Here is a 72089-nt window from a genome sequence, read left to right as displayed (position 1 = left end):
TGAAGTAATTGTTTTTAAGGGAGTGTATCCAAGCTGGAACACAGCAGTGCAGAACATGCACACTAAGACAGGTGTAATCCCAGGCATGGTGGGTGGGAAGCAAGGCTGGAAAATCACAATTAAGAAGCCAAGACATATTGCATAATCCAGACTTCCCTGCCAAGATGAAGGTAGTTTTATTGAGGGCCAGATCCTGCAGGATGCCCAGCTACTCCTGCAATGTGTTTCCCATCCTCAGATGCTACTGATGTCTCTGGAAGCTGAAGGTCCAAAGTATTTTGCAGTGGATGCTCAAATCTGCCCACGGACAGCCAGCAATGGGCAGGCAGCCAGGGCTGAAGGGGCTAAACCAGGAAGAAAATGTGCTGTAGCTCATGTTGACACACAAAGAGAGCTGGCAAATGGGCCATCACAGTCCCATGGTCACACACACATCCATCTGTGGAGGAAAAAGGTAAAGGCAGAAATTGTTTCTGTTCCTATGAAAGACAATTGGTGAAAACAAAAGCTTATCTTAACATTTTTCTGCAGAAGTTCAGAGGTTTTCATTCAAAAAGCAAAAACTGAAAAATGTTTGGTTTCTGGCAATCAAAAACTGGAAACTTTTTGGCCACAAACCAAAACAATTTGGGGTTTCTGGGTTTTGGTTTTGTTTTGGGTTTTTGCCAAATTCCTTAGCTTTCTTTTGCCAAAAAACTGCACATTTTTCAAGCTTTTTCTTTCTCAATGAAAACCCTAAAATTGTTGTTGAAATTGGACATTTCCCACGGAATTTTTTTTTTTTTAAAGGCATTTTCGGCAAAAATAATGTTTTGAATGAACAATTTCATCCAGCTCTGTAAGCAGATCCCTTGGAGGGACTATCACACCCTCACTTTTATCTCCTCTCCCCAGCATCACTTTTCTCACCCTGGGACTCAGGGCCGTGACTACGATCTGGTTTTGAGCGCCACATGGCCAAGCTTTACAGCTGTGGAATAGCCATGATGACCCTCCCAGAGACAAACAGCCCTGAGGTGGGAATGGCTCGACCTTTTTCTACGAAATACCAACTATCTCTGTGGGAATTAAGAAATGTAGCAAAGGAAAATAAGTATTTGGAGTATACATTCAGCAGTTCTTATACTTGGGCCACATCTGGGCCCGTGGTTCTGGGAGATTAAAATATTGGTACCTGTTCTCTAAAGTGCCCAAACATCATTTACCAACAGGTTCCTTAGAGCTGCTGGCCCTGGGTCCACCATAAGCTCCACAAAGTACGTGGCTGATACAGTCTGCATTAATATTCTAGATTTGGCACAGGAAAAGCGGACATGAAAAATGAACTGGAAAAATAAGATATTATGGACTTCTGACACAAACACAATGCTGGGAACTAAAAAGAAAATTAAGAACTGTAATACTTTTCTATCCCAAGCACTGAACTCAGAGATGAAGCTGAAGACCAAACCCAACTCAGAACTGAGAGGGTGTTTGTACCCTGTCTCCACAGATAATTTTGATCTGACCCAACACTGAAACCAGAAACTGCACAGAAGGGAGGGAAATTTGGACTCTAGTCTGAGTGCCGGAGTTTAAGACTCCACTTTTATGAGGTAGATCCAAAGTACAATAACAAATCTCAACTTCCTGAAGTTCTGTGAATGTGAAGTTGGACCAGGTTTTGAATTTCACTCTTCCAACCAATCTCCCATTAAATGGCCATTGAAAGAGCCATTCTTTGCCCAGTTAAAATTAAGAGATCTTGGAGTCGTTATAACAAGGTAGAGCCATCTTATGGCTGCTTTTTTTCCTGGAAATATCCTCTTTTCTTGCTTTTAAGGTCTCTTTAGATGTTTTCTTTGGTTGGGGCATCGCACTAGGTGCTTTTAAGGTCTCTTTAGATGCTTTCTTTGGTTGGGGCATCGAACTTGATGACCCTCCCAGAGCTAGGACTTCTGTGAGGAACACGTGGAGGGCAACCACACACATTAGTGGCAAGTGGGAGAGTAGTCCAGGAGGAAGAGCAGAGGTGAAGAGTCTCATATTTAGCCAAAATGAGATTTCCATGCAGCAAAAATGCCAACTTGGAGGACTTTGAGTAGGGTGTTTGGAGGGATCAGCCAAGATAAGAACTGATGACAGGAAGACATGGATTTGGGGTGGGTTGGAGAAGGGAAGGAATAAGGAACAGGTGGGCGAGGATGAGGTGAGTCAGGGGCTGGTTACTAGGAGGAACTTATCTGTCAGGAGTTGGGAGCAAATCAGGGATAAGGAGGAGGGGCGGAGGGGATGGTATGTTCTCATGGTGCAGGTGAAGAGAAGGGGATTATGAAGGATTAAGAGGGCTGGGTGGTTGGCGAGGAAGAGGAGCAGATGAGGTTTTGCTTTTCATTTTTTTTCTGCGTTTGGGTTATAATGGCCCTCACACCATTTTTAATCTGATTTTCAGCAAAGTTTATTTAAGCCCTGACACAGTGCAATGCTGCCTGTCAGCTGAGCCATGGTTAACAGTGCTGTCCCCTAAGCCCAAGGCAAGCAAGGAAAGGGGAATAAATTAGTTTAAATCTCTGTAAAAGGTTTCCCAGTTGCACCAGGGTGAAAGACAGAGTAAATTACTGCGATTCAGCTCACTGTGAAGTTGTGCATCTGAATCCTCCAAATACAGAAGAGACACTGTCATTAGTACAAACATAAAAACAAGCTAAAATACCAGCACAGGCTGAGTTTAGAGGCCGTCAAGTGGAGCAGTTAGCCTGGAAGGTGAGCTGAGTCTGCTTATGACGAAAGCCTCACAAATAGAGAGGTGGGTGAAATACCAGACAACCCGTAGAGAGAAGGAAATATTTATATTGATTTATTCTGACATTTGAACTGTATTGTCCTTATAGTAAACCATGCCCCAGGAGTGGGTGTTATTTGGATTGTCTTGACACCAGATAGTGAGAAACTCCAGAAGGGTAAACTGAGGCAAGGCCATGGTTTGACATCCAGCTGCATCAGCTCCCTTTGTGGTCCTTTATCAGGACTGTTTTCATCCATCACGTACTCACATAGTTAAGAGGATCTAGGAAGCTGCAATTCCTTTGCTTTCCAAAGCCGGTACTCAGGAAAAGACTAATTAAGTGGCGGTGTTATTACAGCAGGTCCTCGAGTCTCTGAACACAACCAGCAGCGATTAGGCAGGCGTCAGCTACTGGGCGGGATTTCCCACTGCCCAGCTGTGTAATTATCACGGCAGCTAAGCCAAAATCATTTGACAAAGAAAACCAGCTGCAGGCTGTGGGTCTGGGAGATAGCACATGTCCAGGGGAGAGGGAAACAATAACCTCTTCTCCCCCGTGTTTTTCAAAATGAAAGATCAGTGAAGGCAAGCATGCCACATTCCTGCAGAGGAGCAGATACCAATATCGATTTCTGGGGAGCACCTGGAATAAGAATCAGGGGTACAATACATCTCACTGAGGTTTTCTTGGAGAACTGTATATTCTCTGCTGCCTCCCTCGGGACATAGAGGCGGCAGGTGAGAGCTGCTAAGGAGGGAGGATCTGTTGCATTGCTTTGAAATATGACGCTGCAGCATCAACCCTTCAGAGAGGGGCTGAGGGCTGTCTTTAATATCAACCAATAAAGCACTGAAGCAGACTCTGAATGATGGAAAATCTTTAGGTTTGTTTCCTGAGAAGAGACTTCTGTTGTTTGTGACCCTGAGTAACCTCCTGCCTCGGTTTCCCCATCTCTAAAATGATGGCATCTGTGTTACCTACCTCACCAGTTGTCTCAGCCACATCACACGATGCCTTCAAACAAACTGGGCAGAGCCCAGCCCGCATCTCGGGGACCTTTTATTGCCTGTGTGTGCCACCAGATGCACCTTCAAGAGATGTCTTCCCTGTCTACAGTCACAAGGCTTTTGATTGCATGTGAAATGGCCATTAGCATCTCCAACGCTGTTCTTCCCTCCCAGCAACAAGCTGCCTGCCAGCAGGGATGCCTGGTGCACAGGAGGGAGCAGAGCACCAAACACTGGGGAGACAAACTGGGCTGCCGGCATGTGTGGAAGAGGAACTGGAATTATTTGGAGGAGCATCTGCAGCTCCTTGCCAGGGATCAGCAATGCGTTTAGGGGTGCAGCAGGACAAAAGCAGGTTAAGAGAACAAGAAGAGTTTTCAAATGGGGAACACACCACCACCAGGAGCGCAGTGTCATCTCCACCCCACAAGCTACCCACCAGGTCCAGCTGACCTGTGTACATAGAGTCTTCCCCTGGTTCTTTCTGGTGTGTAGGTGTCCCAGTACATTGCAGCATGGTGTAGATCTGGCTGTGAGGAGCTCAGCACGAGTCACGGATCCAACATGTGGCAATGGCCGGGACTGGACACGGGACCCACCTGGACCTCCTGGCATGAAGGATGGTGTGAGAGACAAGGCCCTTGGAAAAGAAGGACAAGGACAAAAGACAACATTTTCCAGAGTAGCAGCACAAAGATACATATTTCCATTTATATGTAGTAGTTCCCTACCCAATTCCAAATCACCGTCCAAAGCTATCTCTTTGCTCCTGTCTGAATTTGTTTGGAGAAATCCTCTCCCTTCCTTCAGTCAGCCACACAGGACCTTTTCAATAGGTCCCTCATGAACACTGTTTGCTTGGTGCACCCTGTAAGCAGGGACAGATCTCACCTGATCTGCTGCAGGAGGAACTCATTGCTTTCACAAAGGTCCCAGCCTCAGCCTCTAACCACACTCTCAGTGTCTGTGCAAATCTGCCAACCATTAGCAAATGCCTTCTCGGAGGGCTCTTCAACCTGCAAATCCATTGCACTTAAATTGCCCGACACACAGCACTTGGCCTAGATGAGTAACGAAGTGTGTGACCTTCCAGAGATCAAGCATTGCTAATATCTCAACTATTTTAAATGTTTAATAACTTAATTTGATGCAGTGAGAACAATTTGATTGAATGGACAATATCTGTAGCAGCTAATTAACCACAGTAGCCCAGAGAGGTCTTGGACTTGGTACAACCTTTCAATGTAATTACAAATTTTTAACAGCAAAATGAATTTAAATCCGGCCTGACACAGCAATCCATCCTCATCTCCAGATAAAAGGTAGCACACGCGGTATTAACATTTAGACAAAAGCCATGGGCAGTGGAGAGAGACGAGAGGCATTAGCAGATGTGCCAAATGCATTACTAACGTCACTGCAGGTAGGGAGGGTTGGATGAGTGCATTTCATTGTACAGGTCGGGCTTACAACACGGCCACTCACTTCGCTGGCTTTGCCTTAATCCATGAGTTTAGACTTCATGGCAAAGGCAGAGCTCTTTATGTTTACCTGTGTCTCCCCTGGAGGGCCAGGTGTGTTGTTACAGACTCATCCTCCTCCTGCCTGCGTGTGCCACATGGCACACCCCAGCAGGCATGGGCGATCACATCCCTGCTTTTTTTAGAGTTGCTTCCCAGCAAAATGGATCTGAACACAACAACCTCCCACTCCTCCGTGCCTGGGTATGCAAGAAAATGCCCCAATGGTCTTCTTGCTCCTGTCATGCGGTGCCTCATGGGAACCCTCTGCCCTCCTGTGAGCCACACCTGGAGAATCTCCTGGAGATTTCCATCTCTCCCATCTCCCCAGACATGAGTTATGTGCTGTGGCTTGCAGGGACAGGAGGATTTGGGGACAGAGCTTGCAGGGTCAAAGTTTGATCCCACTTATTATAGCCATCATGGGGATTAAACTGGACTTTAGGCCACTAGGTGGGACTCATGGCCCCTAATGCAGTATTTCAAGTAGTTCAGGGCAGTTAGAGATATCTGTTCCTCTCCACTAGCTGTAAAATACATCAGACGTGTGATTCAGGAAAGAAGTGGGTTTAGGTCCATCTCCTATGAAGAGCATCTCTGCGTACAGAACTGTTATTGGCATTAATGGATGCAAAAAGCGTGGCTTGGTGTCACTTCCTTGCAAAGCTCTGACATTCAATAGCATGTGACCTGAAAACTCAGTAATCACGAGAGACCTTCCCAGTCATCTCCCAGGTAGTAATAAAAAGAGGGGAAGAATATGTTTGGAGTTTTAATTTGCTTTCTTGGTTTGAGCCTTCTGAATTCAGAGAGCCTCTCCTAAAAGCCATGAAGGCGAGAAGCAGATTTTAAGTGAAAGGTGAGGTTTCTCCTTCAATAAGCAACCACCTGCCCTCAGCTGCTTGGATGATGCATTTTAAGCCTGTACTGCTGTAAAGCCAGTGCAGTTAATTTCTGTGGAAGTGCTCCCAATTTTACACTGGTGTAAATAAGAGAAGGATTAGACTGACAGTAAAACAGACAAGGAACCAATGAGAATAAAACACAAACATCCTATGATCATGACAGTGAGTAGCATTAGTGGACATTAGTAGCTCAGAATAAATAGATAGAACATAAAGGAACCATTTGTTCTTGCCGTTAAGAACCTTTCAGATTCCTACTTGGCTTGTATCTGTCAAAGACATTTTTTCCCCAAGAGTTTGTGAAACATTACCATAAATCTGTCCCATGTAGAGTTTTAATTGCTGAGTTCAGAACTAAGCTAACTCTGCCAAATGTGATAGCATCAGTTGATGGCGTCATTTGTCATTGTTACAGGCAAATAAACCAGTGAGTTAATCAAAGGGGATGAAAAATGAGGTGGTTTCGTTTTTTGGAGTCCTGAATCCAATTCCTTCTCCTTTCTTCTCACCAGTCTGCACCAAAATGCCAACAGCACCAGCTGCCCAAAAGGCACTCATTCAAAAATCCATTGTAGACAACATGTAGGCACATTTTCAGCTGATAAAATCAAGGACAAATGGGAGGAGGTAATAGTAAGTAGGAGACAAAGAGAAAAAAAACATTGTCCAGACAGTGCAGCTGAAGGAGATGAGCAGATAGGCAATCACTGCTGCTCAGGCAACACTTCGATCCAAGGCCCCTCTCTATCAAGCTGACATGAGGTCTCTCTGGAAGGACAGAGTGGTGAAACATATTCCTTTGAGAGCCCCTTGAACTACTGCATAAAACAAGCAGAGATTAAAATCTGAACGAGTCCGAGTGTTTGGGAATCGCGTTTGTTGGCAATACGTTGCCTGGAAGCTCAGATCTGGGCTTTTGCTAATCCTGCATGGATCCCAAGCATGAGGTGCTCTTTGACAGCACAATCACTGCCCTTCTCTTGCAGACAGAAACAGTTGCTTGCAAATCTTTGCTCTTAATATGCCAGTGCTGGCCTTTAGCAGACCCAAAGTAGATGAGAAGATAACATTTGTTGGTCAAAAGGCGCCCTGCTTATCTTCTTCTTAGATCCCTTTGGTGGAAAGACAGGAATTATTTACCAGATGGAGACCTAATGTGTTTCATGCAGTCTCAGATGGATAGAGCAGGCTCCCTAATGCTCAAGGGATTAAAGTGTTCTCTTTTCTCCTGCAGACCTCTAGCTTCCCTGAACCACTGTGAGGAAATGATGTGGCCAGCACCACGCTGAAAGTCTATGGAGATGAAGAGGCACTCACAAATGAACACAGTGATGGGCTTAGCGTTTGAGCTGACAGCTGAGTGTACATGCTCCTAGCCGGTTACAACTGCAGAGTAAATGCAGGAGCTGAAACCTTTGCATGGTGCTTTATGGTTGACCCCAGGACAGAGCCAAGGTCTTCCAAGTCCATGGCCAACACCAGTAAGAGCATCTCTCCTCATTCTGAATATTCTGAAGGCGTCTTCTCATACCTTCTTTTCTCCCTTAGTCCATCCCCTACTACCTCTCCTAGCAAACTTTACCATGAATCCAACCCCAATAGTCCTGAGCTTACCTGTGTTTGTAGAGCAGTGGAAGACTAAGCAAAACAGGGTCTCCTGCACAGCTCTGTCCTCATCCTCCACTCAACTGCCCTTATCCCAGCCACAAAAGCCCCAAAATATTGCATGTATAACAGTTTTCATTCCTTCTGCCTTTTTTTCTTTCTTAATTTTCTCTCTCTTTAACAAGAATATCACACTTTACTTTCACCATCCCTTGACCTGAAGTTTGTTCAGGCAGGATCAGAACAGATATTTCTCCACAATCAGCTGTGACTCCTTTAAACTCCATCTTCTTGGTATCTTCACATTCAGAGATAAGCAGGTCTGGCCCTGCCCAGGTGCTGCTTTCCTGAGTAGGGGGTCAAATGGGGCAAGGTGAGCTACTCATCTTTGCACTTTGAGATGCCAGAAGAAAAAAAGCTGCTTTCTTCCTCAATAGATGTGGAAGAGGTGGAGAGAACAGTGATATTTCCTTTGCTCAGAACTCCCACAATTTTTAGGACTTTTCAACTTTCCCCAGAAAATTAAGTGGAAACTTACCCCAGAACCCAACAGCATCTGTGAAAAAAACCAAAATGCTAATTAAAAAAAAAACCAAAGGCACCTCTCCCAGGGCTTGATCTTATGTTCTCTGAATTTGACCTCCCGTCCACTAATGCGTATGAAAATTCCCTCCACAATGAAACATTTCTCCATAGGCAATTATCTTAATTTTTATTACACAGGAATTCCTTTTCCTGTCAGACGGGGTTTGGGTGAGCTGAGCACTGCTCATGGCATCTCTAGTTCCTCTCAGCAGATATATATCACAGTGTATGATCTCACAGAGTATGCATTTCCCCTCCACAAAATTTCAAAATGGGACCACATCCCTACAGATTTCCTACAGCCTAGAAGGAGGGTGCATCTGATTTGTCCCTCCAACTCAACAGCGGCAGTGGCTGGACATTCTACAAGCTTTTAGGAAGCAAAGGTTGAGACAGAAGAGAGAAATACCATTGTAATAAGCAAGTGGAAAGCAAATATATGATAGAAAGAAGAAATAAACTGTAAGAAAGAAGCAGCATGAAGGAAATTTGGAATAATTACTAGTACAGTAGCAAGTTTCTTCAGGTAGGATGTATGACCAAGATGTCTTGTTTGCATAAAATGCAGCAATCAACACACCGGCTTAGTGCATACATAGCAGTTGGCCTCAGAGGTCAAACCATCTTACAAGGCCCAAGATCATCTCCTTTATCACGAGTGAGAGATCCTACTGCTGAATATCTTGACCTGATGTCTACTAAGGATAGTTTTTGTATCCCCAACGTCTGGCATCACAGAGCATCGGTCATGGTCTCAGACCCCAGTGCCCTGCGCCAGTGGCTCACTGCATCGGCATGTTCCCATTCTGAAAGCAGAAACCAAACCAAAAACATGTGTCATCTTGCCAAAACTCACAACTCCACCCCAAATCTCATGACCTTTGAAATCTCAGAACCTAGAAGCAAGTCTTTTTCCTCTACCTGGAAAGAATTCCTTGGTGGAGAGCATCCTGTCCCATACACTCATGCAAAAAGAAAAATAGCGCATGTTTTCATTCAGCCCTACCAATGAACTCTCAGCCCCGCTGAAGAGAGCCATTGTGGAGTGACTGCATTATAAAAGATGTTAAGACCTCTTCCAGACCATAAAATATGCAACAAAACAGAGTGCCAAATACCAGTCCTTTCCATGGCCCAAGACAAAGAGCCGCCCTGCAAAGCATTAATCCCTGCAGCTGCCTTGAACTATTCATGTCTCTCAGCTTTACGTAAGAAGCCATTCCATTCTAGCTACCACTCTCCCCAAAACAGAGATTTGCAGAGTCTTTAACACAATTAAAGGTCATTCTGTGAATAGAGAACCCAAAAATTTGAATGGGAGACTGTGACTTCTTAGCAGAGAAGGCCAGAATATTTATTTTCAGTGGAGAGTAAATTTACCCAAAAATGCAGTTACGATTGTTTCTCTCTTACACACATCAACACCCCTTTCTTTTATCTAATAGTTTCATGGTTAGTACATTCACTTAGTCTGTGAGGGACCCCACTTCAATTTCCTCCTCTTCCTGGGGCAATCTGAACATCTCCCATCTTCCTGTCCCAAACCACCAGACCACAGGACAGAGCTACACAATTAAGCATTACCAAAGCCCAGAGGGTTGTCTTATTGAGGTCAGCTCTGCAGGAGCAGCCTGTTGTCCCACGGGCCAGCTGGGGACCATGTACCACACCTCCTACTGCTGGGGGCAGCAGCACCCAGCTTCAGCTGCCCCTCAAGAGAGGGACCTGTAGGAGACACAAAACCACCTGTAGAAATGTGGGAAGCATCATGGTTTGATGAGCTCTGGTTCAAAATACACTCTCAGTCTAGAGAGTATATTTTGAAGGCTTCAGTGTGTCGTCAGAGTCACCCTGTTATAGACCTCTGGTGGGATTTTTCATTTTGTCTTACTGACAACTGTTAAACTTTTCGTACGTAAACATGAATATTGGCAAATCTAATCTACAGGCTAGAGAAAGAAAGTCTATTCTCTCCTTCTGTAGCAGATAAGATTTTTAGGGTTTCATCACACAAAGCTCTAAGAAGTAGATTTGAAGAACATCTTCTGCTGAACCTCGTATAGCTTTGTGGTGGGACAGCCTTAGAGGCTGAGTTTTGAAGCTGGACCCTCCACCAGTGGCGGAGGAAATTGCATCTAAGTTTCCTTCACTGTGGGTAAACGCCCAAAGAGATGGGCCTTTGGATATGAGGCAGCTACCACTTCCACGCGGCTATTTGGTTCTTTGTTTTTTGTACAAAGGCCTGAAAATAAAATGTTTTTCCTTAAACCAAAAGAACATTTGGCTCGACACAAGAATGTTTTTTAATTTCTTGGGTTATTGAAAGAAAGCTAAAAATTTTAAGCTGGGCTGGAGCAAAACCTAAATTTTTTACAAATGTTTGGTTCTGTAAATAAGGCACACAAACAAACAAAAAATCTGTTTCTCACAGCTCGGCTTCTCATCCCAATAAAAGGTTTTTCTGCAAACCACTGGTTTTCCATGGCAATGAGATCCTACCTTTGGTGGTTTGCTTATTTGGAGGCTAGGAGACCTACGCTTAAAAGCAACTAGAAGAAATTTCCCCTAGTGACAAGAAGCCTGTGTTTCTGGCACAAAAAGCTATTTTGCACCTTCAGGTGGCAGTTTAAGACAAGATTTGTAACAGTGAATCCCATTGCACCAGCAGCCAGGCCTTATCTCACTTATTTTAACTCAAAAGGAAGCAAAATGAGAGGCTGTGATGCTCCACTTCAGATAGAGTGGGTGACTTGGAGGAGTCTAATAAATACAACTCTAGAAGATAAGTCCCCAGCTGCCACCCAGCACCATCCCTCTGAGGAGCAAATGACTTGCCCAAACCACTCACCTAGCTCACAGCTTTGCACAAGCACTGAAGCCTCCTGGGACAAAGGACAAGAAAAAAAAAACCAAAAAAACAACAAACTCACACAAAATCACTAAGAGCCAGCAAGATTAAGCTAATTTGCCCTTCCCTGTGAGCCACTGAAGTATTTTTAACTGGACCTTGAACACCAGAGCCCTCCCCATTTTCACTGTCCCTGCCGTAGGTGAGAGCTTATGGCATCAGGCAATGTCTTATGGGCACCATTCTGAATAGGAAACAAAACTAAAGTTGTTTCATTAGCAAAAGGAGTTGTTTTCCCCACCACTGCAGTTCCCAGCTGCCCCAAAGCCGCTAATGGCTCTGGTGCCCTTACTTGCAAGTGGTCTGATGAAGTACTAACAAAATCCTGGCTCCCAACCCCATCCCACACCAGTTTTATGGGACAGCAAACCCTCAGTTTAGAGGCTCCCAGAAGTTTAATGTTCAGTGACTGAAATAACCTGTCTGTTTGGTGACCCAGAATGGCTTGGACAATTACATATCCATTGGGAATCTCAGGCCTGTGGTGTGCATGGAAACCAGTCCATATTGAGCCATCAGCTGTGAAAGCGTTTTTACTCTTAAATATGTGAATGAACCGGGCAACAAAAACAGGTCAGTGTTTTTCCAACGATTATGGCATTTGTGAGCTAAATTTTTGGGTATACTGACAGTAAGCTGGTCGCAAAAGTAAAAGTTCAGGCATGTTGGTGTAGGCTCATCTCTCCTGTGGACCAGGTCCCGTGGGGTTAGAGAAGATGTTGCTCCAAACACCCAAAACAGGAGTTACTAAATACAGGTTGGTTTATACTGTCATGTGTCAGTGCACCCAACTGTAGCCATATATTAGGTACCCTGATCTTAGAGGGGAGCCAATCTAGGGTTATACCTCAGCAATTTGAGAAAAGCACCTTTTGGAGTCCTTCTCTAGCACGTTGAAGGACATAAAAAAGCAAAACAACCCCTCAAACACATATATTTTTAAATGCACTGAAACGATGGATTATGAACTGTACAGATGAAAAAAAAAATGGGGTGGCAGATCTAATAAAGCCTGTTTTCCTGAAGACTTTTCCCCTACAACATGTCCACACTGTTCCAATCCAGGAAAGACATGGCCAGTGGTGGCCTATGCACTGCCCAGCAGTGAAGGGGCTGTGGCCTCATTCCAGGGGCACAATCCAGATCCTTCCTCTCCCTCCCATCAGTTTTCACTAATCTATTAAAAAGCAAATGCTCTATGAAACCACCTTGCTTTTGTCAAATTTGGTTGATCAAGAGATTCAGGTGAAGGTAATGACTGGATGGCAAAGAGGCTGCTGAGGAAAGGGAAAGGGCCAAAGATGGAACAAAACATATCCAAGATACTTGGAAAGATCCCTGGGCTTTTTGCTGGCTGCCAGTTAAAAACCACAAGCAATGTGACTTGAGACAGACTTGTGCAACAGGCTGCTGAGGAGTGTGCACACTACTGAAATCCACAGGCAGGGACACATTTCACTAATATTTCACTGACTTGCACCAATCTTCTAGCCTGCTCTCTGAATTTACAGTGAGGCAAACTTGAACTGTGCTCGGCTACAAGCCCAAACCCAAACTCTGTTAGTAAAAACACTGGAAATCAGGATCAGGCTTTGAAATTGTGGGTAGCATAGACTTCAGTTAGGCAACTTCAAGCAGAGGTGCAAACCTCCCACAGTGGGTGGAGATGTTGCTTTCTACACCTCATCCACTCCCTTCGCCTGGTTAATTCTCTAGATGTGCCAGGAACACATCAGGCAAAAGCATTTTTTAAGCCTCTGTGGCACAGGGTGAATCTCCAACCTCCACAGCCCAGCTCCTCTGGCTTTTGGGGTTTGTTGAGCAGTTGAACACCTGTAAGCAAGAAAGCACTCCATGCTACCATAGGGAAAGCAGGACTTGAGCTACCCCTTGAAATACCCTTGATATACAAACACTGATGCCCAGAGGGGAGTGAGTGAGGGTGTAATCCCCATGGATTTTCCACCTGATCATTAAACCAATTCCAAGGCAAAGTTCAACCACCAAAGCTCAGAGTAGGAAACATTTCAACCACTCTGGTCTCTTGGGCTCCTGGGATGTGTTTGCCTTTCTTGGCTTTACCTTCCTGCTGCCCTCCTTGTTCTTGCTGCCTCTCCTTGTACTCCCCTTCCCCAGTCCATTCTCTCTTCGCCAGCTCTCATCTTTATCTCTCAGCTGGGTCCTTTTCACAGCCTTTCTTCACCTGGGAGAGAAACGAAAGGCTTTACACCCAGTCTTTGGGTTCATTCCTGCACAGAAAACAGCAGCGGTTCCCACAAAATGGGCTGCTCTCTTCTCCAAAATCACAACTCAACCTCCTTCACAGAGGACAAGACCCATCCTGGCTCACGGTGTTCAGCCCAGATGCACGCTGCGGGGTCGATAAGAGCATCGCTGGGAAAGCCCTGACCCAACGCCACTCCACTATTAAAATGTGCCTCACACTTAGCCAGCAAAGCCCTGGGGACTGGTTTGGGTGTGACGATCGTTGCTGCTGCTGAGAGTTTTGCAAACATCTGATGGTACAGCCCCTCTCTTACAGGCACCACGATATAATTAGGCAAAAGCTCAATAGAAGGAAAGATAAAAAGAAAACATGGGTAGATTTGGCACACAGCCTGCTGCTCTCTTCCTTTGTTTATAATATGTACGAGGGAGAAAAAGCAGAGGAGAATGAGGGATTTTGTGTATTTGCAGTGCATGCAGGTCTCGCAGCATTATTAAAAGCTAATTTGATGATCCACAGTTTTACGTTCTCTGCTCCCCAAGATTTGTGAAAAAGTACATGGGATCGGCAAAAAACGGGCTGCAGGGGGGCTCTAAATCTCTCTCCAAAGACAATTAACTGTTATGATTATTCACTAATAACGAGTTTGTGTTTGCAAACTAGCCCGACCGCAGAATATGCTAAACACGTTATCATCAGCTCTGAGCTCGGAGAAACCTGATAGTGCTTCAAAACACACCAGGTTCCATGCTGCGAGGAGCACTGATTGCTTTTTTATCTTCTGCCTCCAAATTTCAGTATTATTTTAAAACTATAATTGAATTTCAGTCCTCTGTGTGTGTGTGTGAAGAAAGGAAACACTTCTCCCAAGATTTACTGCATGTCTGTTACTGTGTGGGCTGTTTTGACTCTGCAGCGTAGCAGAGACCATGCAAACCGCGCGCTATTGGAATCAGTTCAAACTTTTACAGTCCTTCAAATTGGGGCTGGAGCCGGAGAGGAAATACTAAAATCCTGTATATACAACTTCTGTCTGTGAGGGGGAGAGAAATTCCATGAAAATTAAGAACTCAATGATGTATAAATTTATATTCTGTTTAAAGGGTAGGTTGGGTTTTTTCTTTTTTCTTTTCTTTTTAGGGTCTTTTTTTTTTTTTTCTGTTGAAAAAACAATTGAACTCTTATATAAGGAAACCTAGGATCTTTAAATAACACTGGGTCCTGTGAGCTGGTGGTAGAATAAGGGCTCAATCTTTTTAAGCCAAGCCATCTAATTACCATGTGAGCCAAGTTTTATGAAGGTGAGTCAGTTCAGACGTGTTGCTCCTGAGAAAGTTGAGCCAATTTCTTTTAATGACATGTGCTGTGAGTAATTAAACCGGATTCTGCAATCAGCATATTGTCCTTCCCGGCTGCAAACAGCCGCCAGTAGACTACAGTCAACAGGCACATCCACAGCAGCTCCTGCCCAGCAGGGACCAGCAAACCCCACAGCCAGGATGGAAGGAGGAGAGGATTCAAGATGCTTTTAGCACCCTCTGATGGTTGCACAGCCTTGCCCCAAAGAGCCTTTCAATTAAAAAAAAAAAAAAAATCAAATAAAATAACCTCATCTTGGCATTTCCTATCCTGCCAGCGTGATGCCCAGTGCCTGGTACCCAACTGGCCCCGCTCCACCAGGACAGTCCTAGTGCAGCACTGGGTTTGGAAACATGGATGCTGTGACCCACACTCAGTGGCTTTCCAAAGGGATCTTGCAGCCTCCCCGGCTTCTGCACGCGGCTCTCATCCAGAAGGAAGCTGCTCTAACCAGGACTACTCCCATATTGTTTCCATTATATTTTTATGACTGTCATGTGGACAGGGGAAAAGGGGAGGCAGGGGGAGACAAATAAGAGAAAAAGAGAAGCAGAATGTCAAGTTCTGCCTTTGAGGAGGGAGCTGACAAAAATGCGATGGTCAACTCCCTCTAGCACATGCTTTCAGACACTGAAAAATCTGAATGAGTGCAGGCAGCCCCATGATGGGAAGGACCAAGCGCTTCCTTCAAATGCAGTTTTACAGCCCCTCTTGCAAGCAAGAAGGCTATAACCTCAGCCACCCTTCATTTTGGGGGATTTTTTTTTTTTAGCCTGGGCAGTTTGCTGTCAATCACACAGGTCAGGAGAAGGTAAGCACAACAATTTGACAAATTGCTTTCTGCCTGGAAACACTCGCATGGCTCCAGCAGGACGCGGCGCTCAGCCCTTCCCCAGATGATGCCAAGTACTTTTGCCCCAGCGGTGACACCACACAACCCCATGGGTCACAGCACCACAATGGGCACATCCCAGTGGACTCCAGCACTGGGGCTGTTTGCAGCTCACATCCACAGGGTTGTGCGCACCGATGAGTGCCCCCAGACCCTCACAGGCCAAACCATCTTGACCCCCATCCCTGTGATAAATATCTGACCCTCTGCTGATCCCCATCTGGAAAATAGAATTGTTTTATTTCGATCTGGGTCCCTCAGCTGGCTTCCACAGGTGCTAACAGGTTAATGTGCTGGAGTTTGTCCCCACACTGATGCCACCATGCTGGAGAACAGCTCATCTGTCCTACCCCACATGGGTGTCCATGCCCCCAGGCTATGGCTCTGCTATGCTCTTCCCTGTGAGGGTGGTGAGGCACTGGACCAAGTTGCCCAGAGATGTTGTGGCTGCCCCCTCCCTGGCAGTGCTCAAGGCCAGGTTGGACGGGGCTTTGAGCAACCTGGGCTAGTGGAAGGCAACCCTGCCCATGGCAGGGGGGGTTGGAGCTAGAAGGTCTTTAAGGTCCCTTCCAACCTAAACCATTCTATGATTCTATAATCTCTGCCCTCACTCCACATGCTAAAATATTTCTGGAGTTCTTTCTGCTACCAAAGGGGAGAAAACCAGGAATCTCACAGAATTTGTCAGCAGGAAAGAAGTTCGCTAACATGGTCAGGGCATGAAAAGCAGAACTGAAGACTTCTTATTTGGTTTGAAGACTTCTTATTTGGTTGAGAATTGGACAGTGATATCAGAACTGGTTATCAGAGGAAGAGTCGAGAGAGATGAAATGTGGAAATCATCTTCTACAAGTAGTTTTACTGAGTAAAACTTCTGCACTGAATGTAAGCTCTTTCTATAGCTGGCCCTCATGGTGATATTTCTTAGAGTTGTGTGTGAGCACCTCACGTTAACTCTCCAACATCTCCTAAAATAAAGCATGTACAGCTATTGCTTTTTTGTTAGGGTACAGACAAGGCTCAAAGCAACACATCACATGCAAAGTGGTTGCATCCAATAGTCTTGCAACATGACAGCAAGTGCTGGGTGCACATAACTAGGATGGATTATCTTGTCCATGTATGGCCAGGTGTCCATTGATATTGTTTTAACCTTCCCCCAGAAAATGTAATTTTTATAATGGAATTTTTTTGACTGTATGAAAACCATCAGACCTAAAATACTCATTGCAGTGCTTTATGGGAGCTGCAGTTTTCTGCTGGGATTTCCACTTTCTGAAGGGTCAGGAGGTGCAGCCAGACTGCACCGCAAGAACAGCTTGCAACCCAAAAGGAGACATCAAGATGGGTGACCAGGTGGAAGAAATAAACCAGGCCAGGAAAATAAAATTATCACTGACACTTTCAGTTCTTTTTTGACAGACCCCAAAATATGTTTGTTTTCATCAAAAGTTTCTGCAAAATAAAAATTGTTTTCAGGCAAGAACTCATTGTTTCCTTCCTTTCCACTTAGTGATGACAGATCTCGGAGAAGCCCTAAGGATAGGTGAAGTAGGAGAACCACATAAATATAAGCTAAAATGCAGCTATACTTCCTTCCCATGGAATACCGTCAACCCTTGTAAACTCTGCAACGTGAGCAGATGGGTCAGAGGTGGAGGGGAACAATAAACAACACAGGAAGAGATTGCTGGAGAAGCTCCTGGAAACCCCCAGAGCAGGGTCCCCTGCGGTGCTGTGGGCTGAGTTTATGTGGTCCGCAGGGAGGTTACAGGCCAAAGAAATGATGAAAAGGCAAAGAGAGGTGGAATAGCTGCTGCAGGGTCACCTAACACATCCGTGGCAAAGCCATGCTCTCCATCTCCAGACCTGTGTGTATAGTAGACACTAGAATAAGCCTGTCTGTGTAGACACCAGAATAAGTCAAAGATGGACAGCGACCTCTCACTCCCACAGTTTGCGCCCCTATTGCCATCCACATGCTCCATGATGGCTGGAGACGGTGGGATGGGCTTTGATATATTTTTTTAAAAGCCAGCCAGAGATAGAGAGTGCACCAGCTCTCCAGCTGAGTGACTTATGGTAGGAAGAGGCATCTCTGAATGGAAACGTCACAGTTTGATCTCATGATTGCACCACCTTCTTAAATATCTTAAAGCAAGATGATTGACTGTGGGGTCTCTCACCAATGGATTGTGTGTGGTTCCTGAAGCATCGGCACAACACCTTCCTCAGTTTTAGCAATTTCTTGGCATCCTTTGGGTGTAGCACGAAGGCAGCATGACTGCACCACACAATGTCACGTGGACTCAATCTCTTGGGCATCATCACACTCGTGTGCTGCCACCTAGGACGTGCCAGCAGGGACAACAGCTGCCCATCAGCTGCCCTGCAGTTCTTCGTTGGGACTGCACTGCCCACCCTGCCCCAACTCCCTGGGGCTGCCACAGGCGCCAGCTGCTGTCAGGCCAGCTGAGATGTGTCTACACATCTCTGCTCCCTAGGTAGCTCATTCAGGGCACAGAATGAAAGCTGAGAGGAGACACGGTTGCTGTCTATAAATACACTGGGGGCAAGCATCAGGGAGGCAGTTGAGCTATTGAAGCTAAAAGACAATGTTGGCACAGGAACAAACGGGCATGAAGAGGCCAGGAATAAATTAGGCAAGAAATTAGAGAGAGAAGACAACCCTGTGAGAAGCTCTTGCCTGAAACAGCCTTCCAGTAAGGACTACAAGACACAAAGCACTTTTCTGTTAATTGGATCTGACTAAATTAGTGACGATGTGGGGTGGCTGTATGTCACTACTGCCTGAAACACAAAGGGTCACAGCATGCATCCAGGTGATCCTTCCTAGTCCCACATCTCACGTTCTTATAAATGTGTAGGTACCACTATGCTAGACAGGTAGGCAAATATAGAGATATAGATATAAATGCTAGATTTGACCTAAATGGCCCCAATCTCCCATCAAAGGGACCACGTTTAGAAATGTATCCAAGATGGAAAAGTCCACTGTAACTTTTCCCATGAATCTGGCCTTTTTGTTACCTGGTGCCCCCCAAGACTATAATGAAAAATGTGCTGATAAGGAACCATAGTCCCTGCTCTACAGAGCTAGTGCAAGTCTTCTGCAAAGTGCAAGTGAAATTGAATCCATCCCCTTGACAAGGAAAGGGTAGGACTACACTGCTTGTCCTATAGAAAAAGAGGTAAGGAAATGACCTGATCCATCCAGGAGACCAGATGGAGAAAACCAGTAAGACTTACCTTTCCTGCTGCCAACAGCCACTAAAATAACACATCCTGCCATCAGTGGTTGGCACTACCACATCATGCCCTCAGCCCTCCACAGTCAAAGGTGGAAGTGAAACAAAGCCCTAATGTGGAACAGAGGCACTGAGAGGAAGGAAAGCCACTGTACAGCCCCAACACAAAGCAGCACTGGGCACAGCCATGGTGCTGGCAGCCCGTGCTCATCTCACCCCCAGCACGGACAGTGCTAGCCAAAGGGATGCAACCCCCTGGAACATCACTGCCCAGCCCTGGGATCTGATTTTCCCCCTCAGCAGGAGGAGCACACTGACATCCTCAGGGCTTTAAAGAGTTTAAGACGTCCAGCACAGATGGAGACTCCCTTGATGCTGTGCCTGCTGCAGGGCTCCCCAAGAAGCCTTTTCACCTCACATGCTGCAAAGCCAAGGGTGGGCAAGGAGGTGGGCAGAGATAGTTGCAGTTCACTGCCTAGTTTATGCATACAAAGTGGGGATTTATGGCAGCTGAAAGGGGAGAACCCTGCTTTCCAGAGGAGCTCTGTCTCACACCAGCATCAATACCAACATAAGACTAACTAATAACATCTACTGGAGGGAAATTGTAGGTGCTCCAAAAAACATATCCATTACATAATTTTTTCTCCTCCTCATGCCATAAGAAAGCTCTGGTTTAGCAGCTAGAGATTTGCCAAAAGCCAGCCCCCCTTAAAAGATCACACTTTAGAAAAGACTGCAGAAGTAGGCTTGTGCTTAAATATGTATGATGCTTAAATGTATGATACATGGGTTCTCCAACATCCCTGAGATAACCTTACTATAGTTTAGATAACTCCAGTACTGTAACTCATTCTGTAAAGAGTTCTAGGCTACGTTATCTTCCACATCTATTTTATTCAGGCTACATCATCCCAGTCATCCCAAATGAGAGCCAATAAACTCTTCCTACCACACCCCATGTCATATGTTCCCTATATACTTCATATTTAACAGGCAAAGTTCACTAGGGATGTTTTAATCAGATTGTTTTAAAAAAATACATCTAGAAAGCCAATTCAGCACAGATGGGTAGGTAAAAGGCCTAATTACTAAACTTATAGTTTATATATAGCTCTCAATGCCTCTCCACATTTAGGTTCAATCCTGGGAACACTGCTACTGAGCATAGCACTTATTGCATATATTTTTCCAATAAAAATCAATAGCTGTTCTCACAGGCACAGAATCAACTTACATAAAACCCCACAAGAACTTCTTCTGGCCCACTGTCCTCAAGTATTTCTAGGGTCTTGCTGACCATCAGAGAGTCTGAAAATGTGAGCAATTATATCAGGTTTAAGAGATGCTGGATGGGGGACTATCAGGAGAGGAGACGTTTCATGTAACTCTCCTGATTCCCAGAGAAACACAAAAGGCTCCACCATGTCTACAAGTGCATCTAGAGGAAAACAACTGAATTTAATTCACTTCAACAATGGAGAGAAATGCACTCTTGCAGCTGTGCAATAGCCCATGTATTACAAATTTAATATTTCACCTCAGATGCACTTGGTTTGCAGACTTCAGGGACATGCTCCACTCCTCCCACAGGAGATGAAGGCAGGGGATGTTTGAAAGCCCCCTCAATTCTGCATTGCCCAAAGACATTCTCCCCCCTTGCCACATGCCCTGAATGAGCATAGCACGAGCCCAGGAGCTAACCCCACACTTGTGAATTGAGACCATCTTCCCACTCCAGCACACGGCTCTTGAAATTTTTTGTTTCAAAATGAAATGGTGTTAAGGAGGCCTTTGGGAAATGAAATAAAAATGGCGTTTGGTTTTTGTTTTTTTTTTCTAGCCATCACTTCTCCTCAAGTCCTCAAGACCTCAAGTCCCAGGACATCCTGCCTGACACAATCCAGAGCTGGCCCCTTCAGGCTCTAAATGAAGTCTCAGCTTCAGGGTTTCCAGGCAGAAAGTTCACTGGAAGGGCCATGGGAGGGGTTTTGTCCTTCCTGAGGAGGATGAGAAGTTGTAAAAGAAACCTGGATGCTGGTTGCAAAGCTAGGAACTCAACTCTTTGAGAAACAGGACAAACCCATTAATAATTTTTCTTCTTGTGCCTATATTGATGGTGTTTTAACAAGGTATAGCTTAATTCAAAAGTGTTCACAGCAGCTCACACTAGTGACAAGAATAAACGAGCCATGACATTTCTCTCCAAGAGCAGTAGATGGGGAATTCACAGATGGGAATTTGTGAAGCCTGTGAATTCCCTGCAGCCCCCTCCTCCCTCTGTATTCATCTGAAAGACTCATTTTTCAGTTCCCTGTTATAACACAGGAACAGCCTTCCCTTACTCACCAGGGAGCCACAAGAACATGAGATGCTTAACTATTCTTGTATGGGAACATCTATATCCCTGAAGAACATCCCTCCCTCCAGACCCTCCCACAGAGGATGATGAGCCCCAGCTCTGCTTAAGTAACAGTCTCAAGAAGGAGGAAAGAAGGTTATCCCTTCATGCTTTTTGTACTCTATAAGGAAAGGAGCATAGGAGGGGCACACACTGCAACTAAATGTGCTTCTATTTCTGAAGATATTTCTCCTCTTTATGATCACGCATCACTTCGCTGCCACTGTGCGGGGACCTCAGTAGATACAGCTGCTGTGTCTTCAAGCATAACTCTTGGGAACTATGTGAAGACTCACGAGTCCCTAAATTTCGACCTCAATTTCCTTGCTGTGCTTTTCATATGCAGTAAGAAAAAGGTATCCACCTTGAAACCCAATGACATCAGGTTAGCCTGTTTCACCCCCACTCAAAGCAGGCAGGAACATGCAATCTGGAAATCGTCAAGGCCCGTAAAAGTGGCCACTTATTTTGAGGACCCAGTAAGTCAGAGTTAGCTTCATATGCGAAGCTTGGCACTGCTTTCTTCCCAACTTTCTTATATGAAATTTTAGGCTTAACACCTTTTTTTCTGCAAAATTTGCTTTTAAGCATTCAACTATTTTCCTGCTAAAGTTTGCCACATGCTGAGATATGAAAAGCACAGATTCTGGCTAAAAATGAATCACTGAGGTCAGAAAGTTTCTACAGACCTCATAAACTCCATAGCCCTGAGGGATTTAAGGCTACAACCTACGGTTTCTTCTGGGCCAGCCTTTAACTGAACTGGAAATTTGGTTGACCACAGTTCTGTTCCCAGTGGAGACTGTCATTTTGGGAGATATTTTACAATTTGACTTGGATTTCAAGATGATGGCTCCGACAGAAGTTTCTGTTGTGTTGCATGGACCATTGAGACAGATGTTGTTGCAGACATAGCTCTGACTGCCATCCATGTGATGAAACAGGGCAAGAAGGGAGGAGTGATCCCTCCATGGGCCCCTCTCCTTGATCTCTGGTCCTTAGCATCATAGGCTACTGGCTTCCCATGCCACACTCCTATTGCTCCATTCCAGAGTGTTACAAGCTCATTTTTACAAATCTTGCACCATTTTCCTCTAGAATCCCCTCCTTAGCCTGCTGAAAGGTGGCTTCTTCACCACCCCCCTTGGGATGCAGAGGGGCACCCACCCCAGTGCAGCCACCTGGGAGCCAGCAGACACACAGGATGCCAGGGCTGCGGTTTCCAGCGCAACAAAAATAACATCAAGACTATCAACCTATTTCAGGACCGTTCCCTCATGCAGGGCTACCCAGCCAAATTATTCCAGGCTGCTACTGTACTTGCTGATGGACACTGCCTGTGTGTGCCCAGCATACTGTACATTCCCTTGTAAGGGCTTGCCCCATTCCCTGCTATGCTCAGAGTTGTCATCTGGCCCTTTGCCCCACACCTGCTGACGGGAAGGTCCCCTCAACACCCACTCTTGAAAACCCACTCCCGAGGCTCTCCTGGGATCTCCCTGGCAGACTACAATGGCTTCGAATGGAAGGAGGTGCTCCCAGGGCAGAGCCGAGATGGTGCACTGTGGTCCTGCAGCGCAGGGTTGTGGTTCTCCAGTCATGCAGCATCCCACGCAGCAGACACATGCTCCTCGTTAGAAAACTGCTTTAAAAAACTACTCCTACGTTTACTAGATCTTCTGCAGTCAGCTACAACCTGGGACTAGGGCACAGGAGGAGGGAAGCAGACACAAGAGCCGAGTCCAACACAGGATCCCCTCCTTGGGTCTACATCAGAGAGCTTCACTCAGGGTCTATCATTGCTGACATCAGCGATTTATAACACCTAAACCAAACTTTTATAAGGTTCACAGAGGCACTTCGATCATTGCTTAAGAGCAGGACGGCAGCATGCAGGGATGAATAATATTAATGAGGCAAACTTGTAAGAGTAACAGGTAAAAGCCAGTGGATATGGTGCTGCCCCAAAGTCAAAACATTTCAGATCTCAAGCCAGAGTGCTAAGGACTGAGGCCTGAATTGGTCCTGTCCTGCTGTATTTTTAATAAGAAGTTTCATTGCTCTGTTTTCTTTACAGCCTGTGAAGACAATTCAAACTCTAGGTCTAGTGCAACTCATCTCTCTCTCTCGACCTGAGATGGAACTTAGACCAGATGCTACTTCAAAGTTAAGGATATGAGTTAGTGGGTGAACCTAAGCTGAAAATTCCAGTTTACCACCAACGTGAATGGAGCTCCTACACAAACATCCCCATAACACGTTGAACCTGATGCCTGCCAACACTGGCCTGTGGGAAACCCCTTGGGAGCAAGGAGAAGGATGTGGCCTCCATGGTCAACTGGCTGCTGAGCCTCTCTGCTGAAATGGATGGTCATATCCAAAATTACTGTCATGGAGGCAATAAATTTTTGATTTTGGGAGCTCTCCATGAGAAGCTTGATTGAAAGTGTCTAGAGATGAGCAAGTCCCTGATGGAGGTCAGCTTGCAGGCCAAGGTTGGCTCTGAATTTTCTTTGGGGAATAAAGCAGCCCCTTTTGAAGTTACACACTTAAGCTCACTAATGCAAATGTGTTTTTATTTTCCCGTCTGCCTTTTTGCTCCATTGAAAGCACAAAAGGTGCAGTGCTCAAGTAGTATTTCATCTGTCCTCCTCTTCCTCACCACACTCCCTTCAAAATCTGCACTGTACACAAGCTATTGTCTCCTTCTTGAGCTTTTCAAGGGCACATCTCCAGCGATCTTCATCCACCAAAGATAATGGGCACCTAAAAAGACACACAGCAGGGACTTTTAACTCTTAACTCCAAATTCACATCCCGAAAATTCACACAGCTGCTGCTTACTCCTGAAGATGCCTGACACTGGTAGGGGCCATGGTTCCCACAGGCAAGGTCATTACTTGCTTGTTTGTGGGCACTGCCTCTCTCCGTAGCACTGTTTCTTCCTTCTGTTTTAAGGCTTTTTCTTACAAGAAAATGTTTAAATACCCAATTTAAAAACAAGCAGGACCATGCAATGCACATCAAGCTAAAGAGCAGCATGAGTACAGCCACAGCCTCAGTCCTCACAAAAGACTCAAGACATTTTGGCACTGTCCATTTCTCACACCACGCACAAAGGCAGTCAAGGTGCTGTCAGATGCTTGGGTTTTGCTCTGGAAATGGATCCCTCATCAGTGCAAAGCACAACGGCTGTGACAACTCACGTCACAGGACGCACTGTACATCTGCCAAGAGCAGCAGGAGCATTTGGGACCGTGCACGGAGGCAACCTTACAGCAGGAGATGCTGCCTGCTGCTCCAGCAACCTGCAGCCATCTTTCACTCCTATCTGAAGAGCTGACAATGTGACTGACACTTAAGCATGAGATTTTGCATCTAAGGAGCTTCTCCCACTCATTTGCTGCAGAACCTCCTTCCCCTTTGCCATCCGTGGGGGTAAGTCAGTTGGGATAGTTAAGCTTTCAAAAGCAACAGAAGCTCTGCGGTTTCTGGCAGCGATGTGTTCCTGCTGTCTCTGCAATACTGCTTTCAGACATGCACAATCTTCAGTCGAAAGCACTGCTCAACACTGGGCACCTTCAAAACTTCACCCAGCGATCCCAAACCAGCTCACTGCCCCATCACCCCACATGCAGATTGAACCACTTTTTGCATTCCCTTGACCCATCAGATAAGGCTGCTGCAGAAGCCAATTTCCCAGCAACACTCCTGGCCTGCAGCTGAAGAATTGCTGCAGTAGCCCAGCCTGATAAAACTGCTGCTAGATTCCTCCCTTTTTGGCTGAAGATTTAATTTGAGATCTAGTATCCCACTGTGCACTCCCCCAGACTTCCAAAATGTTCTTCTCTAAACAGCCTTCTCGTCTCGTGCTGCCAGGCTTTGCACATCTGGAGTCCAGACTTCATTGTCACTGACCCAGGACTCGCCATAGTTCTCCTCCTCCAGCTCAAAATTAAACACATACAGTCATCCTGATCTGAGCACAACCCTTCTGCCAGGTGGTGTCAGCATCCCACAGCACCAGGTCCGACAGCTCACATTCACTTTTAAAACAAAACAGCCCTTGCTCAAGGCACCCACGCTGTATTTCTAGGAACCCCAAAAAACCTTCACTGTGTCCTTAGTAATCACTACGGCCTCTCCACCCACATCAGTCTGAGGATGAGATCAGGGAAAATCTATTATCGGGCTCCTTATCTCTCCAAGAGGTGGAAAAAAACCAAAATAGCCTGTGGAAATGGACTGTAACGGTACCCCTGCAGAAGCATCGTTGGTCACTGGTTAAGTCCCCACTGTGGGAAGCCTCTGCAGGTGAACGTGCTGGTGGGTGTCATTTCTGTCCCCTGCCACGTAAGCCTATGTACCACTTGAGCCACAAAGCGGTTAGGATCAGGCCACAGAGGCCAGATTCTCCCCACCCCTGTAGGAAGTGCAAGAACCACCTTCTCCTCTGCTTTATTTATTTCTGAGAAAGTTACTCAGCTCCATGCCTGCCTTGTGTGGGGTGTCTTCTGCCTGTGTATCACCCAGAGCCATCGCATAGACCTCCTGCAGTGTAGAGCCTTATGGTGGGCACAGGACCACAGGAAGTAAAAAAAGATCTGCATTATATAGCTGCTTCGCTCTAACATAAAAACCTTCCCCTGCTCCATATTCTACTGTGCAACCAGTTTTGAGTTCGTCTGCAGCTTCTAGTGACTTTCAGGGCATCACTGGGAATGCTCAGGCGAGTAAACTTCTGGAAAATAAAACTCTTCTGCCTCACCAAGATGAATCCCTTTGCTTATGAAGCTTGTCCCCATCCGGACATCCAGCCTACTCAAGCAAGGAAACTCTCCAGGTGCAGTTTCTCCTGATCCTGGGGAAAACATCCTTATCTTCTCCATCTTTTGCTCTGAAGCATCAGGTGTAACTTAGCAGTAATGTTGCCCACAAGGAAGAGTCTGGAGAAAACACTGACTAGACAGTTGTTCTGCTTTCAGAAGACAGCAAGCAATACATATGCAAGAGCAACAGGGGCTGAGAGAGGCGTAAGACTTATCTAGTGACCCTTGGAGGAAAGAGTCAAGACCAGTTACTGTCAGCTTGATGCTATCAAGCAAAAGAGAAGCACAGGGAGTTCTGAATCCCTCCATCAAAAATCCCCTTCTCTAGCATCACTTAACCTGACCCCTGCTGTATGAAAAAAACAGTAATTTTTGCTTGATACTTGAATACTAAAGTCCCATCCATCAACGGACACTGTGATGGGTGGCAGGATCATGGCCTGTGCGTGAATGTCTTCTCTTCAGCAAGTACCCAGAGTATCTCAGGGTATCTGATGTTGACAAGATGGGCTTTAACTTTCGAGAGCTCTTGGGTGCCAGAAGGACAGCGCTGAAGAATGTTGCCGCTGGAATGTGCTTCTTCGACACTGACTCAGGAGAGGAAAATGCCATTTACTGAACCTCCAGAACTTGTTTCTCAACAACCCAAAGCTCTTGGAGGTCTCTCATCTAAATGCTAACCAGGCCTGTTGCTACATGGCTTTTGAGACCTCACAAGAACAGGCGCGGTATAAGGAGGGTGCTGCGCTGTTGGGGCAAACCAGCAGACGATCAATTTATAGAAACACCTTCCTGGATTTTCAATAGGCTAATATTGAATGTTTTCTTTCAGCTCTCCTGCTTCAAATTTCACTGATCAGTGATAAAATACAGAGGTTTTGTTTGTGTGAATTGGTGTCCAAGAGTGATGCTTTGAGCCAGGGGGTCTGTGACCAGCAGTAAAAGGGAGGAGGCGGCAGCAGCAGTGACTAGTCAAAGAGAAAAGATATTACTAGCTTTATGCACATTTTGGGGTGGTAGTTTTCTCCTGGCATCAGCTCCCGAAGTCTCCATCAGCAATCTGCTCTCAGTGTACTTGTTCAGGCAAAAATCTAGGGTCAGAATATGGGATTTCATCTATGTTCCCCCCCAAGCCACCCTGAAACACTCAAATTATGCTAAAGAGCAATCCTTCCTAAGAACTGTGCAAGAATTAGCATGCTGCAGGGACCGCTTTAACCCACCCCCATCCTACCAAAGACCCACACCGAGCTCAGGTTTTATGGGCCAGAGCCGCAGGCACTATCATCAGCTGGGGAAACAGGAGACCGAGCCTTGATCCTGCCAGCTTCTGAGCAGCCTGGCCTCATCCAGCAAAGCAGTTAAGTATGCAGTTTATGCTACAGCTTAACTGGCTCGAGATCCCTGGCTAAAGGGCCCCAGAGAAGAGCAGAATAGCATTTGGTGTGCGTTGTGCATCCGTCTGTCTGTCAGTCACTGCCCTCTGCCGGGGAGCGCAGCGGCTTCGGCGTGTCCGGCGGGGTCACACAGGCAGGGGACTCGAGTGATGCAAGTGCCAGGCAAAGATGCTGAGCATGGAGAGGAGAGGATGCAAACCTACCTCCGCTTTGAGGTAAACTTTATCTCCCTCCCGCACCACGCTGAGAGGATAAAACTCAAACCGGAGCAGCAAGTGATGCTGCAGTGCTGATGCAGCCACACATGAGAGCTTCCCTAGCCAATGTAGACACCTAAGACGGCCATAAATTATATATAATTATATTATATACATATGTAAAATTATAAGTTTTACACTGACCAGTGTAAAATTAACTTGCCTTTAACCACAGTATAAACTTAATAAAATAATGTAGCTAGCAAAAGCACAACATGCTTTCTGACACTGATGGCACAGCCAGACACATATATATGTCAGCACCGTGATCACCAAAGAGGCAGACAGAGATGGTGTAGGCGCATGTAGGAGACATCCTAGTAAAACAAGTTGCCAGAGGGAGGCCAAGGTAAACACAACGAGCTGCAGAAAGGCAGAGGAACGACACAAGGAGGATGGCTAGCAAGACAAAGAAAAAAGGTAAGCAGCAGTGGGAGCAGAGGAACATACCACCCCCCTTCCCCTTTTTGGGATTGGGCAGTGGCATAAAAATAACCAGACATAAACGAGGGAAAATGAATTAAAAAGAAAACAAGCAGTTTGGTTCTGACTTGCTCTCTCAAGCCTGGTCACCTTGACCTGGGTGACCAGGAGCCACAGAGGCTGCAGCCACCAGCGCTCGCTGCACAGCATCTGTCAGTTGTGTGTTTTTATAGCTAGTATACGTATGGGTTTGCTGGAGACTGAGTCTTCTATGTGCAGTAATGCCGATTAACGCTGTGAAAGAAGCAGCCATCAGCAAGAAGCCTGTTGCAAATTTTGCAAAGTTTAGTTCTACAGTTCAAATTTGGCCTGGTGTGCCAGTCTTCTAAATACTCTGATCACAGCCACCTCTAATTCTGCCACGGATGAATGGATGGACGTGTGGGTCAATGGATGGACAGACCGATTCATACCTAGCACAGGGCTCTGCTGGAGGACTGCGGGCTCAGTGGTGTTTCACTCCATGCCCCAGGGCAAAGCAACCACCCCAAGACCCAGGCAGAGGACAGCAGCTGGGAGCTGTACTCTCACACATTGCCTGTGCTGTCTGCAGACCCCTTCTGTCCCCTTCTGTGGCTTTATTTGTACCAGAGACTGTGAGGAGCACAGCTAGTGACAGGGGTACACAGTTACACAGTGGCCAGAGGTAGCTGTCACTTAATTGTCTTGAGGGGCAGGGAACCACAAGCTGTGCACAGGTGCCTTATTCTGCTCCTTGTTCACGAGGGGTCTGGAACCTCATGTGCTCCCCTTCTGAGCCCTGTAATACAAGTTCGGGAGAAGAGAACAAGAAATGCCTCCCAATTACACTAGAAGATACCTCATATGATCCCAGCACCCAGCCTGTGCTGCTTCTCCTTTACTCTGAGAGTTGGGACAAGCACATTTGTCAGGAGCATCTTGCTTACGATCCTTCAGCTAGTCTGCACACACTGCAAGTTGATAGCCACAGCAAAGGAAATACGGATCACAGCCATGCTTTCTCCAGCACACAGCGATGGGAAGGTACATGATGACATCAAGAAGGCAGATATTCAGGAATCTTTTGAACATGAGAGTCTCCTCCTAAGCTCTAAGCACTAGAGAACAGCTAAGGCCGAAAGCACTATTCAGATTGCTCCAAAACTTGTTAACATAATCCCTTACGGGTCTGGACTAGTGCTGTGATCCATACAAATACCTGACCTCCTTTTGAATTTTGCTAAGTGCCTGGATTCAGCAATACTCCACAGCAACATGTTCCAGAAAAAGATTACACTTTCCATGAGAAAACCATGTTCAGATGCCCCTTGAATGAGGTGTGTGACATAAAAAAAAATACAATACAATCACATAAAACAGTGGGAGATCCTTATTTTGGAGAGTGCAACAATAGTTAGCTCATCTCAGAAAGGAAATCCTTGATGCTGAGGCCAGGTCCTCAGCATGGATTTTTTCGTGAGCTCTGCACTTCTCAAACCACATAGCTTAGGAAGCACTGTAATTGATAAAGAAGTGAAATTCACTGCTTCTTAGCTCCTCATCCCTCCATTACATCTGGAAGGAGGCTATTTCAGCACTGAGTTCCAGCATATAAAGGCCACAGAGTTGGGCAGCAATCAATGGAAAGTCTATCTGAGGGTGTGAAGGAAAAGAAACTCATTCACACAGGGAAATCTGGCATCAGTAGAAGCAGCAAATGAGACCAAGAAAAAGGTTTCCTCTCTCTCGAGGGGAAAAACACAAGAACCATCCCAGCAACTTTTATGGATTATGGTCTTGTAGCCAAACCTGGAATCTCCTGGCTGCTGCAGAGGACTTTGAGATTCCCCCAAAACACGCACTGGAGTAGCCTCTTTCATATACTCCACTTGTCCCTTTTGATTTATATCCCTCAAGCTTTGTCTGCTGGAAGCAGAACAGAGCCAACAGCAAGCAAGGTACTTCAAGGAGAGTGTGACTGTCATCAGGACTGCTTTGTGAAGCCCTTTTTGAAAGGGCTTTGGAGAAGCAACAGCTCAAATTCTATTATTACAGCAGTGAAAGCAAGAGAGCATCTCATCACTTCTGCTATGGGGCAGATACAACATGCAAGACAACAGAAGGTAAGTGTGGACCTTCCCTTCCAGCCCAGCCCAGCCTAGTGATGAGGCCGGGTTGTGTTTCCTGGCCCTAACATGATTTTCCGCTAGCAAGGAAGTCATCAAATCCATCGGTTCACTCTGGTGAGGATGAAAGTCTTGCCTGCAAAGAGTCCCTGTTGTAATTTCAAGCATCACCTTTTCAAGTAAAATGAAAAGTACCATGGATCATGCTTCTGAACCCCTAAACTTGGTCCTAAAACTGTACCTGCAAAAGCCAAAGTTAAAAAGTCTGTGAGCAGCAGGATTAAGGATCCCTGGATTCCCACCAAGTATCACAGCCAGAGCTGGCTGGCCAAAACAGGGTGGGAAATGACCTACCTTTTTCCTCCTCTATCCAGGCAGATTTTTACATTGTTTATGAACTTGTAATACCTTTAACAACTCTGCCCATATGTAAAGTTTATTTCAAATCAGCCATGAGTACTTGGGGAACCAACGGGCAGAGGTCACACTGCATAATCCTTACTTCTTCAGTAACCCTAAAGAAAAAAACCTCATCATTCACCATACTCATGACTTGTTCAAGATCAAAGTGAAAGCCAGATGCAGGATACTGCAGAGGCAACACGCTGAGTGGCAGCCACGTCCCTCCTACGGCCCTGCCGGCCTGCCGCAGGCATGCCCACCTGAAAGCACATCAGCAAAAATCAAACTGCTCTCATATTGAAATTGGGGCCCAACCTAAAGGGCTCACAGAGATTTGACCTGCTAAAAGATCCATCAGTGTAAAACTTCCCCTTGTGCTCTCCAGTTGGAAGGATTCCATGGTTCTTCTATGGGAACCCAGTGACAGACCCGCAGATCCTCCTGGAGGTCTGTATGCATATTCTAGACGAAGGGCCTCAACACTTACTTGCCTCCTTGTTTCTGTTTAAGACAACACCTGCATGTTCTCTCTCTTTGCAGAGAGCTGGTACCACAAGGGATAACCGCAGGCTTTGGGTGATACTGCAGGCTTGGGGTTTCAGGTGCTGTTAGCAGGGGTAACCACATGCCACAGACCGCACGTTACACCTCCTGTGATGTTCCTATTCCTCCCTCTCATGCAGCCCTTCGATGAGATGATGAATTAAGCATCATTTAGTTCTTGCCTAACAGCTAGTGCAGATGGGAAGAGAAGTCGGAGCCAGAATAAAACAACTCCAGGTGTATTTGCTTCATTCGTGCATTTTGCAGCAGTATTTCTAGCACCACTGGTTAAGAAATTATATGTTTTTGGCTTACACTTTTCATGGCAGCTTTACACTGGGAAACATCTCTGTCAAAGGACTGAAAGCTGCACAGCAATGTATTTTATTTGGAGCTCTGCACGTTGATGATTGCCAGCTGCTGGGTCAGACATCAGGATCTCTTCACAGGTACATGAGGAAGTTGTACTACCAGGTGTGATCATTTTATAGCAACACGCTCTTTTGTGGACTGCAGAGAGAAAAGACAGCAAAGCTCTGATCTGGGAAGTGCTGTTTGGAAGGAGAGTGGTGGGATTCTCCCTGTCTGGCCCACATATGCTCAGGAACCAGCTTCAGGTTAAAAAAGGTGAGACCTCCAAGCAATGTCAGCTGGAGAAAGGGCCCAAAAAGATATCATTGCATTGCCATAACCCACCAGCAGCAAGCAAACCAGTCCAGAATGGGGGAGGAGACTTAACTGTCACATGTACTAGATCAGGGACAGGCTACATCCCCCTCATGAGATGAGCTAAGGGCAAGCACATACACCAAGAACAAATAATACGGAGTTATGCTTACAAGCATATCCCAAAACAAGAACAGGAGGGGTATGCATACAATCCCTTTATAGTCAAGGATTGGGCTGAGGGTCAGAGATAAGCAGAGCTTGGGAAAAATGCTTGGAGTTTTCCAGGCCAGTGGCTTAACCAGTTATGTTTTTCTTTTCTTTCTCTCTTCAGATACAGTGACCAGAAAATCTGGAGTACAGAAAAAGCAGAGGTCCTTCAAACACAAGGAAGAGATTCTCCAGGGACATCAGACAAGGCAGAAGTGGCTGCAGCCGGTGTCGATGGGTGAGCTCACACTCACTGTGCCATTAATCAACGCAGCTCCTTTTTTTTTTTTACCTATAAAGAAACCAGCCCTCACCTCACTTCAGTGGCTTGTGCACCACGATGTCTATATACATTGCATACGGACCGGAGCACATCTCCCCCGTGTCACCCCACCTCATCTGTGCTGCAGGTTGCCAATGGCAGCTCCTCCAGTTGCCACCACTGGTGCAGGTGCGAGGAGCAGCTGAAGCAAAATGCCAGCTGAGAGTGCAATGAGCCACGGAGCAAATCCTCCCCCTGGATAGGCTGCAGACAGGATTTAGCAGGGAAGTGGTTTACAGTGTCAGGGTCCATTGCATCCCTCAGCTCCAGCTGGCTTCTCCAGGTTTCACACATTATTTTCACAGGAGGAGAGAGAAACTAAAGAGAAGTGCAGAGAGCATGTTCCCTGCAGTTTTTGAACCTCCCTTTTATTTCTGCACAATATGGAATCTCTTTTTTCCCCAGATCTCCTCTCCTAAACTGACATTCTCAATCACCACTCAAGGAGAGAGGTAAGTTCAAGCCCCGGTGCTCAAACTGAAGATGCTGAAGCTGCATCTCCAAGTAAATAACAACCTCTGCAAGATAAGGTACTTTTTTCAGAATTGTAAATTTTAAATCAGTCCAAGAGACGCTCTAATTCTGGCCACGGTGGGGTTCAACACGCAGGTCTTTCTGAATCAAGGACTTGCAATTCCCTCCCCTCTACCCCCAGCATCAACTTTAGCTACAGGGGAGAGTCTGTCCTCAGTTTTATGACCAGGCTTTGCTTTTTTACAACATGTCCTACAAGGAGAGCTAAAAATGCTTCAGGAGGAAGGGTGAGTAACCGCAGCCCCAGCATCAGTGTCTAATATCATGCATCAAGCCGAAAGGGCAGAAAGAGAGAGGCTGGAAAGAATATTCCCTTCCTCCCTCTGGGGCAGCTAAATCCATCCCCTACCCACGGTGGGATCAGCTGCAGCTGAAACAGTCCTGGCTGGAGCTCATCCAATGCAGTCTTCAAACTTTCCAGTGCTGGAAGACCTCCCAGCACAATCTATGCCAATGCTTCTCTAATCTCATGTTAGAAAAATCTTCTTGCTGAACCTAAACCCCCCAGGATGCTATTTGCGTCTGTTACAACTTGTCCTTTCCCCAGGATGACGCAGAGGGAAGGAGGGAATCACTAGCTCTGTCCCTGACCCTTTGCATCCTCTCCTTTAGACTAGTTGGTCTCTGTTTGCTCATGTGTCCAGGCCAGCTGTGGTTTTGGAGGTCCCAGGATTTTTGTTGCCTTCCGAGTCTCTCTCGTGGCATAGAGGACCGAGCCAGGCTGGACAGACCTCCGTGCATTAGTCCAACTCCCTGGGAAATGGAGCAACCCATGGCATATGTAGCAACGATCCCTCTAGAGCTGGAGACTGTTCCCTTCCACGAAAGTCTATACAGAAGATTTCTATAGTACGTACATGTTGTTCAGATTGGCAGAAGTCCTGTTTCCCTCCAACACACAGTTTTCCTTAAATTTGTGCTCCACGTTTCTGAACACAAAGAGTGAGAACTGAAAATAATAGGAAGGTTTTCTCAGCCAAAGCACAGGCAGCTCCTGCCTGCACCTCCATATGCCTGAAAAGATTATCTTGGAGTCTCCCTGTGTTACCAAGTACAGAAAGATCTGGGTGAATTCAGCAGGGAAACACCTGGTACCTTCACCTTGGTGCTACTGAATCCCTAACAAGCGAGAAGGTACAACCCCAAGAGTCACGTAACCGTTTGGTTTCTGCATGGCACCTTCCCTCCTACAGCACTACGCCTGAATGGAGCTACCATGTGTGGGAGTATTTTACTGCTCTGTAAAGCTGGCTCCTCACAGACTTGGTCCAAAGCCTGTTAAAGTCAATGAGCCTGTGCATTCAGCAATCTGTGGATGAGGTCCTAAGCAACCTCTGTGGCAACTTCATAGCACAGAACTAGGACACACTATTGATTCCAAGTCTTCTCTTGAACAGCATTCACTGAGTACCCAACACAGGAGACACATCCGTGACAGATCAAGACTGACCCATTGCCACAAACTCATGGGCTCAGACCATTCCCAAGGGCTCAGCCTTGATGTCCTCTCCATTTGTCTGTAGCATCAGCAATCTGGTGCACTGAGTAGCAGTGTCACAGCTGAGCAGTGACTTTCCCTGTCTGTGCAACCTGCAAAGGCATTCCAACCCGCCCCTTCCAGGCCCCAGGATGCTGGACTGAGCTGAGGGAGTAGAAGAAATTCCCTTTGCCCAAATGACCTTAAAACACTAGAGTGGAGGAAGAATAAAAAGAAAAATCACTCAGTGGTCTCTCCCACCCATTTTCCATGCAACCACCAGAGGAAGAAAAATAAATAAAGAAGGGACAAACCTAAACACCTCTATGCAGAGTGTGAAGACTCACAGTTATTTTTCTATTGGGGACAGTAGCTCCTGGACTGGTGGTGTATTCTGGTGACCCAAGAGCCACCAGCACTAAAGGTGAGTGTGACACTCTGCTCAGAGACACACTTGTGTCTGTGGAGGCACTAAGTGGGGACACAGTGAGTAGCAATGGGGACATCAGCTCTCCTCCCTCCAGCCCAAGTAGCACATCCCACCTCTTCAGATGGCTTTGCTACAGCTGTGCCCTTGGTTCACACCTTGCTTGCTCTGAGAACATGCTCCACACCAACAGCCACCACCCACAGAAACATTTCTGTAGAGAAAGGCTGGTCAGGTCACCAGGTGAGCTACCAAACATCATACAAGCCTGCTACAAGACAGGAAGAAATCCCTGTTATCCCATCCCTTGGCTGTCACTTTACACCCCTCCTGACCCATCTAGCACCTACCCTGCGCTCTCAGCTCCTCTCTGGATGCTTGATGTAGGCCGGCTTGTCCCAGGCAAGAGGACACACAGGTCAGTTAGCAGCTCTCAGACCACTGATGGAGACTTTGAGGAAAGGGAATTTAGAAATATTATTAGATGCGGGTTTTGCTACATTCACGCCTACACAGATGAAAAACTGAATTTTCAATCCAAGAAAACATTATCTGGTTAAAAACCCACTTGGCTCCTCTTGCAGAGTGCTAGGCCTGGGTGTAGGTTATTTGCCACCTTGTTGCATCCCTTGCTGCACTGTGGTTGGGCCAACAGCTGACTATTTAATAATACTCAGCCACGGGATAAGGAAAACAGTTCATTCCCATGGCCTTCACTTCAGGCTTACCTTCCAGCACCCGGCCCACACGTGTTGTATTAGTGGTTAAGGATTTTTTTTTTCCTGCTTTGATTCTTCAAAGCAGTGCATTGCAGCTGGAGAGCCTCGGCCCCAGGCTGTGCGCATCCTGGCTTAGCAGCACGAATCACGACAAAGCACTAGATGGGGCTACGCACCCGCTTCTAATTTCCAGTCCTTCTACAAATGTGAAATGTCTCCCTGAGGCTCAGCTGGAAGAAAAACCTTTACTGCCTTTACAGACCACAGGGAGCCCACCTTAGTGCTGCTTTTATGAACGACTTCATCGCATTTGTTTTTATATCACGACATAAAATTCAGCATCTCTTATCTGTGAACCTCCAGGTCGGCTGCCGGGCAAGAGGACATCTTTGATACCCAGGTATTTAAAATCCTTGACATTTGTAATGCAGCCTAAGTGTAAACTGTTATAAGCAATGGCTGGGACTGTCCCTTCGCAGCAGGAGGTTCCAGCTCAAGACACCCCAAGGTCTCCCGAAGCTGCAGAGCTACAAACTGACTTGCATCCACCTACTTCTCAGTAGCAGCCAACTCCAGGGACAATCCAGCATGAATTACTGGCTGGTGACACAAGGAACAGCCCATCTGCAGGGAAAAGTAGGCTTAGAAATCAAGCCTGATAGAACCAGACAGAAGCAGTGACACAGGCTTCAGACCCTCTTGACCATGCAGAGGAAAACCTCTTGGGGTTTTGAGCTAAGCTGTGACCTGACCTGATTAACAGCTTCTATAAACAGGAAAGCACTTGTTTAAAAATAACCCCAGACCTCTCCACCCAGCCATAAAACTGAAAATGCTCACAGTAATCTCGATATTCAACTGCTAGAACAAACCAACCCTGCTTTCTTGTTGAAGATTTTGCATTAAAAAGTCATGAATCAACCAACTACAATAACCTGCAAACTTCTTTCTCCAACAGAGCAGCACAGAGATCGTAAAACGGCCCCAGACTCACATCCTGATCTTTTCCTGCAGGTACAGCAGCCCCAAGCCTTGAAAACTCCCACTGGCTGCTTCTTATGAGCATCTGCTGCTTATGAGCATCTGCTCTCCTCAGCAGAAAGCAGAAGTTTGCCAAAAATTTTTGCTGAGATATTTCATAGTCATTTATGTTACAGCAGCATGAAAGGCCCAGGTACACAGTGCTCTAGACGGTCAATCCTGGCAGCTGCTGCCCTGCTGCAGAGGAATTCCCATGACTACCCTTGGACATTCAAATCAGATGTCGGTATATTTCTGCCTTCTCCAGTCCACTGCCAAGGTCCTGGTTTAACTCTCCTCTAGGCCTACTTGTCCCAAACCTCCTCCCTACTGTACTCCTTGTTGCCCCAAGTCCTTTTCTCAGGTTTCTCTGCTGCAGACTCAACCCCACAGCAAATTCATGGGCAAAAACCATTTCCACCTGAACTTCTCCAGCTGATCAGCCTCAAGAAGAGGCTGGAGAGACACTGCAGCCCAGTGAGACACACAAGAGTGTGAAAAAAAAAAACAACACACAAAACCCAACAAACAAAACCCCAACAAATCAGAGTAAAACAGCATTAAAAATATTGACAGCCCAAAATAAAGGAGGCAGAACCAAAAGGGATGCAAGGGGGAAAATTATGAGCAACAATCTAGCTCTTGCAGAGGTAAAACTCCTTTGCAGCTTCTCTGTCAGCTCCACCAGGTCCTCGCATCCTCTCATCTTTAACTCAGCTTGAGGTGGTGGTGACTTCAGCTTGTGCAAAATGTGCTTTTTTTCTTCAGCTGAGATCAGATACAAACAGGATGAACAAAGGGAAAATTTGCAAGCAACCTTGTTTCTGTTTCCCTCTCAGGACTGGCTTACATACTGAAGGCCGGAGCTGGGGCTCAAGACTTCCTTGAGCTACAGAATAATTATTCTAGCTACAGCAGGAAAGCAAAGACTGCTGAGAAGGAAGCATGTAGTGCTGAGCAGCAGAACCCGCTTGTATTTCTAGATTTCTAGCTTTCGTCAGAAAGATGGAAAAGAAAAAAAAAGCTTGTTTTTTTGCAACTTGCCCATTATGTTCCTGTTGACCCTTGGCAGCCCCTTCCAACGAGCAGCTCCAGTGCCCGACTGCTGCCAAAGCCGTCCCATGCAGCTGGAAGCATCTCCTTCCAAAGGCCAGGGCTCCTTGCTGCCCACAAGGAGGGAGCAGGAGTGGCTGCACTGAACAAGAAGGCTTTGTTCTCCTCAAAGGCTTATGTCGGAGCTTGGAAACAAGTTGGTTTTGGCCTGAGCACAAGAGAGGCAGGCTGTGAAAACAAATGACCAGGCAGATGACCCCAAAGGGAGGTAAACCACCTACATTCAGCCCCACTCAACCCTCCAAGCATGAGCAGCTCTAATTCCAGTTCACAGGCTGGAAAATGCAAGTGTTAACAGGTATGAGAATTTCAATGAAGATTCAATCACAGGTGGGTTTTTTTAATTAAACCACAAAGAGGTGATGCACAAGTGCTTGGGCAAGAAGGGTAAATCACCTGGAACAGGCAGGTAGCTGAAGAGATTAACAAAATCTATGGGCCCTGCCTCTCCACTCCCCCACCTGAAAAAACAGTCCTGGTAATTCTTGGTATTGCATATCAATGTATCATAAATAACATGTGTCAGCACCAGCGTGGCCAGCAGGGACAGGGAAGGGATCTTACCCCTGTACTCGGCACTGGTGAGGCCTGGTGGTGAGGCCGCACCTTGATTCCTGGGTTCAGTTTTGGGCCCCTCACCCCAAAAAGGCCATTGAATGACTCGAGCGTGTCCAGAGAAGGGCAACGGAGCTGGGGCAGGTCTGCTGGGGAGCGGCTGAGGGAACTGGGGGGGTTCAGTCTGGAGAAGAGGAGGCTGAGGGGAGACCTCATCGCCCTCTACAGCTCCCTGACAGGAGGGTGCAGAGAGGGGGGATGAGTCTCTTGAACCAAGTAACAAGCGATAGGACAAAAGGGAATGGCCGAGGGAATGGCCTCAAGTTGCACCAGGGAAGGTTTAGACTGGATATTAGGAAGCATTTCTTTCCAGAAGGGGCTGTTGGGCGTTGGAATGGGCTGCCCAGGGAGGTGGTGGAGTCCCCGTCCCTGGAGGGGTTTATGAGTTGGGTTGACCCAGCGCTGAGGGATCTGGTGGAACTGGAAACTGCCAGTGCTACATTAATGTTTGGGCTAGATGATTTTCAAGGTCTTTGCCAACCTAGATGATTTTATGCTAATATAAAACACAGAAATTGTCATAGCACAGTTGATTTAACACTGGCCTCCTACCTTGACCACCAGAGTTGCCACCAATGGTGTCATGACCTTGTGAGAGTCAGTCATACGTGATAAAGTCTGAACTCTAGCTCGTAAAGAACACATACCAGTTCCTGACCAAAAGATCCTTTGTTATGCTTCAAGGCAGGCATCTTATTGTATTCTTTTTAATTAAAAAGAGTCTTGTTCTATTAGCACACAAGTGCAATAAGCTTTATACAGAGAGGAGCAAGGAATAAAGGTAGAACTTGAGCAAAATGATTCTCACACAGCAATGTACAGGTCCGTAACCAGGGATACACAGACCAGCACAGAGCTACAAGCCACTGTGGCTCCTTCCCAGGAACAGTGGGGAGGATTATACACATATAAAACATGAGAAGTTTTGGTCAGACAGTAAGAGCACTCACCTTGCGACATACACCCTCTTCCTAGGCAAGAGAAATTTCAGAGGACAAGATCCAGATGCTGGTAAAATCAAGTATTTGTGTAAAACCTTGCTGCTGGCAGGCTGGAGGAAGGAAGCCAGGGCATTGCAACTGTGCTAGTCAAACTGAGGTGCATGAGCCCTTCCTTCTTCCTCCCTTGGGTGACAGGCAAAGAGATCACACTCACCACCTCTGATTCCCTCCCATCTCCTGCTGGAGCTCCAACAGCAGCACGAGACCTGAAGCTATGGGCACACACCCATCCGCTGGGGAGGATGAACTGCTCTTCAGTCCCTTATCAGCATCTCAACAACCCTACAAGCTCAATATCCAGTGCTGATGGCAAGTGGTCACAGGCAGCAACCACCTTTTTCAGCGCTTTCCCGCTGCAGTCAAGAGGTTCTGTGTGTCTCCTCACACAACCATGGCACGTGTTCGTAGTGGTATAACAAACAAATCGTAACCTTACCTGTGGTACTTATCCAAGGCAACATCAGTTTGTCTCCAGCTGGGTGCAGGACTCCTACAAACACTTGAAAAACAGCACCATAAATTCCCACTTAGCAATTGAAAGTTCCCATCTGTTTAAACAAATCGGATCTAGCCAAAGTAAGTATGCTGTTCATCTTTTTTGCCATTCCCTAAGTGGCCATACAAATCTGAACATACTGAAAGAATAAACAAAGCTTCACAAATTATCTAAATCTTCTGAACAGTTTCAGAATTGTTTAGTCCTCACAGAATTTCTACTTATCTCACCCAAAAGACTAAAAGCACAGAAAACAATGCAAGTATTTAAGCACCACTCTAAATTCAAGGGAGGACAGAGCTGAAGCTGTGCTCCCTGCACAGGAACCATGAAAAAAATTCAGCAGCAGAACAGGTCAGAGACATAACTGTGATATCTCCTATGCAGAGAGCAGTTACAAAGAGAAATTCCAATGTGGAACACAATGGCTTTATCACATCTCCCAGATTCTTTGTTGACTTTTTAAACAAACACCGTTATGGCCTATCTACAAGGGATTATGCAGATTCTTTGCAAAACATAAGATCTGGGACACAGCAACCGAGACACACACAGCTTCTGTCTTTATCTGACCTCCTGCAAGACTGAAGCACAGATCAGAACGTGCAGGCTGTCTCCACCGCTGAAGGACACACACCCTTCAATTTAAGGCCAATGCTATAACCCAGTCTGAAATATACTCATCCACATTAACTTCAAAATCCTGGAAGCCTACGATATGGTCAGCGTTGAGATGGATTCTCCTTTCCAGGCACCAGAGATATAACTCCACTGACAGGTATCAAAAAGGAATAAATGAAAGGAAAAAAGTTATCATCAGCCACTACCTCCCCTCTTTTTGAGTGCCCCGGATTGTATCAAGACTTTCAACTGGATCAGTAAGACATGTAAAATCCTTAATAAAGGAGGCAGAACAAATTGTAAAATGCAAGACAAATAAATACGTAAGTAAAAGTGGTTTCATCAGTTTATTGCTTTTTGCAACCTGAACTTTGCTGCCATTTCACGGATGGTCGAGTCTGTGCAGGCGTATTCAATGCAGTATACACTACCACGGAGAACAATGTTTTATCACAAGCCATAAAACTGGTGGGAAAACAATCTAATCCTACATCAACATAATTTGAGAATTTGACAGTAAAGACAGCATCTTCAAAAAGCTACTGGCATTTAAGAATAATCAGTTGATTAATGTAAGTTACTGAATAAAGCAAACTGGTGAGGGACCAAGTGCTCTGACACACGCATTTTTGGTGTATTCAGGATGTCTTCCCAACACACACATACTGAAATCTTCCAAAATTTCACTAATAGCAAATGAAATTATGGTACTTTGCTTCCAGTTTAAAAATCGAGAAAATAATTAGTGCATTTTAATATATTAACTAAAAGATTATCTGTATAAAACTCTTTACACATGAAATATTTTTAAATTAAACAATATAATTATTATACTTACAAGAACAACAGACTAGAAATTTATTGCTAGTACAAAAATTAATGTGTTTCACAGAGAAGTTAGATTAATATTATTGCTATAAACACAAACAGTGCCAGAGACAAGAACCTGATTTTCAAATTTGCTCACCATCCACAACAGGTTTTCAAGGACATGTAGGTACACAGGATTTAGGAAAGATGAGGACTACAACTTTCTTCAGAGTTATGCTTTATGATCTGATGTCATTTTATTGCCTTTTAGTATAACGGCAAGAATCAGAATCAGTCCGATGCTCCTGCGTTCTAACATTATCATTCATTAGATCTTCTCTCCATTAAAAAAAACAAACCACCCTAAGCTTGCTTTCCCACATTAGTATTTTAGTATTTTAAAAATTTAAAACTACAGCTACATTCATATTTTTGCCCACGATTAATAAAAAAGTGGAAATGTTCACCATGTGGAGAGTCCATGACTATGAACAACAATTCTAGGTCACCCTTTGATCAATTTGCTCACAAGCTTTCATTCCCAAAGAAAGCATTTTTCACATAGATTAGCAACACTACTCAGTGCAAACAGTCATACCTACTACTCTACTAGTAACAAAATGAAAATGAACATCAAAACCTGCTTACAGATCTGCACAGTCCAGTTTCTTTGCAATGCACTGATTTCCAGTCACAAGAACATATCTACAGATTTTTTTTTTTTTGAAGTATACTGTTTTCAGCAGTTATCTAGCTTGCTACTAGATCATACTAATTTCTCAAAGTGACTTTCTTCTTAATTTATACACACTCAATTAATTGTTGACTTAAAAGCTGATCCAGGAAAAGCAACAACTCTACCTCTCCCTTCAATTAAATAGTTAACACTAGAGTTTATAAGGGTTATCATCATTGTAAACTATTAAGGTTATGATATCTGTAATTAATTACTTAAGGATCATAAAGTAAACCAATGGAAATTTTAACCTAGTCATAGATTCTATTATTGCTAAATGGAAGATTCATACAAACTAGTGTTTTATAGAACCAACAATTCTCAAGTCACTCAAAAAAAAAAAAAAGAGGGGGGACAGATTTTTGTATTAATGTGACTACTTTAATTGGGGTAGCTGAACTCTGCTGCAAATCAGCTAGTTAAGAAACATTTATCTGGGTCTTAAGAAATGGAAATGACAAATGATCTGGTTCAGGTGAAAGCCTCCTACTGCTAAATCCTTTTATAGTGTGCCCTGGGCCCAAACATGCCTCATGAAAAAGCAGGATTCTAACCCAGTACATTAATGCATCAATGATTTTAATATCAATCATGAATGCCAAAGTACTTACTATTCAGTTGTTGCCACAACAGTTCTTCTCCTTCACCTCCACTCCCATGTTCCTCCTCCACCCCCCCAAAAATATTAGCACAAAACCAAAAGAATATAAATATTTGAGGAGGAAACACAACGCTCAGGTTGCAAGAAATTAAATACTTGAGAAGCATATGTCTTTCTTTTCATGGCATGCATGAAAAGGAATCATACACCAAAAACTGGATCAAAGGCAGCAGTTCCATGGAAAAATAACTCTTGTATGCTGTTAGACAACTCAGGCTAGCGTTGTGCGTACCATCCCCATCTGAAAACAAAACCTCTGCTTTTCTTCAGACAACTTAAAACATTAAATATTTTAAATGGATCTCTTTCAACTCCAAGTTGTATTTACATAGTTATTCAAAAATGTGCAAAGTAGAATGTGACATCAAAATAAATTTCAAAGTCCAACAAATTGAACTTGACATTAAAAAAGGCAGCAGAGATTCCATGTCCATTTTACACTTTAAAGAACTACTTAAGACAGTGAAAAGGTTGTTCGAGCTGAACTCTGGAAATTTAACAAATCCAAACCATGATTCACTTCAATCACTAGCTGTCTTTGCCACAGAATTCACAAAGTATCCCACCAGTGAGGTCTTTGACAACTTTTTCTTTGATCAGTTTTTGCAGGAATTTTGTTTCGCTTGTCACATTGTGCATAGTTTGTCCATTCATGGCAGCCATGCAGAGGTTGTTGTAATAGTGCAAAGGTGTGCTGGGCTGATCGAGGTCATATCCAAATCCTGCTAAGCTCACTTCATCACATAAATGTGTGGCCAGAACAACAGCTGTGACCCCAATTGTAGGTACATTCTAAAAAGAGGGAAAACATGAAGCCTGATGAACTCAAACATATTCTTCTTTGCCAGTTTTTACAAACACTTTACAAAATTCAGTGGCTCCTCAGTTAAAACTGAAATAAATTAAACAAGACTAAAATCACTTACAATTAAAAACCAATTAAATGATCAAGTAAAACTAAAAACTTCAGGGCCAGATACTAATACAACTTGAGTATTTGCCTTTAAAAAGACTTTTGGCTGTCAACACATTTTTTTTGCTGTGAAAGCAAGATGCCCTATTACTAGGTAGTTAAACTACAAGTGAACTCTTGCTCCACTCAAACAACTCCTGACATTCAGTTACACCTGACACTTCTTGATCTACGCTTACTTCTGTCTCGAGCAAGAGGCTCTCTAACAGTACTCTTCAGAATATGACTTTTCACTGAACAACCTGTGGAGAAGGCAAATATACTACGATACAACCAAAAGATATATAGCTTGGTACGTTACATTACTTCGATATATAAATGTGAGAAGATCCTTCAAACATTTGTGCAATAACGCTACCATTAAATGCTTTCACACAAAAAGATGGTTATTCAGTACTTTTCATAGTTCAAGAGAACTAGTGATATCTAATTTCTCAAGCAAATGATTTAAATAACTAAAGTGCAGTGTCTACCTAAACTGAGCAATTCACCACTCCGTGCTATTGCTGGAGCAAAGGACAGAGAGAGGATATACCCTTCAGCTGCTGTTGAGCACACTGGCATGCACAGCAATTCCAACAGTTGGAAGGTTGGTTACACTGGCCTGGTATCCACACTCTGCTTTCCCTGCAGTCAGAGACACATCTGCCTGTAGCTGATTGCTGGTTTGACTTAACAGGGCTGCTCTTAACACACTTAACATACATAAAATGCCTGTTTTGAATATTTAACACCAGTCACAACAACATGTCAGTGAACACACTGTACTGGAATAAACGGATGCCTGACTGCATCTGAATGCTTTGTAAAACAGGCCATGTCATGTCAGCATGCAAAGGCATAATACCTCATCTAAAAAGGTGAACTGAAATCCTACTTCGATTTTAGACAAGAAAATACCAGAATCTTTTGAGAGTACATTAATTTCCCTATTACTTGAGACCAGCTTGAAACTGCACAGAGAAACTATATTGAAGGAAGAGCCCAAAACTTGTTTCAGTTTCTTATTTTACTTTGTATTTTATAGTCTCCTACTCCCAAAAGGAAACGTCTTACCTTATCCCAACCCCAGAATTTTGATCGAGGTTCAGGGAACTGTAAAATGTCCAAAGCTGTCTCTTTAATGACAACTGGATTCAGAATCCGAAACTGCTTTGATGTAAAAGGAATTTTCTCAGCAACCTCCTTCCAAAAGAAGAGTCGCACCCACAGAGGCTAAGAGAAAGAAAAAAAAAAAAAAGTTCAGCAAAGGGAAATTCCGAGATTGCAAAGTGTATGGCAGATACAGTATACAAATTATAGAATTCATGAGTGATTCTGAGCAAGTCAGGAACCAGTTTATAGCTAAGGTGGTTCACGAATAGCAGCGTACAGTTCAAGCGACTGACCCAAAAGAGGAAAAACCTTCTAAGTATTTGGAATCGCAGAGAGGACAGCAGAGGGAAAAGTTGTTTATTCTGAATATTTGACTGCACTCTGTTTCATCCATCAACATATCCACCAGAACCTCCAGGTTCTTTGGACCCTCCCCAGCACAACTGAGCAGGAAGCAATATTTAAAGGAATGGGAAAGGGAAATCACAGTTTTCCATGAACATTAACCAGGCATTCTGAAGCAAGCAGTGGATTTAAAACAATTTTGCTCAGGCTTTGAAGTGAACAGCTGTTGTTTGACAGCATCCACCTCGTGATAAATGTAACACTTCCCAAGGGGATTTACACAAGACTCAGCAAGCTAGGTTCTGATCTCATGCCACTTGCAGTCAATTAGAATGCATGCTAATGGAAAAAAACAATACTACATCAGGCTCATTTTACAAGTCTTTCCATATAATGGGTAACACTAAGCACATGATAGAACTGATACAGCTGCAACACAGACCTATATTTTTTAAACAGGCTTTAAGGTAGAACTCTACAGCAACTTAAATTGATCAGATCTAGGTTGCTATGGTTCCATCTTCCCACCTGTGCTCTGAATCAGTTTACTTAAGTGCCAATGCCTGCACAGAGAGCTGATCCAACTGAAAGCCTAGTATTGAAGAGAAGTATGTTTTCAGTTCACAGAATCACAGAGGGGTTGAGGTTGGAAGGCACCTCTGGAGGTCAAGTGATCCAATAACGCTGCTCAAGCAGGGCCACCCAGAAACAGTTGCCCAGGACTGTGCCCAGATGGCTTCTGAACGTCTCCAAGGATGGAGACTCCACAATTTCCCTGGGCAACCTGTGCCAGTGCTCGGTCACACTCACAATCTAAAAGTGTTTCCTGATGTTCAGATGGACCCTCCTGTGTTCCAGTTTGCGCCCATTGACTCTGACCCTGTCACTGGGCGCCACTGAAGGGAACCCAGCTCCATTCTCTTTGTATCCTCCCCTCAGGTATTTATGTTCTGGAGTGATGGGCTGAGCCCAACTGGGGGAGTTTCACTAAGGGCAAATGCCGGGGGCTGCACTTGGGCCACAACAACCCCCAGCAGCGCTACAGGCTTGGGGAGGAGTGGCTGGAGAGCTGCCAGTCAGAGAGGGACCTGGGGAGTGATTGACAGCCGGCTGAACAGGAGCCAGCAGTGCACTGGCGTGGCCAGCAGGAACAGGGAAGGGATCTGAGCCCTGGGCTCGGCACTGGCGAGGCCGCCCCTCGATTCCTGTGTTCAGTTTTGGGCCCCTCACCCCAAAAAGGCCATTGAATGACTCGAGCGTGGCCAGAGAAGGGCAACGGAGATGGGGCAGGGTCTGGAGCACAGGTCTGCTGGGGAGCGGCTGAGGGAACTGGGGGGGTTCAGTCTGGAGAAGAGGAGGCTGAGGGGAGACCTCATCGCCCTCTACAGCTCCCTGAAAGGAGGGTGCAGAGAGTGGGGGTGAGTCTCTTTAGCCTAGTAACAAGGGACAGGACAAGAGGGAATGGCCTCAAGTTGCGCCAGGGAAGGTTTAGACTAGATATTAGGAAGCATTTCTTTCCAGAAGGGGTTGTTGGGCGTTGGAATGGGCTGCCCAGGGAGGTGGTGGAGTCCCCATCCCCGGAGGGGTTTAAGAGTCGGGTTGACATAGTGCTGAGGGATCTGGTATAGTTGGGAACTATCAATGTTGGGTTGATGGTTGCACTGGATGATCTTCAAGGCATTTTCCAACCTAGACAATTCTGTGATTCTTTAATAAGATGTGCCCCTAATCATTCTCTTCTCTAGGCTAAGCAGTCCCATCTCTCTCAGCCTTTCTTCATAGGAGAGATGCTCCAGTCCCTTGTCTTTGGTGGACACTCTCCAGTATGCCCATTCCCAGATCAGTTCCCAAAACTGTCTCTCTGAACCAGCAAAAACACCAGAACAAGGAAGAAGGGGTGGACAAGCAGATCTGCTCCTAAGCCAAACAAAACAAGAGGTACCCTCTTCATAAAGCATATACTTCAGTCTTGTAACTCACTGTAGAGAATGTTGCAGATGCCAAAAAGCAATCACTCTTTCAATCTCCCTCCCAACAAATTTTAATACAGAAAGCTCTCCTTGTACTAGTCATTCTTTAAAACCAAACTGTAAAACATGAAATAGCCAGACAGCTTGTAAAACTCAACTGAAGCTAGAAAGCTGCTGCTCATCAAAATTAGCACACTGCTGGAGGGAAGGTAATAGACCAACGCTGCCTTGTCCCTGGTAAGAAAAAAAATCAGGGAGCAGAAATTCTTAAATTTGCGCAAATCTATGCGTTCAGAAAAGTCTCCCCTCTACAAAATATACTCAGATTACTCAAAACAAGGCAATATCCCTACACACACATTCTCTGGACTAAAGTAGTAGTAGGCAACAGTCACAGTCAATATTAAACTGATCTTCCATCTGCTCTCCTGTTATAAAAATCACAGAATTAAGAAACTTGGAGTACCTAAACTAGTATCTATCAGACTGTTAAAAAAACTTAACAGGCTTTCTTCTAAATCTCTCTCAGTAATTTAGAGCACTTGTTTTCAGTCTGTGATCAGAAATTCCTAGCTACTGGTTTTCAACTTGCAGAAATCATCTGCCTGCAAACTGAAAGAGGTGAAAACCACCAATTTAAAAGAGCTTGGGAAGATTAAACCCTTCTAGCAGTTCCTTAGGAATCTCTGCATTTCTTGAAATATTCGGTGAGAAATAAATAACATCTTAATCTTAGAACCACAAATGAACTAACAACCACGATGCTTCAACTAGAGATTAACTGCATGTATGCCTATTGTAGCAGCACAGACTTCGGCTGTTAAAAAGATGGACTGACATCCAGAAATCTCATTTCTATTTCAGGCTCTGCAGACTTGAACAAGTTACTTAAACCTAGCGTGAAATGAATTCCACTTTAATAAACCTTCACTGTCATGGAGCTTGGTGCAAACCACCAATATCTGCAGAAAAAGAAGAAGTGTTACTGTCAGCACGGGGCTTCAACATGAATGCTGGTACCAACTGTAACTAGGAGACAGAGCTAAAAAAAACCCCACAAAGTTACATAAAAGATCCTTGGTATAATAAAACAGTAAGTAACAGATTAGTCAGCTTCTTAAGCATAAGAAAAAAAACACAAAACACGGGTGCATAACACTGTCACATTACATACCAAGGTTTCGTTTTTTATCATTGCTTGAAGCCAGTTGAAATCAACACTTTTAAACAAAACAGCTACAAACAAGCTAGCAGGAGGATACTCATGTTCAGAAAGCGGGGCTCCTTCTGGGTACGTCATCCGTATAGTAGTTTTGTTACCAACGTGATCTGTGTATCCTTGAACTGGTGCATCATTTAACCTTAAAAAAAAACAAACCACCAAATCATCACAATGGAGAGAAACTGTATTTAATAAGCATGTGTTATGCGTATTATATAATTTCATTAAAACATTAGACGCTAAGCAAAGAACTTGTATTTGGCCCACAGACTTTTAACAAAGCTGAGTACAACATTTTCTCAGTATCTCCATGTTCCTCACCTCACACATTTATCCGTCCCTTATCTTTGAGAGGAAGCCAATTCTACTCCTAGATTAACTGGCACGGGTGCAAAACTTCAAAAAGAAAAGCTTGAATAGAAAAGTAACTTAAAACAGCATGGCAGAATTTCATATTCACTGCCTTGTGCCAACTCAGAGAGGCTTAACAGAAGAGAAAGAAAACACAAAGGAAGTTGCCTCTTTATCTATGTGCACACCCCACACACGAGTATTACACACAGAAAGGCATTCAAATTATCTCTTTAATGCAATGTAATGCACCCTGTGAGTTTACATCATTCTAGTTCGCCCAAAATTTCAGATGCTAGCACACTGCTGACAAGAACAGCATAACCCAACCCTTCTCAGTTCTGCAGAACAGCGTTAAGTCCCATAAACTCTTCTGTATCAACTGAAAAAATCACCTTTAAGCTGACAGCCCAAATTTCAGAGAACAGTTAATGCAAATTCTCTGCCTCTCCAAATACCAACAGGTTTGTTTACCTTTATATAAGAGCATTGACTCACTGCATCAAGTCTTCCTTTTTTTAAGAGAAGCAAGTCTCAGTTTACAAAGCAACTTGGATAAATGTTTGTATTAAATTTACATGATTCACAACACAAAGAAGGAGAGTTGAAACAGTAATGTTCGGAAGGCACGAATACAGAGCATGTATTCATTTAATTCAGACATTAGAAAATATGGGTAATCACCAAAAGCGTGCACTGGTCTTGTAAAGATAAGGAAAGATAAGCATGCTATACAGTGTGTAAGCAAACTGTAAACTGAAACACCAATTAAATTTTATTATGTTTGAAGTTGCTGTTAAAAAAAAACAAACTTCAAACAAGCATCCCAACTAACCAAGTGGAAAAAGGAAGAGGTGAATACTAAAGCCTACCTCTGAAAGCTTAAAAATATTAATGGATAAAACCAGGATTGTCTAATTGTCTGATTTCACTGGTTTCTATCTCATTTCTGCCCATGTTTTTTGTGCCTGAAGTCCACAAATAATTACACTGAATTCCTGTCTTGTGAGCATGACAATTTATTTTGCTCCTAAGATTTCAAATTCTATCAAGTCACAAGTACATTTCTCAACAGCACTTTCAGAAAGTCTTATAAGTTGCATAAATATTGGTGATACCTTCCCCTTAAAAAATAAAGCAGGCTCAAAGCTGATGTAGTTGGAATCCTTAAATGGTAAATATGTACCTTATAACAATATCAAACCGATTCAGTAAGTGACCCAGCTCTGATCCGTGAAGAATTCCGCCACTGCCAACAACAACACAACGCTTACAGTGTTTTGACTTCAAATCTTCTGGTAAATCATGCTCAGGTAAGAGTTCAAGGAGATTTTTAAGCTTATCAAAGAACTTGTGAAATCCAAAAGGAGGTTCATATTTAAATAAAGCTTCATCTTCATTTATATTTTTTCTCACAAAGGGAGATATGTCCATGCTATATTTCTCCGCAAATAACTTCCTCATTTCTTTCTTCACATAAGAAGGTCGGCACTGTTCCTCCAATGCAGCACTGGCATACTGTTGTGCTCTCTAAAACAAAACACGATATCAGTTGGCAAAGCCAGCTTCAGGAACATACAAAGACCTCTTAATGCAACCCACCAGCTGACCACCAGCAATTTAGCAAACACAGGGGTTTATAAAGAAAGCTTAAACATGGAAATACAAGACATTTTAAAGCATTCACTCAAACACAAATACTAACCAGTGCATGGTGAAAACCTGCAAAGGAATGCCTCTCTACCTAATCACTTAAATCTGGATAGGTTTGCTAAAAAAATCATAGAAAACCAGGTTGAAAGGGACCTCAAGGATCATCTGGTCCAACTTTTCTTGGCAAAAGCTCAGTCTAGACAAAATGGCCCAGCTCCCTGTCCAGCTGAACCTTAAAAGTGTCCAATGTTGAGGATTCCACCACTTCCCTGGGGAGATTATTCCGATTGCTGATTGTTGTCTCTGTGAGCAAATTAGGCTAGTAAAAGTGATAAGTTAAAATGAGCAGTTTGAGAACATTTGTACTGTTATTTACAAAAAAAGATTTAAAAAAAAAATCTAGATGTACTTCTACCCATCTAATTCAGCAGCAAACAAAATTCTACTCCACTGCTCAATTTGTGTCACCTGAGTTCTGCCTGCAGCAGGATTTTACCAGAGACACATTCACTGGGTAAAAGTTCTGTGAAATGCCAGGCTGGACTTGCTTATTAATCAAAATGAAGCAACACTTCTTCCGTAAGTATTGCTAAAGTGGTATTGCTAATGACTAAACCACAACTTTAGAAGGAATGCAGGGCAGGGGTGCTTCAGTAGTTATTTCAAAGACTAATCACCAAAATAAAAACTACCATTCCATACTGCATAAAAAGATTAAGCTGTCAGATAAAACTACACATTGATGCATGCAGCTCATTACAAAAAAGAAAAAAAAAACCTATTCATGTACATTTTTTAGAAATCTGTAGTGGCAAGCCAGTATCTGATGTAAGAAGAAAAATAGCAAAGGTATTATTTTTATCATTTAAAATAAAATCTTTTGGCATGTTCTCTTCTCCAATACAACTCCGCTGATCTTTCTTCCACTGTAATTAAAAAAACAGGAGCAAACACAGTGGTCAGATAGTCAAGGTTCAAATCTAACTCAGTTCTCCTTTTCTACATGTAAGGAAAGTGGTATGTGGGTGCACAAGAATGGAAGTTGTGTTGCCCTTCCCCCCCCCCCCCTTTTTTTTTAAAAAAAAAGAACATTGTTTTACAGAACTGTCACTGCCACTGTTCTAAAGATCTCTGCAAGTTTGGGTGTAAACACCACACTTCGTCCTGGGCAAAACATAACTGAGCAACTTCATGCTGCACTTTGCGAAAGAGTCAGTGCATCTTTGGAAGAGCCTTATTTTTAAGGCTGACAGTTGTGTATGCTACCAGTAAAAAATGATGCCAATCACTTGACAACTGCCCCAAACGGTTTGCAACCAGCTACTACCTAACTAGACAAAGAGCAATGCTATTTCACATCTTGCATCTAACACAAACAAAATGAATCACGAGACAGCAATAAACACAGCCCATGCAGTCTTTTAGGTTTGCCTGGCTTAAGGCATTTGTTGTCTGAAAGCAGGACTATGTTACTGAGAAAAAAAAAGTCAAATGAGAACAAAGGTGGAGGCAACAGAGGCTAAGAAGGGGAAAAACACGCACCGAAGAAGGTGGGAGGTGGGGGAGGATGCACATACAGTGGTGTTAAGATGAGACTATCTTAAATACGGGCTTTTGCTCTAAGTTGTGTCCCAGCGTTGAGACATTCAAAGACAGAAACATAACTCTAAGCCAAGGTAAGTACTGCTATAAAGAGCTAACAGCCTAAGTAGCAAAAGGCAGAGAAGTGTCATCAGAAATTAAGAGAAAGCTTTATTAGCACCTTAAAAGTCATGTGCAAAACTGTACTTGAAGTAGCTGCTACCTTAAACAAATACATGAACCAAGAGCAGCACTCCTGTACATTTGCCTTGTGACTCAAACCATCTGAGCAACTACAAGGCAAAGCAGGCTGGGGAACTTGCTCAGGTAAAAATAAACCTTTGGTTTAATGGGTTGGGCTTGGGGCTTTTTTTTAATGTTACTTTTTAGTTGCTTCAGTTTCCTGATCATCAGTGCCATATGCACTGACACAACAGAATGATGACATGTCCATTTCAAATGTTACAATATTCACTGTCTGTTACAACAGACAACAGTCACAGCTATCTCATTTCACCCCTAAAAATCCAGTTTTTCTACATGTCTCTGTTGTTACTCCACAGGAACAAAACCTAGAAGTTCTCCAGCATGAAACGAAGCAATATATATTTTGCTTCACAGGACAATTTCAGCATTCTAGTTCTTTGTTACAGATCCTTATAACCCTTAGACTGTCAGTTAACTTTTTTTTAAGCCAAGGGAAAAAAAAAAAAACAAAAAATACCAACCCTTACACGATCGAGATCCACATATGGCGTTTTTGTTCTGTCACATTCTTCAGGGCCAAAATGCAATTTGAGGATATAAAAGAAGCACCCTGCAACCACAAACAGTGCAAAACATCTAAAAACAAACAGGAGGGTGTAGGGGTAGGAGAGAGAGAAAAAAATAAAAATCTTTTTTTCCAGCAATCCATCAACTGTTAAATGAGTTTTTTTAAACAAATTTGAGTAAGTTGAAGAATTTCAGGTGAATACTTGCATTTGATTCAAACCAAGAAAAACTACAGCTTTGTTCACTGCAAGTCTTTCACAACTCTTCAGAGCTATCTGCAGGGAAGTACAAACATACACAGATGCTTTGATAAAGAAAGTGCTTTATATTGACACTGATTTATGTAGTTCTATGCCTGCATCATATACTTCAAATGCATCTCTTATGAGTCAAACAGCTTTCCTTGCATAAAAAAAACCAAGAGGGACTTTTGTTTTCCTACTTCAAAGGACTACTCTATTTTGAAATATGTATTTTCATGCAAGTTATATATAAAAAAAAAGGATGGAACGTAAAATTGCAAGATTTTGGGCGAATAGCCACCACTCACAAACAAAACTTTCAACTCGCTCGCAGGCCAGAATGCTCACGTGTATATTAAGAAGCCTAATTTAGTTATTTACACCCCCAAAACATGCGGGAGGAAAAACCCCACTAACTTTAAAACTGAGTAATACAGACTATACATATTTTTTTAATCAATTCATTTCTCATTCTTAAGGAATCTCACTGTTGATCTCCAAATATTCGCTTGTCTCATTTCATGTATAGACTGGGCTGCAAAAACTACATCATTATTTGGTTAGAGTTGTGGTTGTTGCTAAGGTATGTAGCTGAGCTTCATTATTGACCTTCATTTCTTATGGTTTCCTAAGGACTGAACATTTGTTCGAATGTCTTTAAAAAAAAATATACAACTACTAAGCATTCAGTGCTTCTTGAAATTCTTTCAGATTAAGTTAATACAGGTTTCTATTTAGAAAAAAAAAAGCTTGCACCCTACAGACTAATAGATGCAATCTTGGCACTCAATTTTCAATGTATGTTGCAAACAAGGTGACCACTGGAAGAACAGCACTGTTCTCACATCTGATTTAACTAAATTAAATTTTGTATTGATAGGAGGTTATTAGCATGTTAGGCTGCAACCCTTGGAAATCAGCTGACTGGCAGAAAACAGGGGATTCACAGCAGATGAAATGAGGCTGGGTTTCCTCCACAGAAGTTTGTTTATCAAGTCACTCTAGATTTAGCTGGAGCTGCACCATTCAGGTGCTCAAAACACTAGTGGATATATGTTTGTCTTTGTGGTTTTTAAGCTTTAAAACCTAAAAATTCATGTGCAGAGAAGTATCACAGTAGTTAACCTTTTTGGTTTAAAATATGGTGCTGGATATACACTAGCAAACATTCATTAATTCTGATGTGATGTCAAATTATAAACAATGGAGTAAGATTTTGTGATATACATTCCAGAAGTCTTCATACACAAATTAACTATGAGGAGACACCTCCCCAAAACACCCACTAACCATCCACTGCCCTTCGATTTCTGCAATTATCAGACTGTACAAAAGCCTTGACATTGTTATTGACCTGGATACAAAAAAGATTGAAAATAACTTGTGAGCAATGTACTGGGATCTCACATTGGCTTGAGAAAATGGGTACTACTATGAGAGCCTAGGATCCTCCCAGGTGTTTTAGGTGCCCCAGGGTAAGTGGTGTACCTAACCCTCCATTCAGTTCCTGTGGCAATCTCATCCTCTCGATTTTTGCATTCATTTTGTAACTGCCCAGGCTAGGGAGAGAGCAACTGGCCTCTATGTTGCTGTGACAATGACACTTACTTGCGAGTACCTTTTAAAAACCAGCTTGGTCTTCTCATCTTCACGTGCAGCCACCTTACACCATTGCACAGGAGGTGAACAATCACTTTTCAGCTTCACAGAGTTATTGTCACTCAGCATTGCTGTAAAAAAGGAAAAATAAAATTTATTTAAACTTTTGCTGGATTGAAAAAAAGTTCATAGGACATCCAATAACTGTTAACTTACTCTGTTTCTCAAAGAAGTTTGTTAATTCTTGGTTATCGTGTCAGGAATACTGAATTGCTCCTAACCTCCTTGTGATTAAGAACATACTAATTTAGATGCACTGCCAGAAGATGATTCTAAAAATATGTACACTCTGCCAGGTATAGGTCTTTGCATTCTTCATAAGTCTGAAGTCTAATAATTGCAATTACATCAATTACTGTCAAACACTATTGTTTGATCTTGGTCAAACACCATTTTGTTTGAGCAGTTATTAGACTCCAGACAGGGAAAAGAAAAAATTAAAATCTACACAGTATTCTCAGGGTATTTAGATTCCCTGAATCAAAATATCCAAGTACTACACTACCCTGCAGGCTTCAAGCATGCTCCCAGCATGAAGAACCTGTACAAACCATCCCATCCTCAAAACTGGAGCCCAAATTTCAAATCAACTCCCTGATTTCCCCAAGGTTAAGCAAACCTGTCTCATCATCAGTCTGAATCTACTGCTGACCTCTTCAGAAGCGCCAACAATGTGGTCAGCAACTTCAACAGCAAGCACCAAAGAGAGTGTGTAGCAAATTTTGCCTGGCACACAGCAGGACCAGGAGGCTGCCAGCACAAGGGGAGTTTCTGTGCACAGCAGCAGCTCCCCTCCAACAAACACCATGAACGCAGCAGGAGTGCACAGTGCTCCCTCGCAGATGGGCAAGTTGCTGATCATTAGCTAACAAGAAGAAATCTCACTGCTATTGTGTGTAGGCTCCTGCAAATTTCTATCAGTGTGGTTCAATTCCGATTTTGGAAAGAAAACTGGAGGCTGGCACATCAACTTCTCACAGGCTGCTGCCATTAACCAAAGATGTGAGCGAACAAGAAAACACCATGCAAAGCCCATCCATATGAGCCTGCTGGTTTTGCCCTGAAAGGAGAAGGGATCCAGGCAATGGCTTTTCCTGCCCTACCGACCTCTCGAAGCAGGACCCCCTTTGATCAGCCAACCATGGAAGGATGCAGCCTGATCCTCCACAGTGGAGGACTTCAGCCCTACTTGTTCCCTTTGATCTCAGTGCTTAACCCCCTCTCTTAACCTCCCCTTTGCTCTCCACCGCAAAGATGTTCACACTCTTCTGTTCTCTTGCCAAGGGCTCTGTCACAAGAACTTTTAAAAAAAAGCAAGGCTAAGGGAAGGCTTTTATCTAAGGATGATCTTCCAAACTCTCTTTTCCACTCCACCTCCTTTCATTTTATATGGTGATATGACCCATTTGAACTAGCCTGTATTGCCACTTCAAAACATTTGGACAAACAACTAATATTCTTAAACACCAGGACGAAGGAGCTGATGAGACAGAAGTGTTCCCTCCAGATTTCAAATCCAGCCCACTGAAGTTTCAGTGATATCTAATTCAGAAGATGATTCAAAAATCAGCGTGTCTTTGCACAGTCATTCATTTCCCAGTAACAAACTTGATATACATGGTAGAAGGTCAAAAGCCACAAACCACTGTGAGACAGGGTGAGACAAGGAGAGAAAAAGATCAACACCATAATCTTAAATCACAGAATCACCTAGGTTGGAAAGGACCCTGGAGATCATCTAGTCCAACTGTTCTCCTAGCACAGTTCCCACCTACAGCATATCCTTAAGCTCCAAATTGACCCTACCCTTGACCACCTCTGGGGATGGGGACTCCACCACCTCCCTGGGCAGCCCATTCCAACGCCCAACAGCCCCTTCTGGAAAGAAATGCTTCCTAATATCTAGTCTCAACTTTCCCTTGGCGAAACTTGAGGCCACTCCCTCTTGTCCTGTTGCTTTCTACTAGGCTAAAGAGGCTCAAACCCAGCTCTCTGCAGCTTCCTTTCAGGGAGCTGTAGAGGGTGATAAGGTCTCCCCTCAGCCTCCTCTTCTCCAGGCTAAACAATCCCAGTTCCCTCAGCCACTCCTCACAGGACATGTGTTCCAGACCCTGCACCAGCTTTGTAGCCCTTCTCTGGACATGTCTGAGTGACTCTATGTCCTTTTTGTAGTGGGGCGCCCAAAACTGAACACAGTAATCAAGGTGCGGCCTCACCAGCGCCAAGATCCCTTCCCTGTCCCTGCTGGCCACACTAATCCTGATACAAGCCAAGATGCCATTGGCCTTCTTGGTCACCTGAGCACACTGCTGGCTGTCAATCAATACCCCCAGGTCCCTCTGAACGCTCTGAATACTCTGAAGAGCAGACAAGAGTTCAGCGATGCTTTCCAGAGTCACCTGCAAGTGATCATAACCCACAAAACAGAGCAAGGAAAAAAAAAACACAATGTTTTTTGCCAGCAGAAAACTTCGCTACTTACCTCAAACATAAGTAACCGCTATTATGATACTACCAAGATCCTCAAATTACCCACCTAGCCGTATTTATTAACTGTACAGGCTCTCTAAGCTGTCACACCCATTTGTAGGCCTTTGTCACAAAGCAGCAATACCTTAAACACCTTTTAGCAGATCTGAAAGCACTGTACAAACTGAGATCAGTGCCTCACTGCCCACTTTCCTTGGAACAGGGTAAACCGAAACCTGAGGGGTGACACCCCAAGGTCCCCCGGAACACTATCACTTAAGCTGGAAATCAAACTCAGCTCAAGTTTCTCACACAACATGTCAGGACACAAGACAGCAGGTCACAGGGAACCTATCATCATTTTCTCAGAGCAACACCCCGTCTTTACTGGCTGCATCTATACCACTCAATAAAAACAGCAATGAGGAGCAAACCTGGGTGTTGTCACCACCACCCTTGTCATCCCCATTACAAGTCCATTTTGCTCTCAGATAAGATTTACAGCAAATCCACCAAGCCCACGTGGGCAAAGGTCTAGTGTGAATCAGCAAAGTTTGTTACAAGGACCATACCCTAGTGCCAGTTATGGACCACCACAATGAACTGCTCTACCTTCAGATGTCCAGTGACATTCCAGCAGGACTTGCACAACGGAAAATAAGGAGGTGATTAGCGACAGCCAACACAGCTTCAATAAGGGCAAAATGCACCTGACAAATTTGGTGGCCTTCTAAACAGGGTTACAGAGCTGGTGGACGTCATGGTTTGGGCTGAGAAGGCAACTGAGCACCACGCAGCTGCTTACTCCCCCCTTTCTCCCAGCACTGCGAAGGGGAAAATAAGCAAAGATGCCACTCACTCCCTCCTTCTGCCCCAATGCTGGGAAGGAGGAAAGCAAAGGGCCCAGAAAATTGAAATAAGGACAGGGAGGGATGATCTCATCCTTTAAGGAACAGGCAAAAATCAGACTCATTAGGGGAAGAAAATAACATAAATTTACTACAGACACTAACAGCAACAACACATGACAGAGTAAGACCGTGATCAGCATTACCACGTCCTGAGAACACCTTCCCCCATCCCTCCCTTCTTCCCACGCTCAGCTTGGCTCCCAGTATCTCCACCTCCTCCCCCTCAGCAGCGCAGGGGGCAGGGAATGGGGGATTTGGTCAGTCCTGCCACCTCTTCCACCTCTGGGAGGGGGTAACTTCTGGCATTCCTCCCCTGTTCCAGAGCAGTCCCCCTCTCACAGGAGGCAGTCCCCCACAAACTGACTCCAACTTGAGTCACTCCCACGGGCGTGTGGGTCACACCTATGTGTTGCAGCCCTCCCAGTGCTGAGCTATAACAATGGGGCCCGATTCCCTCAGAGTCCTGCCCTTCTTTGGGCACAATAACCTGTCCTGGCATGGGGTCCCCCACAGGCCACAAATCCCTGTGTACCACAGACTCCCATGGGTGGTGAAGGGGGCAGCCCTGCCATCTCACCACAGGACACAGGGGGGCTCTGGTCCAGCACATCTCCCCCCCTTCTCCTCCTTTCTTCCACTGACCTCAGTGGTGTTCGCAGATGTTCTCCTAACAACTCCTCCTCACAACTACTACCATTCCTCCCAGGTTCCCCTTCTTAAATTACCGCAGAGGTGCAGCTAATTGACCCGACCTTGGTGCCAAAGTGGGTTCAACTTAGAGCCAGGGGAGCTTCAAGAAGCTTCTCACAGGGGGCCACCACTGTAGCCCCCTCCTCTACTTCAAAAATAAAACAAAACCATCACTCACTCAAACCAGGACAGTGGATAAGGAAGAGCAACTACTGTCATCTACCTGGACTTGTGCAGAGCTTTTAACACTGCCCTTCACAACAGCCTTGTCCCTAAATTGCAGTGACATGGATTTGATGGATGGACCACTCAGTGGATAAGGAATTGGTGAATGCTCACACTCAGAGTTGTCATCAACAGCTCTATGTCCAAGTGGAGAGCAGTGATGAGTGGCATTCACGAGGAGTCGGTGTTGGGACTGGTGCTGTTGGAGACACAGACAGTGGTACTGAGGCACCCTCAGCGAGTTTGCCCATGACACACATGCTGTGTGATGCAGTCGACACACTGGTGGGAAGGTATGGACCATCCAGAGGGAGCTGGACAGGCTGTGGAGGTGGGTCTGTGCAAACCTCATGGAGTTCAACAAGGCCAAGTGCAAGGACCTGCACGTGGGCTGAGGCAATCCCAAACACAAATACAGGCTGGGTGAGGAGCGGATTGCAAGTGGCCCTGAGAAGGACTTTAGGTGCTGGCTGACAAACAGCTCAACATGACCCAGCAATGTGCACTCACAGCCCAGAAAGCCAACTGTACCCTGGGTTGCATCAAGAGAACCATGGCCAGCAAGTCAAGGGAGGGGATTCTCCCCCTCTACTCTGCTCTCATAAGACCTCCTCCAGTGCTGTGTCCATCTTTGGGGCCCACAAGATCAGAAGGACATGGACCTGCTTGAGTGGGTCCAGAGGAGACCACAAAGATGATCAGAGCAATGGAGTCCCCTCCCCTGTGAGGGCAGGCTGAGAGTTGGGGGTGTTCAGCCTGGAGAAGAGAAGGCTCCAGGGAGACCTTATAGCACCTTCCAGTACTTAAAGGGGGCTACAGGAAAGGTGGGGAGGGACTTTTTACAAGGGCATGTACTGATGGGACAAGGGGTAATGGCTTTAAATTGAGAGAATAGATTTAGAATTGATGTAAGGAAGAAAAAATTCTTCACTGAGGCCCAGGTGAGGCCCCAGAACAGGCTGTCCAGAGAGGCTGTGGCTGCCCCCTCACTGGAAGGGTTCAAGGCCAGGTTGGACGGGGCTTTGAACAACCTGGTCTATTGGAACATGTCCCTGCCCATGGCAGGGGGATTGAATTAGATGGTCTTTAAGGTCCTTTTTAACCCCAAACTATTCTATGGTTCTATGAATCACTTTATTTTCCGGTATGACACACATCCTTCCTGCCACACTATGCAGACAAGACAACTAAGCACCCCTCATTGTTACCTGGGACCCATTACCTTCACACCAACACATCTTGGAGATTACAGGTACCCACAGAGATCATGTTGTGAGCACACACAGGGAGCAGCCCCAGTTCATGGAGCCTGTCAGCACAGTCACACATGGCACAAGACATGAGGGATGATTAGAGGATGCTGCAGAGTAGAACGTGAACAAGGTCTGCAGACCATGTGGAAACTGCATGATTGCTCCACGTACTACAGAGTACACAGAGCCAGATCGCTTCAGCTGAGACTGGCTCAGACCAGCACAAACAAGGGGCACTCAGCACTGTTTGGCAAAAGGGAAGGGGAGTGCTCACCGACATGGATGGCTTACTGCTGGACGGGATCACTGAATGCTGCCTATGCCTAAGCTACAACATACAACAAAACAATAATTACATCTGCCAGTTCCACAGCTCTCTACATACACAGCTGGGGACAAGTAGGAAATGGAACTTTTCCTTTTTAAAAGGCAAAAATGCTAAATAAAGAGGAAATAAGCTTCAGCCATTTTCACTAGAGAACAATGCAGATAATTCTTCTTGGGTAAACAACATGAAGAGATAACTTTATCACAGTCTATAGGAATCTAGATCAGAACAGATGCTGCACTAAAAAAACAAATTTAAAAAATCAGTTGCACTAGGTATCAGGAGGATCCTGCTACCAGGAAATCATTGCAGCAACGGACCAAGTGACATCATGAGGTCTGGCTGTGGTACTGGTAACATTTATGAGGGAACACACTCCAGATTAAACACTTATTTTCCAGCAGTTTGAATCAAATCCATAAAATTTTACAGCTTGAATTACAAGGGTAAGGTTAAAGCCTCACTGTATTACTTTGTTCAAAGCAGGTTTTTATTTCTTTGCAAATTAGTCTTTACTATTCTAGGACCCAGGTTCTGTTGTAATTTGACAGAAAGACTTGCTTGTGAAAGACTGCTTAACGTATATAAAAGTTTTTATTGCCTAATGGCGCTAACATACTCCCAGAATCATCCTGCAGCACAGAACAACACAGCCAATCTCTTCTGCTGTATAAATTGTCAAAGACTCCTCGGCAAACAGCACGCTTTCAATAATTTCCAAGGGTGAGAATTTCCTACTACACAATTTCATGCAGAGGTCCTACAACAGATGCACCTTTCATGAAGCCTTTCAAAACAAATAAAAGGGAAGGCTGCAAGAGATCTGAAAGATGAAGAAGGAACGGAAGAGGTGGAGAGTGATGAAGACAGAAGGGGATTTACAAGTAATGCAAGACTGCAATAATGAGTGCTATCAGAAAGCCTTCCCTGCCTGTGAGCAAAACAAATTCTAGTCATCCTCAAACAGTTGCTTCACTCATCCTGGATGTGCAATAAAGGACAAGGAAACATAGGTAATTTAATTAATCACCTCAGCACACCCCTTCAGAGTCCAACTGTTAGTACGCTCAATGGTTTTGCTTATATAACTGAAAGAGTGATAGTTTTAAATTAGTTTACTTCAGGTTGACTTTTGTCAGTTCTGTTTATTTCAGATGATTCCTTCCTTGAACAACTGAATATGTATATATAGACAGATATACTGATCGATCAAAATACATCTGTCCAGCACAGTATTTCTTAACAATTACTCAGGGTTTGATCCTGCACCATCAATAAGCACCTTCCACTGGCTGGAACAGCAAAAGATTAGTCAAAAGCATAAGGTCAGGAGTAACAAGCACCTGAAAGCACACCTTTCCCACAGTGTTCCTGAGCTTAAAAGAAAAAAAAAGTCTTTTACTTTAGAGAGAGAACCATGGCAGTTAAGAAACCAAAGACAAGCTGTGCCTATACCATCCAGATTTTGTTGTTTGCATACAGTCACCACTGCCAAACACCACTACACCCTTTCTAGAAAGGGGCAGTGCTACAGTTTTGGAAGCCATAAATGCAAATGTCTCGATTTGTGTACAAAAGATGTCTCAGTAGTAATGCTGTATTACAAGCACATTTTGCATTCACATTTCCATAGCTCCTCATTGTGGTGTAATTAGCGAGGACTCAAGGGACTTAAATTTGCTTTTCATCTGAACTTAAGTGATCTGTGTAAAGCTGCTTCGAAAGCTAAATTGTCCATCAATAGGAATACACTCCAAAGCTTTTTGTGGTGTTATTCTTTTCATCATAATTTACTTTTGTCTCATTGTTATTCTTAAGTAGACAAAATTTCCACACTTGGAATATTTCAGAAGCAATTAATTTAAGTTTTCAGGATGTCTTTTTATGTGGGAATGCTAAAAACTAAGAAGCGGCATGTGTCAAGTTGTACATGACCACTGACACACCCAAATAAATTGCATTTGGTTATGTACAGCACCTGGGTTTACCCCAAGCCAAGGACTCTCAGCTCCCATTGTTTGAGTGCCAACAGTGTTACCAGGCATGGAGAGAGGATCACACCAGCCTGCATACAAGTGCAGAATAAGGCATACACCGACATTCCCCGCCACCCTCTCATTAAGCCCCCAGAACCATAACCCCACACAGGGGATATTTCCACTTGCCTCCTTCACCCTACCAATGCAACCACATTACCACCTCCCCACACACCGAGGGTCCAATTAACAGCCTCCACAGCTGAACTCGGTATTTTACGTGGGCAGGTACCGTTCCAAAATAACTGTCTGTGCCGGCAGGGAACAGAGCCACAGAGCAAGCACTGGCATGGATAGTTCCTATCAGTTCCTATCCAGTCAGTAACTCTTCACGCAGAAACTTATCCTCCAGAACTACACGAGTACCTCCACATGGGCTGCTATTTACCACAAGCTCCTACCCCAGCCCATGAGGAAGTGACCCTAGGCAAGCCACTGCTGAAAGCCCAGCAGGACAAGAGGCATCTTCTCCTCTACAGTTGCGTAGCATCTAGCACTACATCATCTTAGATGACACCTGAAGCTCCTAGGAGTTGAAAATACAACTTTCCCTCACGCAGTACCACCAGAAGTAGTAAAAATAGAAACAGCCAGATTTATAAGTCATCTGCAGAACAGTCCATCTCAAGGCCTTACTGTACAATGCAGCCTTTGAAGTTCATGTAACAAGATCAAGAAGCTTGCAGTGTAAAGCCCCCAGTAACAAACCTGGAAGTCACACCTATATAAAAGAATAACTAATCAAGAACAACATGGCTCAAGAAGGCAACGAAACAGAAGGTAAAACTAATGCAAAAACATGCAAAGCCACCCTAAAATCCCTGATCCCTTCAGATACATACTTCCAAAACCAGTAAATGATAAAATAAAAGCTGGTTTTGAGCAACATTTATGTTTCAAAAAAGAAAAGCAAAGTTAAAAGGCTGAGAAAGTGTTTTCACATTGAATAAACTTGAGCAAAACACTCTTTATTGAGCTGTTGCGCACATTACCAGCAAAGGTATTCTGCATGAACTTCCTGTTCCGAGGCTTTTTAAAGCAACAAAAAACCCAAAGACTTTATGCAAAGAGTTAGAAGAGTACATTTAAGAAAACTTAAACGAATTACAGACTGTTTCCTGGGACACCTGTGGGGAAAACAGATGACAAAAATTAAGTGAACACTACAACACTAATGTCTGTGATAACTCGTGAGAGTTGTGCCCATCAAAAGATTACACATTTTAATCTATCCTCATTATGAGCCAAACAGATGATATATTAATTTTCACTACGGCTTTCAAGACTGATATAAGATTTGAATAAAATGTTATTCATTTATGTAACAACATGAAAAATAGTTTGTAAAATTTATCGTTAGAATCTTGCTTGCTTCTGTAATACTGAAACCCATAGAGATCAAAAGTGAGGGCTGAGATGTAAAAAAAAAAAAAAGAATGGTTAATTAGGTGGTAGTTCTGTGGGGTTTTTCTTAAACAGATATAAAAAAATGTTTAAGAGCCATCTGTTAAGCAGAGCCTTTCAGCTGAAGAAACCTAAGGATATGAAAAAATTTAACTTTATCTTCTTTAAGAAAGTCATTAAAAAAACTGATTCAGAAATCAGTATAAAACTCTCCAATTCCCTCCCACATCTTCAAAACCTATTCAGTTATCTTTAATGAGCAAACCAGTCTTGATTCAGGGAATTTTTAATATCATTTATTTCCAAGTAATACAACTTCTAACCACTGATTCTAATACTAAGAAAACAAACAATTTAACCCAGGAGTAAACACCTTTCCTTCCCTTTCTATTTATGGCTAAACCTAAACCAAACACCTTTCCTCCTCCCCTCCTTGTCTCAATTTCCCTCATTTTTGCCACAGGTTTCACAGAGCTGTCCTAACTCCTTCGGGGAGGTGACACACAGCGCAGGAGCTTGGGGTCATATGCATAATGGTTTCTGTCTCCAGCTCCGCTATGATTCTCACTGGGTTTCTTCTGCTCCTCTGTGCTTACCAGCTTCTTACCACGTGCTTCTTACCACTCCGGCATAGGTGGCCCACAAGTCCCCCAGGGGTGCCCCTCCTCTGGGACTCTCTCTCCCAAGTCTCCTGATCAACCCATGATACCTTCAGATCCATCCTACGCTTCCAAACGTCATCATTTCTTCATTGGAAACAATAAACCATAATGAAATAAATATTGCAAATCACCTGTCCATTTTAAAAAAAAAAAATATTATAAACAATCTTATTTAAAAAAAATATTATAAACAATCTTATTTAAAAAAAATATTATAAACAATCTTATTTAAAAAAAATATTATAAACAATCTTATTTAAAAAAAATATTATAAACAATCTTATTTAAAAAAATTATAAACAATCTTATTTAAAAAAAATATTATAAACAATCTTATTTTTTTAAAAAATATTATAAACAATCTTATTTTTTTAAAAAATATTATAATCTTATTTTTTAAAAAAATCAACGGTGAATCAAGCTCTGTCCCAATAATAATTGGGGAGCAAAAATGATAATACAAAGAATAAACAAGCTGAAGCTAAGGACACCTAGTTGTGCAACCCATTACACACGGATGATTCCGCAGTTGTAAGGTAGCAGTTTGACTGTACATCACTTGCAACTGCAGTGGATTAGAGCTATTTTTATCCATCCAAAACACAGAGTATTTCTTAACTACAAAACAGTTTGGAAACATATTTTGTGACCTAAATGATTTGTTATTGAAAAACAATCAACCTGGAACAACATAAGATCAACCTCCTCTAGCAAAAGGAACTCCAGAAACTGCAACACAATGAAAGACTGCCTCACTTTTCAATGACTTCTGCAGAAGTGAATACAAATTTTTAAGGCAAATTTTAGACACAGGTTTAACAGACTAGGGAGGCTAATTGAAAAGATATCCAGATGCTGAAACAAAACTGAGTTTAAAACATATACACAGAAAGTAAAAAGCCTTTTATTCGAAAAGGCCCATTTGCCCACAGTGACAAAGTGCTTAGGAAAAAGTGGGGAAAGAAGAGGAACAGAGAAGTTATTCCAAAGGAACTGTTTCTGATTGGGAAATCTCTTTCTATAACACAATAAACATTGAAATATGTTCTTTAAGACTCTGGTTCAATGGTACATGACAAAAATCCCTTAAAACCATAAGCATGAGGAAAAATTCCAGAGATATTAAAGATCTGAAAGAGACTTATCAGGGACAAGCAGATATATGAGATACTCTTGCATTATAATCTGTAATAATACATTATCTGTTTGATATTTATCTTCAAATAATCCTCTGATCATCATCCTACCACTTCCTAGCAGAAATGGACACAAGACAGAGAGACAGCAGCCAGGGAGCTGTTGCAGATTAGGGGCTGACAGCTGCTCGTTGGAAGAAAAACAAACCAAGTTAAAAATTAGAGACTTCTGTCAATTATTTCTTCAGTTGGAACTATATAAATGCCACAGTAAAGTTGGTACTTTAACATAGATATTCAATAAACTTTCTTTGAATATTGCCTGCTTAGTACCTACTACTATTTGAATGAAAAAAATAATTTGACATGCCAAAGAGTCCATTGATTTTACTAATTTAATAAAGTCAATAGAAAGAACACATCCTTGATGGCAGAAAGAAGTTTTGCCTATAATATGGTCATAAGTATCCACAACAGGACATTGATTACATTAGTGCATAATGCATCTTACAGAATGAACTTTGACTGGTAGAGCTTTTTAATCAGACAATAAAAAGTAAAGCCCAACATTGTCTGTACAATCTGCAATTCATTTGGTAAAGATCCATCTTCTCAGAAACTGAGAACATAACACTGAATCCTATACATGTGGATGCAATTGGCAAAAACCAGAGAGGACTAAATGAAAACTTCAGAGCAGTTGACACACATTCTGAAAAGCACCAAGATCACAGGTGAAAATTATTTTGCCTGGAGCCCCAAGTACCAGCAAGAAGCAACAGTACCTTAGAGTCATCATCATTTTTCTTTCCTTGTCTTATGATGCTCTACTTGTATTTTCTTCTAACTGGTTAATGGATCATTCCTACATCCTCTTTGTAACATCAACCACCAACTACCTCATGAAGTCATTAAGAACCTTAAATTACTGTGTCTATTTGCCCAGTCTTTTTCTTTAGGAAGAATACATACAGCTAGACTATAACTTGCTCTTAACCTTGGGTCATCCAGATTGGACACAAAAAAAATGGTTCCAGCTCAAATCTGGCCCAATTCATAATTATTAATTAGAGATACTCAGAGTGTAACACCACCACTTCCTTTCAGCAGCATTCACTGGAAGCTTTCTGGATATTAATAGTGCCTGCTAAAATAATGTTATAGCAAAAGAACTGCTAGGGAGGTTCTAAATGACAGTTCAATGTTCAAAACAAGGATTGCCCTTTTGATTTCACTTTTCTGCCTTGGCACCTTTTTCTCTAGTCAGGCTGTTAAAAGCTTTTCTGCAAAACCTCTTTCAGGTGCTCTGAAGTGGAGAACAGCAAAAATCCGTAACGCATGAACAGAAATATCAGCAAGATGTCCTTCAACACTTAAGAGGGCAGCTGATGCTTTGCGACAGACAAAAACTGGATCTGAATTTGGAATTTTTCTGACTCCCAAATGAGCCACAGAAAGTCAATGTTCCAGCCAAGCACAAAGAAACAGATGAATGAGAGCAGTGCTGTTGTGAGCAGTGTATTAAAAAAGATACATTTTCTTGCAGACAGATATAATTTCTTGCAGAGAAAGCTTCTGAGCCCACCCCCCCACCTTTTTTTTTTTTTTTACAGCAAATCCCAGTTTTCCCTTTCATGTTACTGGTGTAAGGAACAGTGGCCTGCCTGCTTGGGGCATTCAGAACCTGAGGTCAGCCACTCAGCATATGCTGAAGCCAGCAAACGCACAGGAAGAATGAACTGCAGTGTGGCAGCTGCTACTCAAAACCCCTTCATATGTGCATCTTGCAAATTCCTTCCCACAGCACATCCTCCTCCCCAGGCCCACAGATCCTGCACTTGTGGAAGCACTGCTCGGCTGGAGTACTTTGAGGAAGAGGCACGCCAACCAGGTGGGGAGGAAAAGAACACAGTGTATCAGCACATCACACCCACCGGCTGGGCGAGTTCATCTAGCACCAGTGGAAGGTATCTCTGAGCCCACACAAGGAAGAAAAACCAAATTACATCTTTCCCCTTACATAGGAAGTTTAAGGAATAAATCTTCCCTAAAAGAAATGGTCGGAAAAGACAGAGCATAGCGTTAATATTTATTGGGCTAAGGAAACATGCCAGCAGACTTACACAGCCAAGATGTTTCATATTACATCTGAATTATGCAGCAGAATAGCACCAAACAACTGGTAATTATGGAACAATGTTAATAGCACAGCAGCATTTTTACCACAGTATCATCTAACACTCCAAGAGATCATGGTAAAAATCACACTTGAGCCTACAGAAGCAAAAGAGGAGGTGCCAAAAGCCTTCCATGAAGGAAAGGCTTAAAATGAAATTGCAATTGCAATATAGCAAAGAACATTGCTGGAACTAATTTTAGTGCTTGACTTCTGAAATCTTTTTTGCCTCAGTCTTCACCAGCAAGTGCTCCAACAACACTGCCCAAGATGCAGAAGGCAAAGGCAGGGACTGGGTGAATGAAGAACCACCACTGTAGAAGATCAGGTTTGAGATCATCTAAGGAACCTGAAGGTGCACTAGTCCACAGGACCCGAGGAGATGCGTCTGAGGGTCCTTAGGGAACTGTCGGATGAAGTGACTCAGCCACTACCCATCATATTTGAGAAACTAGCAGGAACTTCACTGGACTGCCAACTGGAAAAGGGGAAGTATAACCCCCGTTTTTTAAAAGGGAAAACCTTTATTCTGCTTTCATGAGACCGCCCTGCAGTGCTGTGTCCAGCTCTGGGGGCACCAACATCAGAAGGACACGGAGCTGCTCGGGCGGATCCAGAGGAGGCCACAAAGATGACCAGGGGCTGGAGCCCCTTCCCTGTGAGGACAGGCTGAGAGACTTGGGGATGTTCAGCCTGGAGAAGAGAAGGCTCCAGGGAGACCTTCGAGAAGCCTTCCAGTACTTAAAGGGGTCTACAGGAAAAGTGAGGAGGGACTTTTTACAAGGGCATGTAATGATAGGATGAGGGCTAATGGCTTTAAATTGAAAGAGGGTAGATTTAGAATCAATGTAAGGAAGAAATTCTTCACTGAGGCCCTGGCACAGGTTGCCCAGAGAAGCTGTGGCTGCCTCCTCACTGGAAGGGTTCAAGGCCAGGTTGGACGGGGCTTTGATCAACCGGGTCTAGTGGAAGGTGTCCCTGCCCACGGCAGGGGGGTAGAACCATTCTCTGATTCTGTGAATTCAAGAATACAGCACCTAACCGGTTGTAGAGAGAGGTGATGGTATGGGTGAAGGAAGAGCGGCTCCCAAGGGTAACAGAGAGCTTGGCTTGGCTAGCTTGAATAAAGAGGTTGAGAGTTTGTCCTCAGATACACCAAACACATAGAAACCAAAGCCAAAAGCAAACAATTCAAACAAAAGGATGATATTAGCACACAGGAAAAAGTGCTCATAAATAAATATGGGACTACAAGCAAAGATTCCTGAACAGCAAAGGAACAGCCTTCTCATTGGAGTAATGGAAAATAACAGCTTACACAAGTTTTAAGAAAGGTCATTAATAAATTAAGGACTTATGTAAGAGAGTTGCCTGCAACAGGGGAGACTCCTCTGTAATCCAGAAGTCCTATGTCCAAATTACCACTGTGCAGTTTTCAAGCATTGGATATGCCTGCTGCAGATGCTTTAGTCTGCTGTGTTTGAATAAATTTCATTCAAACTCACTTGAAATTTGGAAATTACTCCATGACAAGTTTGAAGGATTGGCTGGGTCTTGTTCAGTAACCTAGCCTTTATCAAAACTCAAGACCTACTTAAGTTTTCCAAGTTTTCTTATCTAAACAAATTAACTCACCCTATAAACACCCAACTTTGCATTAATCTTGGCACGTTCCACATTCATCACCTAAGCAGATGTATGTAAAGCAAACAAAACTAAACATATTTAGTCTGTTTTCCTCAGTGAAAGGAAGTTTCTACTATTACACTTTGTCTTCCTACATCCTGCCCCTAACCGCCTGTTAATCACTTATCCAGTTCAATCAAACTCTACGGAAGGGAGGATGCTAAATCCCAAGAAATTCCAGGAAACCAAAGGCAGGATAAGTCTGTTTCTCATCAGCGCCAAGGAAAGGGCCAATGCACCAAAGTGCATATGCATGCTAACTCTCCAGCTGCATTTTGACCTTTCAATGAAATTCCCTGCATTTGCTACCCTTGTCTGGCTAGTAGAGGGCTTGGGAGACAGCTCAAGGTTTCCTGCTGCGTGATCTAGAAGGGAGATAGTAAGCCCACTGCAGCAAAACAGTCTGCAAGAAAACCGCACACACCTTCTAAACTGCATCTGTACAGTCCCATCATAAGCTGCATTTAAAAGTATCCATTTTAGACACATAAAGAGCATTTATATCAACAAGTTTTCTTTCTAAAAGTAAGAACTATTTATCTTTATTTACTCTTTTTCTCAGAATGAGGCAAAACCAGCCATTTGCCACGGGAAAGCTGTTTACCTCCAGTAATTTTATGAACATTTCCCATTCATTTCCGTAAATAAAGACAGCTGCAAAATAAACATCTCGCCATCATCATCCTTATATTTTGATCTTATCTACAGAGACAGGAAAAAAAAAAAGCTCAGCAAAAAAATTTATTTTTCTGAGTAGCGCTGAAGAAAACAAAAAGGTTTTGGCAGCAACGTCAGCAGTCATTTCTGTTTTGTATTCACATCGCTCCTGAGCAGGAAAATGTAAAATTCACCCACAAAAAGGCTATCGCATCCACAGACAAGTGGAAGCCTATAAATTTTATTTAGAAGAACAACTCAAGACAGCCCCAGCTACATTCCTCTCCCTCCCAGGAGGGGCCCAAGGCAGACCTGACTTCCATCGCCCATCTGCTTAAGAACTCCAGCCGTCACTTCACAGCCCTGAGACCTCCCCGGTCCGGCGTCTCCTTGCCTTCCCCGGTAGGGACCTCGGAGCAGAGGCACTGATGGGTATATTCTGAACACCTCAGCGCCACATCGCAGCCGGGTGGAGGACGTCGCGGCCTGGCCCGGGTGACACTCAGAGGCCTCCAGGCACCCCCCGGCCCGCTGAGGGAGCGGCGGCCCCGAGGCACACGAATATCTCTGGGACCCATCACCCCCTCAAAAAACATCCCCCAAACGTTGGTGCCCTCACACCTCGGCAGCACCTCACACCCTTTCCAACAGCGACAGAGGCCCCCGGTGCGTTCCAGAGCGCGAACGCCCCTCAGCACCACCACACCCCCCTCAGCAGGCCCCGCGCCGCCGCACCGGCCTCCCCCCCCCCGCTAAAAAACACCCCCTCCCTCCCCCCGCTCCACACTACCCCACACCGCCGCCTCACACCCGCGGGCAGAGGGTCTCCGCCAGCCCGCCGCCGCCGTCCTACCTGCGCCGGGCTCGCTCCGGGGGCCTCGCCTCTGCATCGGGGCGGGGGAGGGCGACGCGGCCCCGCCGCAGGTAACGGCTCCGCGGGAGCCCGCGGAGGGACGGCGGGAGGGCGGGGGCGGTGCCTCGGCGGCACGTGGGGGAGCGCAGCCAATGGGGGCCGAGCGCGGCCCCGCAGCGCAGCGGGGCGGCGGAGCGGGGTCGCGCTGCGCGGGGCTGAGGGGAGGCAGCGCCGGGGGTGGCCGCGACGGCGGGGGGGGGGAGAGGCCTGCGGGACGGCCGCAGGGAGAAGTGCCACAGCATTCCCACCCGCCAGCCTTTTTGTGGTGCTGTTTCCCGAAATGAACATTTTCCAGACTTTTCTTTCCTCAAGCAATCGCGGGTTGGGGTGGTTTTTCCCCTCGCAGCCAAGGGACCCGCTGCCTCCCTACCCCCACCGGCCGCTCAGCTTCGCCATCTCGCCTCCTCGCTGCCTGTGTAGCGCCTTCACCCTCCCACCTGTCGAAAAACGAGATCGGTCCCCAAATCACAGCATCTTAGCTGCTTTTATTGTGCCTCACGCACCCGGGAGCTTGGGTACGTGAGGGTTTTTAGGTGTCCCTGCAGCTGGCTCAGGAAACTTTTCCTGACAAGACAACCAACGCTACCACAATAAGCGTAAAAATTGCCCGATTTAGTGGTAGACTCATGTAAATGGCTGCTTGACTTGCAAGAGAGGAGAAACGATCTTGTGGGCCCACCTGACCGGGAATGTAGAAGTCACAAGTTGAACCAACATAAAAGAGCTGAAGAACCACTGGAGCAGAGCTAGAAAGCCTGGGCATCGGCTGCAGGAGGTGGCTGATAGAGCAAGAAAAAAACATTAAGACA

The 72089-nt window shown here is 44.4% G+C and overlaps 1 protein-coding gene across 4 annotated transcripts; it reads right to left on the bottom strand.

Moving 5' to 3' along the window:
• Positions 1–41001: 41001 nt before the first annotated feature.
• ST3GAL5 (ST3 beta-galactoside alpha-2,3-sialyltransferase 5) lies at positions 41002–71328 on the bottom strand. Of its 4 annotated transcripts, none has more exons than XM_074904342.1 (7): positions 71221–71328; positions 54684–54805; positions 52788–52902; positions 50012–50355; positions 48427–48613; positions 44899–45057; positions 41002–43661 (listed from the first exon to the last, which is right to left on the bottom strand). In XM_074904342.1, exons 2-7 carry the CDS (start codon positions 54719–54721, stop codon positions 43398–43400), a joined length of 1107 nt encoding a protein of 368 aa, XP_074760443.1. In that variant the 5' UTR covers positions 54722–54805; positions 71221–71328; the 3' UTR covers positions 41002–43397. The 4 variants fall into 4 exon arrangements, with proteins under 4 accessions (XP_074760443.1, XP_074760444.1, XP_074760441.1 ...); XM_074904343.1 differs by having other exon boundaries at positions 52788–52876; positions 54694–54805; XM_074904340.1 differs by having other exon boundaries at positions 54694–54805; positions 71221–71322.
• Between the last annotated feature and the right edge of the window lie 761 nt (positions 71329–72089).

Source organism: Athene noctua, chromosome 4, assembly GCF_965140245.1.
Source record: "Athene noctua chromosome 4, bAthNoc1.hap1.1, whole genome shotgun sequence".
In the NCBI taxonomy this organism is placed as follows: Eukaryota; Metazoa; Chordata; class Aves; order Strigiformes; family Strigidae; genus Athene; species Athene noctua.
This window is presented reverse-complemented; position numbering and strand designations above follow the sequence as displayed.

Bases quoted from the DNA above. Each gene is read 5' to 3' on its own strand.
- ST3GAL5 (XM_074904340.1), bottom strand. From the start codon at position 71,257: ATGCAGAGGCGAGGCCCCCGGAGCGAGCCCGGCGCAG. The intron at 54,806-71,220 runs GTAGGACGGCGG...CCTTTTTTACAG, and splicing joins CCGGAGCGAGCCCGGCGCAG to CAATGCTGAGTGACAATAAC. The intron at 43,662-44,898 runs GTAAGACGTTTC...CCCTCTTTTTAG, and splicing joins AATTCTGGGGTTGGGATAAG to AATGTACCTACAATTGGGGT.